The sequence below is a fragment of the Thermobia domestica genome, chromosome 11 (assembly GCF_964235325.1).
Source record: "Thermobia domestica chromosome 11, izTheDome1.hap1.1, whole genome shotgun sequence".
NCBI classification, from domain to species: Eukaryota; Metazoa; Arthropoda; class Insecta; order Zygentoma; family Lepismatidae; genus Thermobia; species Thermobia domestica.
In genome coordinates this window covers 178,247,280-178,316,048 of record NC_137464.1, presented here as the reverse complement: position 1 = coordinate 178,316,048, position 68,769 = coordinate 178,247,280, and the positions used below count along the sequence as shown (strand labels likewise).

At 36.7% G+C, this 68,769-nt stretch overlaps 1 protein-coding gene across 3 annotated transcripts; it reads right to left on the bottom strand.

Annotated features, from left to right (window-relative positions):
- Nucleotides 1-37,590: 37,590 nt before the first annotated feature.
- Nucleotides 37,591-68,341, bottom strand: LOC145664582 (glucose-induced degradation protein 4 homolog). Of its 3 annotated transcripts, none has more exons than XR_014127469.1 (5): nt 68,088-68,340; nt 60,228-60,395; nt 56,843-57,075; nt 45,927-45,979; nt 37,591-41,732 (listed from the first exon to the last, which is right to left on the bottom strand). XR_014127469.1 is itself a non-coding variant. In XM_081731368.1 (5 exons), the coding sequence occupies exons 1-5, from the start codon at nt 68,232-68,234 to the stop codon at nt 41,669-41,671; spliced, it is 669 nt and encodes a 222-aa protein (XP_081587494.1). In that variant the 5' UTR covers nt 68,235-68,341; the 3' UTR covers nt 37,591-41,668. The 3 variants fall into 3 exon arrangements, 2 of the variants coding, with proteins under 2 accessions (XP_081587494.1, XP_081587495.1); XM_081731368.1 differs by lacking the exon at nt 45,927-45,979 and adding an exon at nt 45,538-45,594 and having other exon boundaries at nt 68,088-68,341; XM_081731369.1 differs by lacking the exon at nt 45,927-45,979 and having other exon boundaries at nt 68,088-68,338.
- Nucleotides 68,342-68,769: the final 428 nt, after the last annotated feature.

The following is a 68,769-nucleotide window of genomic DNA, read 5'->3' as shown; positions in this document are numbered from 1 at the left end:
TCGAACAATTGTTCATGAAATTGAAGACCATCTGCATTATTCAAAAATCTGTGCAAGGGGGTCCCTCGCATGCTCACAGATGAGCACAAAACCAAGCGTATAGCTGCAGCACTGACGTTTCTGGGACATTATTCCGATGAAGGAGAATCTTTCCTGAATCGCATCATTACAGGGGACGAAACATGGGTTTGTTATGCATCACCTGAGAGTAAACAACAGTCCATGGAGTGGCATCACGCTCATTCACCAACCAAACCAAAAAAAAAAAAATCAAGACAGTTCCATCCACCAGGAAACTCATGGCAACCATATTCTGGATCGACGAGGTGTACTGCTCATTGATTTTATGGCCCGTGGAGACACAATTAATGCTAATGCGTATTGTGAAACATTAAAGAAATTACGGCGGACGATACAAAATGGAATGCGAGGTATGGTCTACAGGCGTCATTCTCCTTCATGACAATGCCAGAACCCATGCAGCTGCGAAAACACAACTTCTGCAGCAATTCCAGTGGGAAACCTTCGACCATCCACCGTATAGCCCGGACTTGGCCCCTTCGGATTTTCATCTCTTTACGAAGCTTAAAGAATGGCGGGAAAAAGATTTGACAGCGATGAAGAACTTAAACGAGGCGTCACTACGTATCTCAATACGCTGGCGGCGGACGCTGGAATACAAAAACTCGACACACGGTATGACAAATGCCTCAATTTGCTTGGTAATTATGTGGACAAATAGTGTAAAGTATGCTCTTTCCAATAAAAATGTGTATATTTGTTAATATGTACTACTGTGTCTTTATTGCACAAACGGATACCACTTTCCGGATGGCCCTCGTATCTCTCTCTCTCTCTCTCTCTCTCTATATATATATATATATATATATATATATATATATATATATATATATATATATATATATATATATATATATAAGCGTGTTAATTATAATTTTAGTGTATATCTCACAAGGGCGCCCATCAGGCGGGCAAGGTGGGGCGCTCGCCCACTTTAGAAAATAATTGTGTTTCGGAAGATCGAAAACCCAATAGATATTTTATAGTAGTTACCGCAAAATTTGAGACAACATTTGAAATGTCGCTTATACTTGTCCCCCCCCCTTGGAAACCACAATATGGGCGCCCTTGATATCTCATTAGCCACCCCGTTTTGGAATATTTTGCAAGGATCAATTTTATCTTAATAAATGGTATGGATATCATTATGAGTGTCCCAAACTTCACGTAGGGAATCATTTTTATAGAAAACACAGGTCTATAATAGAAAATCGTATTTAAAAAAAGATGATTCATAAGTAGACAGTAACGGTATAGGGTTATGTATAGAGTGGCATATTGGGTAAATTGCTTCCACGGTGTTGCGAGCACATACATATTCTTTTGTTGAATATTTTCATGGTCATTTGGCATAAATGTGGCTGAATTTTGTTGATACAGCACTCAATTTCCTTCTTCAAGGCGGGATTGGTCGTAGGTTTATTGGCATAAACCTTAGACTTCAAAGAAAAAAATAACGTCATTATATCGCATGATCTCATTTAGCACGGTAATGCTCTCCCTCACACTAGTACAATGGCAACTGAGAAAATTCAACGTTCTGGTTTCACTGTCATATCTTATCCTACATACAATTCAGAGCTAGTTCCATCAGATTTCTATTATTTTCGGAAGTTTAGAAACATCTGAAAGGACTTCATTTTGATTCTAATGATGAAGTGAAGCATGAAGTCGGGGTGTAGTTTTGTTATTAAGATGAATATTTTTACAACGACACGATTATGAAACTGATCACACGTTTGCAAAAAGGTGTTGATTGCCATAGCAATTATGTCGAAAAATAACTATTGTGCTCTGCATATTAAACTTCTACTAGTGTACATGCGTTTGTTTTACATCTAAATTTCAGTCGTTTTACATGAAAGAAAAACAATAGGACTCATCGCTTTCCAGCATTGCCTGGAATTGATACAAATTTATAAAACAAAATCACACCCGATCCTAAGTAGCCAACTTAAAGCTCCCATGACACATGACAATTAAAGGTGATTTAGAGTATGATATACCCCTGTTTGTTAATTTCAGTTAGAGAAGGAGGATAATGGCTATAGATATGCATAAGTTATGTAAGAGCGAGACTGAGATATTCAACCTCCCGTAGACATTTGGAATTACCAATGTATTCGTCACCTTTACCATAGAGGCGTCCACTGTCATGGATCATTTACATCAGAGTAGCGCACGCGCTGTAGGGATTGCATTGACCAACATAAATATGCGCACTTGATTCTAATCGCTGCAGAAGCAAAGTATCATGGCGAAAGAACAAAATTGCATCTACAATGCACGTACCAGATACTGCGCGAGAATCTAACAGTCCGGACCTACAAAACCCGCAAATTGGTCTGAATCCTAATTCCAACCCCACCATGGCCGGTTTCAAATCCGTGCTGAGAAAGGGGGAGGGGTTGTTTCTGGGGATATGCATTAGTGTCTGTAGTGTTGATGGGGGTATAAGACTCAAGAAGTGCATGGAAACAATTTACTCTCGTATGTCCAGGTGTAATGCTTCCCATCTATGGACTGATCGTTAAGACTGGAGAACGATCTGTTGGGGAACAAAGGTTTCGACCACATATACGTATAAATAGTGACTAGTCAGTGGATTGGATCTGAGAGGACATGAGTGGCAAAGACCTCGTCACAGTCTCATCGAAATAGATAATGTCAACTTCCATCCATACTGGCGGAGGTGGAGGCTTACAACTAGGTTATGCCGAATTGGGCAACTAGGCTATGCCCTTGGGTTCGAAGATGAAACTACGTAGTACTCCAACACGTATGAAAGAGGGATTGTTGGCGTGTCTAGGTGGAGAATCCAACGCACTACAGAGAGGATGATGTGATAAGTCCTCAATTAGCGATTTGCGCGTGTTCTTGGGTTCGGAATGGAATACCAGTATCCTAACGTATTCTCTTACTTCAATAGTACTACGAGGGAGGATCAAATGAAAACACTAAAAATGCAATCAAATGCCGTAAAGTTGGACGATTGCTTCGATACGTGGCAGTAATACGCCTTAAGTTGCACGTAATGACTGACAGTTGGGAAAGTGTTGATGGAAGAACGACGAAAGCGGCAATGTCCGTATCAAGATGGCCGCCCCACTGTCCACATGTACCGCGGTAGAACAGCATTCGGTAATCTTGTTTTTGAGTAATGATGGTGTGAAACCAATTGAAATTGATCGCAAGATGGCAACAAAGTATTGCGATTTGTGTTTGTCTGCAGCAAGTATACGAGTAGTGTAGGAAGTTTAAAAGTGGCATAATATCTATGGAGGATTCTACTCGACCGGGACAGGCTCACGGCGTAGTAACCGATGAAAACATTGCTTTAGCGGTACAGCTTTTAAAGGAAAACAAACATTTTTCTGAAAGAAATCGCCACAATCAGCTCAACAAAATGTGCATAATGTTCTGCATTTCAATATGGTGTCTGCAAGATAGGTCCCTCTTCAGTTGACTGCTGAACTGAAAGATCTTCGCGTCGATGCCTGTGAAGAACTTTTGCGTCGTTTCAACGTCAAGGGTGATGCACTTCTCGACAGGATTGTTACAGGTGGTGAAATCTGAGTTCACTATCAACAATCAGAAACCAGAAAAGCGAGCAAAGAGTGGTGGCATAGCTCTTCACCGAAACTAAATAACAATATTTCTGCACTTAACCATCAGCAGGAAAGGTTATGCTCACTCTCTTCTGGGATGCAAAAGGAGTAATTTTGGAAGATACATGGAAAAATGAGTGACGGTAACCCGTGTCTCGTGTTCAAACCTGCTGAAAAATCAACTTTGCCCTGCAACCAGGTGTAAACGAGGCAGACTTCTGTCCTCAGCTTACTACATGACAACATCCGACCACATATTGTCCGTTTTACTGATTAGACTATAGATGAAATTAAATTTGAGTGTTTTATCAACCCTATTCACCAGACCTTGCCCCAAGTGACTTTCATGTGTTCGGGCCACTCAAAGAAGCAATCGGAGCCAAGCATTTCAATAGTGATAAAGAGGAAAAAAAATCATGCGCGAGTGTCTAAAATCTCGACCAAAATAATAATTCCAACGTGATATCCATGCTTCCGAAGCGGTGAAATTCTTGTATTCAGCGTCAAAGGGACTACGTTGAAAAATAAGAGGTAAGCTTGCCTTTTCATTGTTATATTCTAAAATGTATTGCACTTTTAAGGTCTTCATTTGATCCTCCCTCGTAGTAAGAGAGGTAGTGGAATCAATCCTTCGTCCCAGAATTTTAAGTGTTTACTGGGTGCAGTATCCACAACTTCACCAGGGGAGCCGACGTTTCCAAGTGGTCATTGTCTTTAAAGTGAGACGGTCTACATCACCCATTGGATCTAGTAATGTAGGTGTACCTTTACCGTAATTAGAGGAAGTTACGAATATTACTTGAATTGATTTTGGGATTAACGTCCTTTTCAGCAGCGAGGCTATATGAGACGAGACCTACTGATTAACGTAGAATCCGAACCACATGAGCTCCCGCCGGGAATTGAACCCGGGTGCCCACGCAAAATTCGCGTACGCTTACTGCTTAGCCACGAAGAAGCTTACGAATTACTTGAACGGCCCTGGGAAAGTTTGATGGCCATCCCAAATGGTGATCTACACATACCATTGGGTTCGGAAGTACCTTAGTTACAACGCGCTGCCATTGAACGATAGAGGTAGATAGAGCCAGGAATGAACAAAACCCCTTCCCTAGGTATGCCTGAACTCCCGAATTGGATTGGACTCTGCTGGGCTGTGGTCAAATCGTAGGATGCGGTAGCTAGTGCGTTCACCGGCGGAAGGTGAGTTTGCCTTACAATAGGTGTTATGCTTACAGAGCATGGAAGAACTTGACTCGGTAGCACGATTGCCTCGACCAATAGAATAATTGGTAAGCACTCAGGACTTGGGTTTGGCCACACAGTGGGCTATTCCATTGCCTGGGATTTCCGGGTTACACGTTTAAAATGAACCAAGGTCAAGGAACAGACCTTGAAGATGCACATCATGCATGAGGACAATTGAGTCCAAATACAGATAAACTATGGACTGGGTTTTTGAAAAGTGCCAGTCTATAGAATGACCATGACATATTATGCGAAATACATAGTAGTGAAACATTCTTCTCTATCTTCCTGACTCCATAGATACGCTGGAAGAGAGTTATAAGAGCACATCTTGGTTCAGAGATAACCACGGACAAATAGATCTTTACCATTAAGGAGTTCTTGATTACCCAAAATGACTCCGTGTATACCCTACATTGTCCTAGGAAGACACTATGATCATTCTCATAGTGTATCCCGCTACGGAGAGATGTGGTAAGAAGTCTCATTTTATGGAATCAGAATGCTCCACTTCTGCGAAACGAGTGAAAATACGAGTTGTGAGCTACCAGTTTGACCCCTTGTTGAACTTCTCAGTCCTACTCTCGTAGTCAATATCCACTGAGTGAGTCTTCGGCATTAATTACTGGCCTACGAAACTGTGAGACTGCAATCTTCGGATTTTTTAATAATCTGTCGCTTATGCACCTGACAATGTGCAATACATCTCTGTGTAAACACACTCATACTCGTGCATAGCACCTACCGATATGTACAAATAGTCGACAAACATAAATTCTTATTTACGTAAGAAGTTTCTGATATTAATAAAATTTACATCTGCAGTAAATAGTAGTATTAAACTTCTAAATTCTATTTTGAGAGGCATCTAGTGACTGAGGCATGAACTATGTGCTATTTTCGTATTTTCTATTTTCGTATTTTTTTTTTTTTTTTTTTTTTTTCGAAACTACGTATGGTTCCGACTTAAGTAACTTTCTACTTGCGCAAAGTCATGAAGCCTATTGACGGAAGTTCAGAACTATTGGTTTATCAAAACTTTTGTCTGTTATTTCCATTTTAAGCCAATTCTAATGCTTATACATTGTTCATGCTATAAACAAAGGTTGAGAACTGTTGTTCTACTATGACCATGCAAGTTTATATGGCCCTTGTCTATCGTTTCAAAAGCATTATAAATAATAAGTCAATATTAGCAACGGTTTTTTTTAAATATTGTTTCAGACCAAAAATTGTGACAAATTTATCGCAGATGTTTCATTTAAGATGGTATGAGGTCGGCAGTAACGATTGATTTTCTTTCTTCCCTTTTTCCTTTCTTTCTTTTTCTTTCTTTCTTTCTTTCTTCATTCTTCAGGTGAAAAATATTCTAAATATTACTAATAGAATAACTCGCTCCAATACTTCTCCAAATATTCTTCAAAGATACAATGAACGTTCCAGAAAACTTTTATCAAGTTATCAACTCTCCATAACAATATCAGATTCTTCTCGCCTTATTTGTCCTCTGCTGCAAATAAGTATTACTTCGAAATATGAGCATTTTTTTTTTTTTTTCAAACAAAAGCTCCCTTTCTTCACTACTACTCCATATGGGCAGTCACATGCGTACCACAAAATATCCTTCATACATTAAACCATCAATACATTAAATAATCAGAAACAACGTTTCTTCACAAGCAGAGTACTATAAAACAGACTACAACGAAAACATACAATATATATAACATTTACACATGTGGTAGACCATACATATTCATGAAGAAATTTGAACCATTTCATCGTAACTAGATTCAATTGCTTTTTATAATTTCAAACAGAAGAAACTGATGTCCCACTTCTTCGTAGTTAGAAACTTCTCTTGTTCATCATCCTGTATCGTTTTCTTTTCCTTTTATGATTAAATATCTTCAATATAAATCAAAATGTTTTCATTATTTTTCTTTTTTTCTTAAAGAAAATTTGTGCCAAGGCACGGAAGCTACAAGTAAAAATTTTCTTTTGTTTGGTTTTCCAAAAGAGTAAAGTGCGTTTAAGCATCTAGTAACAATCAGGGTTTTTAAAAGGAAATATCAAACAGTGACAGCACAAAGGTGTAAAAAGCTGAAGTTTCAACCCTGTTGCAAGGGCTTCAGTAGTTATTTGAAGAGCCTCTTAATATTCATCGATTTCCTCTGAAGCAACACAGTAGGCGCCGCCACCACGATCTTTTCTTCTTTGGATGTTCTGAAGTTTCAGGAAAGGAATTGCGTATCACTGCATCAATTTCTGATTCTGGGATGTCATCTAACCACTGTTTCTCAGGAGAGGAATTGAATATGATTCCATCGAGCTCTGATTCTGGGATGTCACTTAGCGTATCATTGTCTGAGACATCGCTTTTATCATCATCTGAAGCTATTGTTGTAACTGAATTGCTGCAGTGTATTAGATGCTCAGGCATGTTGTTGACAAAATCGAGTTCTTCACCGCCGCATAGTAACATGGCCCGATCGCTCTCGTTATCTTCAGTTGCATTTGGATCGCAGCAAGCATCTTCTGGAACATACTCAATGGAAGGCTCCTGATGAAGTACAAAGGATCGTAAATCAGTGCGGATACTGACATATGGTAACATGCATATTACACACATATCATTAACACAGAACCATGTAATTGAGTAAGCACGCAAGGTGTATATAAAAACACGAGTAACCACCTCTTCATCACACTTATAAGTATATATTATATTTCCATTCGCATCCTTAGATTGGTACTCAGTGCAGCGCCGGTCACAGCTGATGGTATTCCTAGGGTTATCGATGAACGGAAATCTATTTTGCTTAGAGTAGAGAGCAATAAAGGAAGTCTTAAAGTAGTCGACCATCATAAAATTCAGAGCGTTTCTCTCATACGTATAACTAGATTGCCTATTGTCACCGCACTAAATTTTCCAGCTCTTAGTAACTACAACAGTGGACACAAGAATCGAAAATCTAGTTTTACCAACAATGACTTACGATTAGGTATAATATAAACAAGAACAGAAAAAAAAAATTAAAAAATATATGTTCAATAATTTTTGGATACTGAAAACAATTAAACGTAAAATTGTTGAAATTTACGTATAGAATATACATTTATGTGTTAATATTCTTTCGGAAAGCAAGTTTTATATCTGTGTATTTTCATTCACTTCGGATCACTTCTTCTGGCCTTTCGGGCCTCAACTTTCAAAATTTTGGATGGAGGCTTTTGCCCCCTAAAACGTTTTTCCGCAGAAAATATAAAAGCTGTATTTGTTTATTTTTTGCTTCTTGTCCCTACACAAAGTTTCATTGCAATTCTTCATGTTCTTTACACACATCTGACACAGTTAGCATTTTCGATATTTCATGATCAAAGGTTTGGAGGAGTCTGTGCCCCACCTAACCGTTTTTTCCAGGAAAATACGAAACCCGTATTCCCTCATTTTATGTCTACAATATCTGTACGCAATTTCATTTACTTCGGTTGACTTCTTGCCTTTCGGGCATCAACTTTCAAAACTTTGGGTGGGGTCTTTTGCCGCCTAAAACCGTTTTTCCGCTACAAATAGAAAAACGTTTTCTTTTATTTTTTGTGTATTGTCAATACACAAAGTTTCGTTGCAATTCTTCATGTACTTTACACACATCTGACACTGTTACTAGCACTTTTGATATTTCATGATCAAAGCTTTGGAGGGATCCGTGCCCTACCTAACCGTTTTTTCCAGGAAAATACGAAACACGTATTCCCTCGTTTTACGTCTACAATATCTGTGCACAATTTCTTTCACTTCGGTCCACTTGTATTTGCCTTTCAGGCGTCAACTTTCAAAAATTTGGGTGGGGGCTTTTGCCCCCTGAAATCGTTTTTCCGCATTAAATTAAAAAAAACACGTATTCGTGTATTTTATGTGTAGTATCTACCTGCCAAATTTATTAAAATCGGAGTGTTACACTTCGGAAGTGTTACTTAGCTTTTTAGTGCTGTCGATTTTTTGTGACATTTGCGGTTTTCGTTTTTTTGAGAAAACCGTTGCCGTTTTCAAAACCGAAACCGTAAAAGTGGTTTTCGAAACCGAAACCATAAATGCGGTTTTCAAAACCGAAACCGCAAATGTGGTCTTCAAAACCGAAACAGCAAAAGCGGTTTTCGAAACGGAAACAGCAAAAGCGGTTTTCGAAACCGAAACAGCAAAAGCGGATTTCCAAACGAAAACCGTAAAAGCTCTTTTCGAAAGTGAAAGCCGCCAGAAACCGTGTTTGCGTTTTTATAAGTGAAGCCATGTTTGTCCTTTTCAAAGCAGAAACAATGTTTACTGTTTTTAATTACACCTTTTAAGAATTATGAAAGCATCTATCAATCGAGACAATTGTATTGATTTATATGTGTGTTTTAGCTTTCTTTTTATTTGCTCCAAGACTATTAGTGTAATATCTGCAGCACTGTGCGAAAGGGATAGTTCGATGGTTGTACCAAATTTCACAAAATTAAATCCCCACGTTAAGCGGGTTTGCATATCCAGGCTCCTAACTATGAAAATATTTACGCTCACTCCAACCTCAATCATTTCACGAATTCAACCTGTTTTACGTATGTTATTAGGACATAATATGGATTGTGATTTATTCTAAAAACACCTTTATACATTGCAAGAGCTGTAACGTCCAAATACTTACTGAGAACTCATAGTTGTATCTGAATAAACAAAAGCGAGTATGGAACAGTAAACTGCTTTCACAAAAGGCAAAAGAAGGTGTGCAAAGGCATATAAAACGGTCGACTGGTTTGAGTCGATACACTATTAATCACATGTTTGTGTGTTCAAAACCGGTAGCAAGTTGTTTCTTTTATAAGTGTCTTCCTATTTTCATCCGGAGGCTAAAAATATTTCTTTGAGTAACTCATTGAAAACTTCTTTTGTTTCAAATTCGATTAAAACGGAACATTATGAATTGCGAATCTTAAATCCATAGCTAAAAAAAAAAAAATAAATAAAATAAAATAAAATAAAAAAAAATGAAGTATACTCACTACTCCATTATCCTCTGATTTGTAACGAACAACTATTTATAAACAGTGGTGACTTCAGAAAATTATACTCGGGGGGAATTTCAATATGCGGGTGGAGGGTAAACATTGGTAGTCCACATTGAGCACGATCGTATATATGGTCCTGAAGGCGGAAATTTCTTAGCTCGAGAGGGGTCTCAAATTCTCCCTCAGATCACGTCCTGAAAGCATCATTGCTTAAAAGCTTTTCGTAACAAATATAATATTACACTTGTTTCTCGTTCTACATTTAGAATTGGTGAAATCATAACTTATAGAGGATTATAATAAAAACATAAAAATTACAATACCAATCATGTATAAATTATCCTGTAAGTTACCAACTTTGGGTCAGATTAAAACTCAAATATTTGTTTTCAGATTGCACTTAGAAGTAAGTCCTCTCTATATAATCCTGATTGGTAAGCCATGTATAACTCTAATTAATTAATCAATATTTATACAATTTTTTATTTTACTATTTTTACTATTCAATATTATATACAATTCATTTCCAAAAACAAAATCTCGAAAATGTATATTGTACGAGTGCAGATTCGCAAATAAATGATTATTTATCATATATATTGGTCTCTATTCGAAATTCTATTTAATCGAATCCGACAAGAACACAGACAGAAACATCGAGAACAGGTGAAAAAAAGAGAGAAAATAAATGCTGTATCCGGCGGGGACTCGAACTTGGGTCGATAATGCTTTATAAACCGAACGCCTTAGACCACTCAGCTATGGTAACAACTAGTGATTTTAGCAAAGTCTTCGAGTAGTAGTTCTTATTACAGAATAACATTTTCTATAGCCTAAAATTTAAACTTAATTTACTTTGATATAATATATCTATTAATTAGTTTCATGAACGTTTTCGTTACTTTGATGAATGGTGTATGTTGTTGATATAGATTCGATTGCACGTTCTTTCGTAAATATTATAGAAAGTATCAGGGTTATTTATGATCTTTTATGGAAATTGACTGGCGCATGCGCAGTACACAGACAGTTCAATTGGAAGGCGAGGAAGGAAACGCTAACACACTGTTAGAATGTTTCCCTCGCAAGTAGTAGTTCCCAACCGAGGGACGGCGGGACGCACTTCCTCCTCCTGGGGTGGCGTGAAGAGTTTACGAAGTCCCTTCGTTGTGTTATATTTCTTGAATGATTATGCACAATATCCAGTCACATCTTCTATACATTTGGAAGTGATAAATCGTAGTATAAATAAACCGTCCTCCTCACACAGTGATTGTGGCTTTTCCAAGATTATAAACTGAAACACTTTTTATTTCAATAGAATATAAAAGTTTCAATGGGAGGGATTACATCCTCCTCGACCCCCTGGGTCTTTGATATGTCACTGCCTAAACTGTAACTATCAAGTTAGAATCGAAAAATGGAGACATGTGACCTACTAAATATATTTTTAGTTCATTATACATTTTCATAAATAAAATATCCACAATTACAATGACAGTAAATGCTAAGTAATTATTGTAAATCTTTGTACTTTCATTTTCCCTCTTTCTTCTCAACTGAGCTTGAAAAATGTAAAAATGGGAGGTTAAGAACTTCAAATATTACGTATATTTTAGCGTATTACGAAATTATATGTAATAGAATCCGACAGGATCACAAATAGAAACGTCAAGAAGAAGTAAAACCAAATTGTACTGTGATGGGATTCGAACTACTTTTGAATGGTGCCTCAGATTCTCTAGCCGAATGCCTTAGTCCACTAGCCTAATGTGACAAGTTGAAAATATAGTAAGCGTGTTTCATGTTCAATCTTTTGTTACAGTATGAAATTTATTTTGTATTCTCTGAAGTTTAAGCCTATTTTGGCCTGATTTAGCAGTAGAAACAGAAAGATTCACTTTACCGACATTTGTCTTACACGTCAGAACGCAAATTTCTAACAGGTTCTGAAAATGCCTCGCTCTAAAGGTTGTGGAGAACTGTTTGTTGCTCTGAGAGGAGAAATCATAGGCCGAGCAAAAATGGGACAAACAGTGCCTCAGATTGCTAGAGATCTGGGATGTGACAAGAAAACGGTCAAGAAATGGGTTCAGCGACATGATGAAGGTGGTGAATGGTTCAGGTCTCGGTCAAGAAGTGGAAGACCAAAAGTGACAACTGCAGCTCAAGATCAAGCTTTAGTTACAGAAGTAATCAACAGACCTCTACGCCACACGTCAATCCTCTTGGACAAAGCCAGAGAATATAATTGTTCTCACGAAACAATAAGAAGAAGATTATTGGGGGCTGGTCTACACTGTTCAAGACCCGCTAGGAAGACTCTCCTGACTGAAACTCACAAGGCCAGACGAATGGAATGGGCACAGAATAACATAACCCAACCTCAGTCATATTGGGACTTAGTCATCTGGACCGACGAGAAGGTTTTCAAGTCTAACCAAGAAGGCAGAGTTATATTGTATAGACCGCGCGGAACCAGGTATGCTGAACAAAATATTATCAGAACTTCTTGTTCAGGACGAATATCAGCACACTTTTGGGGATACATGACGGCTGCTGGTCCTGGAGATTTGGTTGCGGTGCCTGAGAGAATGAACAGCAGTATTTACATTAATATCCTCGAAAATACGTTGTTACCGTCCTTAGAAAGAAACTTCCCCGAACAGGAAGAATATATATTTATGCATGATAACAGTGCTGTTCACACTTCTCGGCAAACACAAGAGTGGCTAAGTGAACATCCAGAGTTAATTTGTATTGAGTGGCCCTCTCTATCCCCAGATTTGAACCTAATTGAACATCTGTGGGCCTACATGGTGCAAGAGTGGGAAGAGAAACGTGAAGACAAGAGACCAAACGTTTCTTCAAAATCATGTTATGGAACTGTGGCAACATTTTCGTGACACACCGTCGTATTGCTCGAGACTTGTATCTAGTATCCCCTCCAGACTTCAAGAAGTTATTGACTCTGGAGGTGATTACACGAAGTACTAGTGTGTTATTTTTTGTATAAACATTCATTTAAGTTTCATTTATTTATTATATTTTTCCAAGAGCAATTCAGTTAATTAATAACTTTATTTCACATCTCGGATAAAAGTATTATTGTCTTTTTAACGATGTTTTTCCTTTTGATTGTGTAATTTCTAGTTTCATTAAATTATCTCAATTCGAATGAATCAATCACATTTTGTTTATTGTCCCTTCCTTAGCTAGGTTCGAATTCGAGAAAAATGTGGTGTAATTTACGTTCTTTATTCTTCATATTGTGCAGTAATGACAATATTAATTATTTTTCATGAGTCCAGTTGATCAGTGAGAACTTGGACAAACATTAACCTGGTGATTCTTTACGCAATGACAAGCGTAAAATACATTTTAGCTGTTCTTTATACTTCACAGCGATGAAACATTCTAACAATGTGTTAGCGTTTCTTTCCTCGCCTTCCAATTGAACTGTCTGTGTACTGCGCATGCGCCAGTCAATTTCCATAAAAGATCATAAATAACCCTGATACTTTCTATAATATTTACGAAAGAACGTGCAATCGAATCTATATCAACAACATACACCATTCATCAAAGTAACGAAAACGTTCATGAAACAAATTAATAGATATATTATATCAAAGTAAATTAAGTTTAAATTTTAGGCTATAGAAAATGTTATTCTGTAATAAGAACTACTACTCGAAGACTTTGCTAAAATCACTAGTTGTTACCATAGCCGAGTGGTCTAAGGCGTTCGGCTTATAAAGCATCATCGACCTAAGTTCGAGTCCCCGCCGGGTACAGCACTTATCTTCTCTCTTTTTTTCACCTGTTCTCGATGTTTCTGTCTGTGTTCTTGTCGGATTCGATTAAATAGAATTTCGAATAGAGACCAATATATATGATGAATAATCATTTATTTGCGAATCTGCACTCGTACAATATACATTTTCGAGATTTTGATTTTGGAAATGAATTGTATATAATATTGAATAGTAAAAATAGTAAAATAAAAAATTGTATAAATATTGATTAATTAATTAGAGTTATACATGGCTTACCAATCAAGATTATATAGAGAGGACTTACTTCTAAGTGCAATCTGAAAACAAATATTTGAGTTTTAATCTGACCCAAAGTTGGTAACTTACAGGATAATTTATACATGATTGGTATTGTAATTTTTATGCTTTTATTATAATTCTCTATAAGTTATGATTTCACCAATTCTAAATGTAGAACGAGAAACAAGTGTAATATTATATTTGTTACGAAAAGCTTTTAAGCAATGATGCTTTCAGGACGTGATCTGAGGGAGAATTTGAGACCCCTCTCGAGCTAAGAAATTTCCGCCTTCAGGACCATATATACGATCGTGCTCAATGTGGACTACCAATGTTTACCCTCCACCCGCATATTGAAATTCCCCCCGAGTATAATTTTCTGAAGTCACCACTGTTTATAAATAGTTGTTCGTTACAAATCAGAGGATAATGGAGTAGTGAGTATACTTCATTTTTTTTATTTTATTTTTATTTTATTTTATTTTATTTTTTTTTTTTTTAGCTATGGATTTAAGATTCGCAATTCATAATGTTCCGTTTTAATCGAATTTGAAACAAAAGAAGTTTTCAATGAGTTACTCAAAGAAATATTTTTAGCCTCCGGATGAAAATAGGGAGACACTTATAAAAGAAACAACTTGCTACCGGGTTTGAACACACAAACATGTGATTAATAGTGTATCGACTCAAACCACTCGACCGTTTTATATGCCTTTGCACATCTTTTGCCTTTTGTGAAAGCAGTTTACTGTTCCATACTCGCTTTTGTTTATTCAGATACAACTATGAGTTCTCAGTAAGTATTTGGACGTTACAGCTCTTGCAATGTATAAAGGTGTTTTTAGAATAAATCACAATCCATATTATGTCCTGATAACATACGTAAAACAGGTTGAATTCGTGAAATGATTGAGGTTGGAGTGAGCGTAAATATTTTCATAGTTAGGAGCCTGGATATGCAAACCCGCTTAACGTGGGGATTTAATTTTGTGAAATTTGGTACAGGTTACAAATAAATTAGGGTTGCCTTATTTTAAAATCGGAAAAGTGGGGGTTCTAAATTGTAAGTACTGATGTGAACTTTTGTGTTACAAATACTAACCTGGGATCCTTCGCACTTTTTTTTTTTTTTTTTTTTTTTTTGTAGTTATTTCCTTGATGACACTTCCAATGTACTTTTCTGCTACAGGGAAGCAAACTGGACCAAACATGATTTTTATATACTTTGTAAATTAGACCACGAGGAACACGAATCTGAAGGATTTTTAACATTTCGAATGTAAGAACTCGAGATATTTGAACATAAAATGACCATGGAAGCAAACTGGAACCCACCTGATTTTTATATATTTTGTAAAGTAGACCACGAGGAACACAAATCTAAAGGAATTTTGACATTCCGAATTTCGGAACTCGAGATATTCGAACATAAAGTGACCACGGAAGCAAACTGGACCCGAACTGATTTTTTATATATTTTGTAAACTTGACTACGAGGAACACGAATCTGAAGCAATTTTGACATTCCGAACTTCGGAACTCGAGATATTCGAACATAAAGTCACCACTGAAGCAAAACCGACCCCATTTCATTTTTATATATTCTGTAAAATAGACCAAAATGAGCAATAATCTGAAGGCATTTTGACATTCCGACTTCCCAAACTCGAGATACTAGAACTCAGGGCTGCCCACAGGGGGGATGTATGGCGCAAGCTGCGCCATTGAGAAAAATTTTGGGGGGGATTTTACTGTGCTTTCGAACTAGCAATTTTACTGTCGGAATAGCATTAAAACACGATTTTGACAAGCTAATTTTCAAAAATTTTCCGGGGTGAACCCCCGTACCCCCTGCTTCGATATTCGATGAATAAAGTACCGCGCAAGTAGCCGTATGAAAGGAAAGGTTGGTTCGTTTTAAGAGAGAAGGGCCGCCCACAGAGGGATGAATGGCGCAAGTTGTGCCATCGAGAAAAAAAAAATGGGGGGAATAAAAAAATTGAGGAAGAATTTTACTCTAATGTCGAATAAGTAATTTTGCTGTCGTCAGAATAACATTGGAACACGATGCGATTTTTTTTTTTTTTTTAATCTCGAGAATGAATCCCTCTACCCCCTGCTTAGAAACTCTATGAATGAAGTACCGCGCAAGTTGCTATATGAAAGGATGGCGCCAAGTTCTGGTGAACAACAGTTACAAACACTCAAGGAATCACTTTCAAATTTAGGTTTGAAACTTGCCTATGTTGTCTGTTGAAAATTATGAAGTAGTTTGACATAATTGTGAGCTAGTGGTAACCATACCGACAACAGCCAAGTTTCAAATCTAAATTTGAAGTGAGCCAGTGAGTGTTTGTAACTGTTGTCTACCAGAACTTGGCGTCTATTTTTGTGATTTCAATTCCTTTTAAGGCCACTCGTACTTGGCTCTTTTACAGAAATGTATTTTGTTGGATATCACTTCTTTTTGTAGGCTAATTTCGAGGATAACATTTTCTTTTGGTATCAAACTCAATAACTTGTAACTTGCGTCTTACTTTTCATGTACAAGGGAATTATATCAATATTTTGTAAAGAAAAAAATAATACTACTAATTGTAAAACAAGAATACCTGTGCCATACACAGTGTGTAGAAGTTTTTATACCTTTCAATATCCTTATAGAACATATTTAGTATTGTACACTACCAAGACTACTAATAAAAGTAATGCCATTTTTATAATTACTACTGCCCCTACTACTACTACAAGCATTCTGTAATACTACTACAGGAAATAAAAACAACAAAAATAACAATTACTAGTACCATAAAAACTACTGCTACACTGGGCAATTGTTTTTAGAAGACTTGAGTTTTGAGAAGGGAAGAGATTATTAGTTTTGGGGGGGAGTGCGCCATCAGCTTTGGGGGGGATGGGCAACCTTCTAGAACTTATACATTTTTATATAGTATGTATAAAAGTAACGAAGAAAGTTCTGTCGCTTTTTGACCTATCACCTTAGAGCATCGATATGTTACCTAAGACGTACCTGGAAGATCAAAAATAGTACCCATGAGTATCAACGACCTTCTGCCAACGTTTGGGATGGGCATGGATTCCTTCGCGGTAGAACTTGGTTTGCCGTGTAGCGAAGAAGGTATCAAGTGCATTTTCCAGCTCTACTACGGAGTTGAACTGGAGTCCTCTAAGGTAAGTGTCCAAAGAATGGAACAGATGATAATCGGACGGTGCAATGTCCGGGGAGTATGGCAGATGCAATGGTGTTTCCCATCCAACTCGTAGGATGGTGTCCCGGGTCATTCTAGCCATGTGGGGCTTAGCGTTATCCCGTGACGATTGAACCTCTTAGCGATTGAGAAGTGCTGACTCCAGGGTTTTGAGTTTTTCTTGAATACGGCTCCACTGCTGATAGTATACAGTTGTATTGATGTTCTGCTCTGACCAGCCGGTAGCACTTCCCGATGCACGATGTCGCGAGCAGTTCACCAAACATACAGGAGGACTTTCTGCTGCATTACTGGTTTCAGTTGTTTTGGAACCGGTTCATGGGATTTTAACCAATGATGACGACGCCGTGGAGCTTTGTACAGGACCCACTTCTCATCACATGTCAACATCCTGTCCGGAAATGGCTCTTTCCTCAGACGAAACAGCAAAGAAACACAGGTATCTGCTCGCGTAGCCTTCTGGCCCGGAGTCAAATCATGTGAGACCCATAGACCCAAGTTGATGGAGGGTGTTGCTGAATGGTTTCTCCACTCACATTGGATGTTAACCCCAGTTCCTCACATGTCTGACCACTGTTCGCCTCAATTGCTACCTGAAGATCTTCATTTTGTACATGTGTTGGCAGGGGTGTAGCCACGGGGGGCCCCATCGGAGCCAGGCCCCCCAAATGATCTCCTGCCCCCCCCCAAATGACCAGCTTTTAGAACATCATTGTAAGATCACCTCGCTTCAGTCATTTAAAATAAAGTTTATGTAGCTATATAATTAATAATTCATGGTAAAATAGTGTTAAAAATACTATTTTACCATATCAATCTAATAGTAGTATGGTATCTCTTCCTTATACTGATCGGAAAATATCATGGTATACTTTTTTTGTGACAGCACATTACACAATGTACTGCGATTTATGTATATTTGACAGTTTGAAGACAAAAAAGGATCATAAATACTACCATAAAATAATGCTACTAAATTAATTTGTAAGTACATTATAATTTTTATATGCTGTAACTAGTGTAAAAATGTCTGTTTTTTTCTGGCAATTATTATTTATTGATTTATGTTGCTGATTATTGAAATAATCAACAGAACTTGAGTCGAAGCTCTCGTAACTTACAAATCGTTTGTTTAACTTTGTACCTATACGAGCAAAATTGTGTAATTATTTCTTTCGGACCCAGGTCATTTTTGGCGTTTACCTATATTTTCAGTAAGTGACTTATTGCTCAAAAACCATTCATTCGATTGATATGGTTAAGGCCTTGTTTTTTAGAAAATGGATGTGGCTATTTTTTGGTGTAAGTTGTATTGCAGTGTTGCTAACGGGTGAGAAATTATTTAGGGAAATGTAGGGGTGAAAATTTACAAAAAAATCCCTAACCGAATTTCAATTTTTTTTTTTTGTATCTAGCACCACTGCTGCTATATGGGTTCCAGTCACCTAAAAAAATTCTTTGGTGTGTTGACAAGGTACAATGAAATCCTGAAGTCGCTGGCTTCCATTCAAAGAGGGGGAAAAAATTCTCTGTCATCATACACATGAAATTTTGATACTTTTTACGCCTCAGAAGCAAAAATCAACAGATATGCCGGGGATACAGCTTCTCTAATTATCCTATTGAAACTTTTTACGGTGTGCTGTGTAGGCCAAAGAGGAAGCTTTCAGGTAGCAGTACGTTTGTTTCAAAGTAGCCAGTAAGAGGCTAATTATAGAGGGGGAAGGGAAATTTTCCGAATTTTTCACCTAAAATCGGAAATTAATTGTTTTGGCTGGAAACACTGCCATCAGACAGACAAAAACTGTCCGAAAGTAAACCTTAGTACTCCAAGAATATATCCTACAAGTATCATGGCGATATCTGACAAAGTAAGCATGGTATTAAAAAAATATCTCAATCTACCTCAGAAACTCCCCATTTTCTTACCATTTCCAGAACATGGTGTAATACAGGAGCGTCATTTCAGAGATTCAGACTTCGTTTGAGGGGGGCAAAAGCACGACAGACAAAAGACTTTCCGATTTTGTACTAGTATATTAGTAGACAATTGATTAAAGTATATGTATTCCTCAAACTCTTGGGGGGGCAATTGCCCCCTCCTGCCCTCCCTAAATGACGCCCATGGTTAGGATAGATATAACACAAATTTGTGAGCATATTAACTTCCGTAACTTGGATTGGATTTCAATATCACTTTCCTGATACATTAAGTGCCTTAATCCCGCGGTCTAGTTCAATGATGGGTGTCATGGGTGCAACGGGTGGGGGTAAGGGACTAATCCCCTTACCATATAAACGTGGCATGATTATGGAGCTAGAAAGATGGAACAAACATCACTCGCAAACTTTTGCATATGCTGCATCATGCGGTTTTTGAGATCTAGCATGAAACATATCCAAATATTTAAATTTTTCCGATCTACGACCATCGTCACACAGGTGCTTTCTTCGCGTTTTTACCATGTCCTCACTGTTTTCTCAATGTAATATCAGTCATATATATATATATATATATATATATATATATATATATATATATATATATATATATATATATTTAGGGATGGCCAATTCCGGATTTCGGAAAAATTCCGGATTTCGGAAAAAATCCGGAATTCAGAAAAATTCCGAATTTCGGAAAAAATCCGGAATTCAGAAAAATTCCGGAATTCGGAAAAATTCAGGATTTCGGAAAAATTCCGGATTTCGGAAAAATTCCGGATTTCGGAAAAAATCCGGAATTTAGAAAAATTCCGGAATTCGGAAAAATTCCGGATTTCGGAAAAAATCCGGAATTCAGAAAAATTCCGGAATTCGGAAAAAATCCGGAATTCGGAAAAATTCCGGATTTCGGAAAAAATCCGGAATTCAGAAAAATTCCGGAATTTGGAAAAAATCCGGAATTCGTAAAAATTATTTTTTCTTTTTGTAATCCTAAGAATTTTGTTCAAATGCAAACGAACAAATTTCCTTTTTTTAATCCTAAGAATGTATGATGCAAGTTAAGCTGAAACTTACATCCTGAAGTATACACTACTCAATCTTCCCATGGTTAATGAGATGTAGTCCAAAAGTACGATGTACTCCTAATATTTAATTTTTGTTTTATTGTGATATTGTCCAGAGGTAAGACATTTATATCACACTGACCAGGGATGATATCGAAACTGCACCTTGAATTGGGAGACATTCTATATATTTCCTGATAAGACTTCTCTAGCAAGTTCCAAAACAGGTGTTCGTTTCTTGCCCGGAAGTGACCCCGCCTTTGTAGGGGCTAAAATATATAGAACATTTTGACCTATTTTCTATAGCAGGCGATCATAAAGTACGTTGCTACTCCTAAAAGTTGAAACGTATGCTAAAACGCCAAAAACACCTGTTTCATCATTGGAAAAGCATAAGTTAACGAAGTGAAAATATTTGCCCCAGGGTCTCCGCAGGGTCCCAGGTGGGGTCCAACTCAAAATTTGCAATTGAAAAGAGGGGCAAGTAGCATATCGTTTGAAAGCTAGTGTTGAAAGAAAAACGATAACAGAAGTCTTACAGCTCTAATCAAACTCTGTGCGAAATGGAGGAAGATTCAAAATTTGAAAACAGTCTGCAGCTAACAGTGCATGGCCACCACTAGAATTCCAAAACTGTGATACAGGTGTCAAAATTCTAAAACACGTGTTGCATTATTTGAAAAATTCTACTTATCGAAATGATAATGTTTACCCCAGGGTCCCCGCAGGGTCCCAGGTGGGGTCCAACTCAAGATTGGCAATTGAAAAGAGGGGCATGTAGCATATCGTTTGAAAGCTATCCCGCTACAACTTACCGACAGCCCGTCTGGTAGAAGTGATCTAGAAACCTCTAGACCACGTAGCTGTTTTGCATTTACAAGTGTCGTTTTGATATGAAGAACCACATAGTTCGACATTTGTTTCAAACTTTAGGTGTAAGAGATGGTCATGAACGTTAAGATTCAGCATGTAGACGTAGTGTAAACACCCCACCATTTTGCACAGGATTGGCGTAGAGACGAAAGGTTGGTTCCATACGCTGTCTGTTTTGAGAAACTTTGAAAGAAAATACTACTTAACCCATTTGAAAATGTGTAGTTTGACCGCTGCCCGCATATAAGGACTCCAGGACATACGTTTCCATTTCTTTACATTGAACGTTTGCAATGACGAGTTTAGAAAGCCAGCAACCCTGACTTATAGCCCGTGATTAGCTTGAATGAAAAGTTGTGTTTGTCAATTTGCAATAACGTTGACTTACATCTAGAAAATTGATTCTCTAGATTGCAAAGAAGGTTCACAAGCTCATCAAGTTGATGGTGACAAACTCTGTTCCCCAGGACATTACAATGACCGTAGACGATTATGTTACGTTCGAAGATAATACTCAATTCCAGCCCTTGGACACGACATCAAGTCAACAAGGAACTACTTCGGGTACCGAAGGCGATCCTGATTACGACTACCTGGACGCAAATCCTTCTCAGGAAACCGCATTTTGGAGATCATGGAGTGAAGCGAAATTGAGGGATACTGTAGCAGCTTATAACAACGCGTCCAGTGATCGCAAACTCATGGATGCGAAACGTGTAGCAAGAGTTGACATCTGTACAAGTGACATCATTCGGATGAGACTATTCCTGGACAAGGCATCCAAGCGGAGCAAGCTAGCAGAACTCCGAGAATCTGTCAAAGCATGGTGCAAAAATCAACGCGCTGCTCCGAATTTTTTCAGGATCATTGAAGAAGGCATTGCCGTGGAAGCCTTAGAAAAATCGCGGAAGCTAGGGGTTACTGGTTTCAAGGCATCCCGATTCTGGATCCGCCGACTATTGAAAGAAATGAATTGGGGTTCCAGGAAAATCACAAAGTCATGACAATGGCAGCCAGAACAAAAGCACTGGAACGTTCAAACGAATTCGACAGCTACATTCAACAAATCAGACGAGAGATTGAATATGATAACTACAACCTTGATCAAATTGTGAATCTTGATCAAAGTGGATTCAATTATGAATTACCAAACCACGAACTCTAACTCAACGTGGAGTAAAAAATGTCGAAACTGAAGTAAGATGCGAATCAAAAGTGACACATTCTTACACACTCCAGGAAGCGATTTCGGCATCAGGAAAGCTCGTGGGCTTGACTGTCATTCCGCGCTGCGAACCATCCGGGAAATTTTGATCAAGGGTCCAATGTAAAATCCCTCAGATCCCTGGAGTCATGATCAGAGCAAAAAAGTCAGGAATGATGACAAAGGCAATATTCAAGGAATACCTGCCACATCATGTTCGAGACGTTGGAACTCCTTGTCTTTTGTTGAAGGACGGCGCAGCTATCATGAGAGATCCGGACTTGTATCAAGAGTGTCCTGACTTACATCCAGAGCAATCATTCCAGGCTGTACTTCCTATGGACAACCATTCGATATGGGATATATTCTTTACAGAAAAATGATGGTGAAGCGTGCCCACAAGCATGTTCGGAATGAAGGACTTGGAGACAAGCTAGACATGACAAATCGATATTCCAGTGTTCACTTGATTGGGGTAACACGAAATCAGTTGAAATCACCCAGATTCCAAGATATGATCAAGTACGCCTTCGGCAAATGTGGATACATCGACCTTCCTGATGATTTTAGTTACCAGTCAATGAGAGATTTGTCTTTCAGTTTCCACACAAAGAATTCAGGTTTCTTGACATGTTCGATTCCGGACGACGAACACTGCATGGAGAAGAGTTTTATTCAGTGCACTTGGTGTCTCCAACCACTTTGCTTTTATCACTTCTTCATGAACAATAACACGGCTGCACCACTCCACGAGACGCTCAAGCCTCACTATCACGCCGTAGAGTGATCGTCATGCATATGGCCCTCATACCTGCATAACAAAAGATACAGTCCTGGCAGCTACCACGTTGCTACGACCGTGCCGTGTGACTTACGTGGCTCTCACACATAGACCAGAACAAAAGCCAAGCTTCAGCAAACAACAGTCGACGGAGCAGTGTCTTCTAGATTGCTTCTACCAGACGGGTCGTCGGAAAGTTGAAAAACGATAGCTTATAAACGATATACTTTTTGAAGCCTTTCCAAATGAAAACTTCGAGGTAGACTCCTTGTGGGACCCTACGAGGTCCCTGGGGCAAACATTTTCATTTAGATAAATTGCACGTTTTAAATACTGTAACACATGTTTTAGAATTTTGACACCTGTATCACAGTTTGGGAATACTAGTGGTGGCCATGCACTGTTAGCTGCAGACTGTTTTCAAATTTTGAATCTTCCTCCATTTCACACAGAGTTTGATTAGAGCTGTGAAACTTCTGTTATCGTTTTTCTTTCAACACTAGCTTTCAAACGATATGCAACTTGCCCTTCTTTTCAATTGCCAATTTTGTGTTGGACCCCACCTGGGACCCTGCGGGGACCCTGGGGTAAACATTATCATTTCGATAAGTAGAATTTTTCAAATAATGCAACACGTGTTTTAGAATTTTGACACCTGTATCACAGTTTTGGAATTCTAGTGGTGGCCATGCACTGTTAGCTGCAGACTGTTTTCAAATTTTGAATCTTCCTCCATTTCGCACAGAGTTTGATTAGAGCTGTAAGACTTCTGTTATCGTTTTTCTTTCAACACTAGCTTTCAAACGATATGCTACTTGCCCCTCTTTTCAATTGCAAATTTTGAGTTGGACCCCACCTGGGACCCTGCGGAGACCCTGGGGCAAATATTTTCACTTCGTTAACTTATGCTTTTCCAATGATGAAACAGGTGTTTTTGGCGTTTTAGCATACGTTTCAACTTTTAGGAGTAGCAACGTACTTTATGATCGCCTGCTATAGAAAATAGGTCAAAATGTTCTATATATTTTAGCCCCTACAAAGGCGGGGTCACTTCCGGGCAAGAAACGAACACCTGTTTTGGAACTTGCTAGAGAAGTCTTATCAGGAAATAAATAGAATGTCTCCCAATTCAAGGTGCAGTTTCGATATCATCCCTGGTGAGATAAACAACTTGACATAATGAAGATGTTATCACACGTAGTTTTCTAGAAAATCGTGAGAAACGATTTTTTATGAAGTTAAAATATGCGTCGCTTGTTGCCAGTGTGATGCAATTGATAACTTTTATGCTGGAATAGTCATTATTATTATTATTATTATTATTATTATTATTATTATTATTATTATTATTATTATTATTATTATTATTATTAATCGTTTATGTACTGTAAAAGAAAAATATGAACCGTTAAGTAGTAGATTTTATCTGTTGTTTTTTGATATCTTCTAACAGTAATAACAAATTGCTTGTAAATACGCAATGATTATCAAGAACAATGGCATATTAATGTAAGGACTACTCTGCAGGCTAGCAATAAACAATAAACAATAACAGATAAACAATAGTCCCCCCCCAAAAAAAAAGTAACTAACTTGGGCACGTCAGAATGTTCGCGAGAATATAGGGACGCATTGAGACTAGCAAAAAACGTGGTGTTATTATTACTCAAAGGGCCGTACGATGGAGGCATTAACGTTAATGTTAATGGCACCAATGAGCACTTACTTGCTCTAACGGTTAACCTCATTTTTGAGATGATTCTTAGAAGTGAGCGTGTTGGCATGCAGTTGGAGTAAAATCGGACTCCAACTCACTATCGAACACTAACGTAGCACTAGCGACGTTTAAAGTCGAAATTGGAGTCTGACATAAGTGGCTTGTCAACTTCACGGACATTATATTTTCCTTGAATGCGAGAATTTTGCGCCCGGGAAATTTGCGCCCTACCACAAAAATAGGAAAAAATGCGCTCGCAATATATTTGCACTGGGATGTTTGCGCCCTACCCCAAAAAGAGGGGAAAATGCGCCGGCTATATATTTGCACTGGGATGTTAGCGCCCTACAATTCAACTTATTATTGTATTGTGTAAAGTAACTTCCACTCGCACTTAAACTAGGCTTGCCTCTCATCGTCTCAGTGAGTTACTCCATCCGTTATAATATTCCGAACAAATGAAAAAAATACAATTTTAGTTCACTAAAGGGCAATCCATACAAATACAATTTTTCATTATACTACAAAATTTACAATAAACGTATAAATGACTGATATATAATTATTTATTAATATAATCAAAGAGTATAATTTAATCTACAAAAGGCTGTTTGGCTCTACCCAGATATCTCTGTTCACAATCCTTGCGAGTTGTTTGGCTTTTCAGGACACAAAATATAGAAAAGAAAATGTAAAGTGAATGTAAAATCAGTTCAGTAATATTATCAAGAAAACTATGTACAGTGTGTTTACTTGCTGGAATTACACTTCAAACACACAATTGCGTTCAGTCGTTCTTTCAGGAAAAATGTTCCGGGGGGCATATTTAGTATTCCGGAGGGGGGTCACTGCTGGTACTATTCTATTTATTATTATATTATAGACGTATTATTTTGGTCTCCTCCGAGGGGACACTCTGAGAGCTCTGGGGAGGCCAGTGTTCCCCCAAAATCATCTCTGGAAGAAGCAGTGGTTGCGTTGATCCGTTGTGTTCTTTTGGCTTATATTGAAGTTTATTCTCCCCTTATATAGCCACAATGAAAATAAATCACAAATGGCATGGTTGTGGGGGGAGGATTGTTTATGCTGTAATGTCAGCCCCTCCGAGGATATGCGTAAGCTCCAATAGGATCTTTTATTTCGCAGGGCTCAAACTTCCCGGTGGAGGTACATCGCAGGCGCAATTTTCCCTGTTCTTGAGGTAGGGCGCAAATTTCCCAGACGCAAAATTCTCGACACCATTTGAATGACCTCGGAAGACTATATCTTTTTCAATACTTTTTTGTATTATTTTACTCGAGATTTCTTCATAGCTTCTTATTAAAATACTTACTAATATATCCTCATTTTATTGTCCTAACCAATCAATATGGGTATGTTGTCAGTAAAATATTTAGGATGATCGAGCCTCTGGTGTGTAACCACAGTATTTCATATCATCCCTCCATTAGAAATCTTGGCTAAACGAACCAATATATGTTGCCAATAAAATAGTTTAGAATGATTGAGCCCCTGGTAAATAACCACAGTATTTCGTGACAGACCCCCCCCCTTTCCTATTACCATATTCTAGCTACGTGCCTGACTCAGCTAATTCTCTACATTCTTTACCAAGCACACATTTTCTAAAGCAGAAAATGCTCTCTAAATACCTAAGCTCATTATTTTCAGCAGATGCACAAACTGGGTAACATTCTATCTACATGAATGTTATATATGTCGATTACTGGAAACCGCTTCTCGCTATCTATTACCATATTTACTATATAATGATTAACGTTAAAACCGGAAATGGTTGATTTGTACCGCTTCCGGTTTGAATATTACATTCATCAGGGAACTCGATTCTTAACTATTGACTCTGTACATCATGGCCAAAATTGATTGGTAATCCATCAGATAGTTCTTGAGACTGTTTGTTTCACTGACGGACAGAATGAATATATGGCTATAGAGTTTTGATAAACTAAATTCGTTAATGAGTGATGATGGAACAAATATAAGAAAGGGAACCAAGAGTACCACCGGGAAAATTTTCGAACACAAAATTGGCCATCGAAAACCCACATGTCCTGGGTTAGAATACCATAGATGAAAACTCTACCACTGAGTCATCAATCACCCGCTTATTAGTTTTGTTAATTATTATATTAATATAAATTAATGAAAGCCTGCTTATGTTAATTATTGAACAATTACATTGTATACTTCGTAAAGTCAAAAATTATAAATTTGTATTTACTGTACATACAGTGAGTGCAGAAAGTGTTCGTGCACCTATGCTATTGAAACGAGAATGCCTGCGAAAAAGAAACAGAAAATTTAAGAAGTGTAATAACACACACAATATGAATAATGAAAACTAAGCTTTATGAATATATCAATAAAGAACCACAAAGACAAGTTTAATGGTCAGAAAGTAAATAAATTCCGTAGAAAATGTATAGAGTAGACGCAAAAAGTGATCGTACACCTGACGTACGAATACGAAACAAAGATACCACAACTGGGGTTCACTAGTATTCACCTGAGTATACACCTCTGTATAGCATGACGAGTAACAGAATGAGTTTAATTGTGAATAGGAGTGAAAAAACTGCACGGTGGGCTGTCGAAATGGGAAGCAACCGAATAGAAACAAATCAGGAGACAAGAAAAGTAATTATTAAAGTGCATAAGAAGGATAAGTCTTTGAGAAAGATAGCCATCGTCCCCCCCCCCCCCACAAGTGGAAACTTTCTTATTTTATATATAAATAAACCCATCCATAAAAGTTTGGAGCTCTTAAAAGTAGCAGTATTACTGCCGACCGCCCCTTCCCCAGAAGTCCGTCCTGGATCCGCCCCTGTATAGAGTAGCTACAATGAGTATTTTCCGCTGTATGTTTGGAGTCGTTGTCTTGCTGAAAAATAAATTGTTTTCAAGAACCATCTTCTGCGCACTAGTATGGAGATATTCCTTTAATATGTTAATATACACTTTGTGGATCATCACTCCATCGATAAGGTGGAGACGACCCACTCCTGAGGCACTCATACAACCCCAGACGAGCACGGACCCTCCTCCGTGTCTTACTTTAGGGACGAGATTTTGAGGATTCACCTTGCGCCATACCATACGCCTCCCATTGGACTCGATAAAATTAAATTTACTTTCGTCCGAAAGTATGACCCTATTCCAGAAAGAAGCCTGATCCCTTATCTTTATACTCTTTTTCAAACTTTAGTCTCTTTATACGATTTGTCTTGTTCACCCAGAACATTTTCCTGGCTATCCGACCATGATACCCTGCAAATATTCCGCCACCGCGTGTTTCCAGATCCGTTGCCAATTGCACAGCACTACTTTTTGGAACCTTTTTTCTTTCCCTAATAATGTAACGTTTAACTTGTTCACTCAACACTCTTGGTCTTCCAGTTCTTTTTTATTATTATTATTTTTTTATTGTTTTTTTTTTTTTTTTATGGTTTCGCACAGTGATAGAAACATTATACATCGCAATTATTGTGTGTACTGTTGAACGAGGCCTGTCTGCAAGGTTTGCCAGGGGCGGATCCAGGACGGACTTCTGGGGGGGGCGGTCGGCGGTAATACTGCTACGCTCCAAACTTGTTATGGATGGGTTTATTTATATATAAAATAAGAGTTTCCTCTTGTGGGGGGGGACGATCGCCCCCCTCTGGATCCGCCCCTGACTCTATAATACCTTGAAACAGCTTCGCACACCTCCCCAATCCCCAGACATGAACCCCATAGAACATCTATGATCTGTTCTGGAGACAAGAATCAGAAGGCACAGCTTGTCTACTAAAGAAGGCCTAAGAAAAGCTATTCAAGAAGAATGGGACATAATCAGTCCCGAAGCTACAGAACTACGAACTACTACAGGTGAAATCAATGCCACGAAGACTACAGACAATCATTAACGCACAGGGTAATCCCACAAAATATTAAATAACGTAATATACTTTATAAGCATTAATTCAAGCATAAGTGTACGGTGACTTTTTGCGTTTACAAAAAAGGAATTCTCTCTTTTCTTCTGAACAAAACAGTGATTGTGTTTGTTTGGCCTTTCTCTTGTATATAGAAATAAAATGTATGAATGTGTAGTCTTAATTCTGGTTATATATATATTTTCCACCTCCCGTTCTCATGCTAGCTGTTTTCAATATAAAGTATGCACGGTGTACGAACACTTTCTGCGCTCACTGTAGGTATGTTGACAATAAGCGAATGTTATTAGAATATTTGTTGAGATTTATTTTCCTTCACTGCCTTTCGCCTCGTTAAAAAGTAGTTTGCAGTGCTTTGGAGCAGCTGCAGGTGGGAACGCGATAATGTTTGAGACATACCGGCGACTTTTTTGTGTGTGAAAATAAGACCTTTCTCATAAAGTAGTAAATAACTGCAGTAGCAATTGTCTACGTAAATGATAAAGACATATCCAACTACAAGAAATTAATACAGTATATATAGCCTATTCATTATTGTGTTTCTCTTTTAACAGCTACTAGCTAAGGATGGCCAATTCCAGAATTTTTACTTTCCGGAATCCGGAAAGTAAAATCGGAAAAATTCCGATTTTTCCTAAATTCCGGATTTTTTTCTGAATTCCGGAATTTTTCCGAAATCCGGAATTTTTCTGAACTCCGGAATTTTTCCGAAATCCGGAATATTTTCGAATTCCGGAATTTTTCCGAAATTTTTCTGAATTCCGGAATTTTCCGAAATTTTTCTGAATTCCGGAATTTTTCCGAATTCCGGAATTTTTCCGAAATCCGGAATTTTTCCGAATTCCGGAAAGTAAATTTTCCGATTCCGGAAAACAAAATTTCCGGAATCCGGAAAATTTTGGCCATCCCTAATATATATATATATATATATATATATATATATATATATATATATATTTTTTTTTTTTTTTTTTGCAATAGTTTATTCACATACAGAATTACTTTGTGGCATAAGCAGCAATTTTTTTTTAGCACTTTGGCCTCCTGAGATATTACGCCCCAAAAATGGCATCAAAATCACAAACTTCAATTTTCGGACCCCCATAAATCTACGGTGTCAGTAGTATCATAGCTGTGGATATTTCTACAGAACCTTTACATGCAATAGTATTCAGCACAAAACTTATGAACCCCTCACTTTATGCCATTCCAAATTACAGTCTATTTAAAAGGGTAATTTTCTCGTTTTACTGGTGATTTCATGTATTGGTTTGCAACCCTGCATATTTATTTAGACGCAAAAGTTTATATTTACCGTGTACCTTAGTCTCTCCTCTAAACATTCATTTTTGTTTGGTGTTCATCTGATTCGTACATCTTGAACTGTAGTTTTCGTAAACGTTTGCAAATGCAAAAATTGACACTCCACCGACAACAAAGATAGCCACCATTCAGGAACACTTGTACATACGACAACGTGAATTATGTTATTGATCTCATGCACATGGTGCGTCACACTCAAATTTGTATAATTTTCGGAGGTGGTCGAGCAACCATTTTCACAATTTTTTGGACCACTTCAGATGGACTGACCCATTTTTGGTGCCACATCCTAAATCCAACTGCTTCTTATTCTTGTGTAAAAGAAATCCTCAAATATGTTAGTAACATTTTTATTGCGTAGTTCGTTTCCTTGTTCTAATAAAACGAACTCAGAACTATAAATACTGCCCAGGAAATAAATAAAAAAAAAAAAAAAAAAAAAAATGTTACTCATTTATATATTAGAGGTTCTTTAAATCATGGATAGGAAATAGACTTAGGATGTGACAGCAATGTAACAAATGGTTGCTAAAAGGACTAAGTGTTTTATGCTCAAGATTTTTATTCTTTTGTTTTTTTATTATTTATGCTAAATATTACATGAAACATATAAAACTGAAGTGCGGACCCCACTAAAGAATTGTCTAAACAATAGGATAGTGAAGTAGAAGTGTTGAGAAACAACAGGAACATAACAGATGAAATGTTCGTCCCTCATCAAGTCACCGAAATATTGGGAAAAAAATGTGCGGGTAAATACTGTATATTTTATTTACTTTTTATTAGTATACATTAATATAAAAGCACGTAAATAATGAATATGTCATGTGTCAAGCACACTTAAATTTTCAGAGCGACAGTTGCAAGTATAGTTACCGTATTCCATCTTTCAACGATTCCTATATTATTTTAAAATTATCAAAAAGATAATGATACGTGTACAGGTATTTAATCAACTGTGTATGCCATTTTGTTCAACTTGGTGCCATCAGTGGGTCAGCAGCATCTCCCTTTTGCGTTCTCCGTTTTGAACATTTGTATTATCTTAAAACTCTCAAATACCGAATTTCATTTCTTTATCACGTTCAAACTTCATAATGAAATTTCTTCCCTTCCCTTTTCAGATGGGCTTTCCAGACTTAAAGACAATCTGAAAACACGCCCAGGAATTATATCATTCTACTTATAGATGTTCTGTAATTCCATTCCACTTCTATGCTAGTTTTGGAAGATACATGATTTTAACAGAATGGAGGAGAACGCACGATTTACGAGTGCGATTTAACAGTGAAAATCATTCTACTTACAGATTTCTGTAATTCATGAATATTACTTGCACTTCCGAGCTTTCGACTCTCCCCTGGAGTCTTTGATCATGGAGGACAAAAACACGTTTTCTAGCATAGCCCTTCCCTTGGTAAGTCCGTTTCATATTATTCTTTGATGTTTTTATTTTCCTTTGTTTCCATCCTCCGTGACCAACACTCCAGTGGAGAATCGAAAGCTCGAAAGTGCAAGTAATATTCATGAATTACAGAAATCTGTAAGTAGAGTGATTTTCACTGTTAAATCGCACTCGTAAATCGTGCGTTCTCCTCCATTCTGTTAAAATCATATATCTTCCAAAACTACCATAGATAGCTGTATCACAGATGTAGCCAACAAAAACTGTTGTTAAGGGCAATTAAACCAATGCATAAGAAAGAAAGAAGAAACAAAAGCTAGGAGAAATTATTTTCCATACTCCTTGCTTCACATTTCACACTTTCCTCCATTTCCTGGGCTTGAAAATTAAACATAGGAAACTTATATAACAGCGCGAATCCGTTTCAATGCTGTCAGTTGGACTTCTGAGTGTAGTAAAACGTCGTGGTACTGTGGTGATGGCAACCCGACAAGAATTATCGACGTTTAAACGCGGGATAATACTTGGTCCGATTTCGTAAGTCGTCCGGAAACTGAATTCTCGCTTCACAGTGGAGGCTTTACGACTCAAGGCACTCTCCAAACTGATTGTAGCTCCATAATGGTTTGGGACGCATTTACATGGCATGATGTGGATGTGGGTCTGTTCCGCGAGAATCGAACTTTAACCGGTATCATTATGCTCAGTTGCTTGGTGACCGGCTCCAGCCTTTTATGGATTTCGTGTACTCTGCCAACAATGAGGGTGATAATACGTCATGTCACCGGGTCGCAATGATACGTGACTGAAAATGAAATGAAATTTTTGTTTTACGTCCCACGGTTATGCCGGCAAGGCTAAAGGAGACGGTGATGATGAGAAATGTATGAAATGATGAAAGTGGAAGGAAACGGGAGAACCCCGAGGAAACCCACCTCGGGGTTTGTCCACCACCAAGTTCTCTTAGCGGGGTGATGCGTGACTGGTTTGATGAACATTCTGGCCACTTCCAACGCATGCTTTGGCCCCTAGATCTACGGACATGAACCCTATCGAGCACACACAATATCAAACCGGTCATTCATGCCCAGAATCCTCCACTTACACCAACCGCCGAATAGTGACAGCAGTTCATCCTGCACATCCTTTCAGCGGACTACCAGCAACTCAGAAACTACTCAAGTCTCAGTGATGCAATTTTACTCACTTGTTACTGCACAACTATCGTCTATTTTGTGCAAATTTCAGATTTTTTACTTCTGTCCTTCCTTGATATTTGATGGTGAAAATACACGATTTTAGAAAATTCGCAAAGTTTAAAAATTTCCAAAAAATCAAGTATATGGTTCTAAGATCTAAACTTGTTTGGGACGTTGTTTACTATCTAGTGTCTATGTAGACAAAGAATTGAAGATGAGTTATTTATTTCGTTTCAAAATGGCCATTTCTAGGTTTCCAACCTCAATGTTCTGAGCTTTTTTTTCGACATTCTACAGTACGTCTCAATGTGCACAGAACGCAGAATGTTGTCCATTCCATTATCTTTCATGTGGTTTTGTTTGAACTCATCTTTAAAACCTAAAAAATTACAGTGTATAACGGAATCCTCTGAAAAGTTCAAATACGCTCAGGCGCCTATACAAAATGGCCGCTATGACAAAAGCTGCGCGGCTAAAAAATAAATGAATGCAACTCCCTGAATGTAGTACAATCTTAGGTTAAAAAAAAAAAAAAAAAAAAAAAAAAAATTGCCACCAACTTTTGACCTGGAAATTGGTCGATTTTATTTGGATTGCCCCACGAACGAATTTTTCTTCCTAAAATTTCAGTGACAAACTCGTGCGCGAAGATAATCCTCCCCTTCTGGACACCTCTGCGTATTTTACAATGGTGAAAGAAATATCCAAGAAGTAGGTTGAATAGTTTTGGAGATTGCCTGAAAACAAACTAACTCTGAAGCTTTCTTACTTTATAAAATTCCATATTTTAAATTTATTTACAAGGGTAATTACCAAAAAAAAAAAAAAAAAAGTTTGGTTGTCATGGATTCAAAAACCTGCTGAACTTACGTTTGCACGTACACATTTGAAAACTACATTACACTACTTTCAAACATAACCACTATTCAAATAGAGGTACTTGTAATAGGGCCTTATAAGTTTTGGAATTCCACAAAAAATCGTGTCTGGAGAATGAAGCCACCCCTTTAAGTTGAAGACCTTATCATTGTCCAACCGAGGCAGTGCAAGGCACTATTTCATATGCCCGTGCTATTGAAAAACTTAAATGGAATTGCTTCATTTTTTATTTTTTTGGTGCTTCAAGTGGCGTGCATTATCATAAACCAATATCACACCAAGAGTCAGCCGAACCATCCAGAATAAGCGATAGGACATGCTAAGTTTTCTTAATATCACAAAATAAGCTTTAAGTAATGGTCGAACCACGCTCCATGAACACCTTTGGCATCTCAAAATACTGATAACAATCTTTCTGGCAGATGTTATGCTGAGTTCTAGGATTTCTTTGGTGAGTGGATGTGAACCCATTTCATTGATTGATTGCCTTCGGTAGTCACGAAATAAATAAGTCAGAAGTTACAGTAGAGAGGGAAAAAAATTCCCAACTTGTTCACGTCATTTAACTTCTACAAGAGACCTGCTGCTTTCGCGTGAGGTCTGTAAGCAGACGACTCTCCCAAACAAATCCGGTGACTCGTGAAAATCAGTCTTCTTTTCGATACTAAGCTTCCAATAGAGATATAGAAACAATACCTGAATTTAGTTTTGGAGGAAAACAAGAAAAATAATTAATGCATAGTAACTTACAAGTGCCAGATTACTTTTTATAATTAATTTAGAATCAAAATATTCATGATCTATTCACAAGTAAATTCAGGTACGAACAATGAAAAATATTTTTTGGAAATACAAGATTGCATTGTTGGTCTAATAATACTATGAAATGAAATGGGATTTTTAACATCGCGCGATTATGTTCTGAAGGTTAAAGGAAACGGATGAGTGAAGAAAGTGAATAGTGAAAGGAACTGAGGAATGAAGTGAATGGAAATAAGAAATCAGAAACCAATGGACACGATGCTAGCGAACACAAACTTACATAGCATAGTCTGGAATCGAACCTATGGTCTTGCAACCAGAGGTGAGCGCTCTATCATTGACCACCATACCCCAATTATGACAGGTAAAAGCACTCCTGATCCGACGTCAGTTGGTTGGTTGATTTGGAGTTTGGTGTCCTGTTTAGCGCTGAGGCTTTTTAAGACATGGACCAACATCACGTGGGATCCGAATCACAAGTTTCCACCAAGAATCGAACCCGGGTCTCCTGCGCCGATGTGTGTATGCTAAGTGTTGCTCACGAAATGAGATCTGGCTTTTCGTCTCGTAAAGTATAGTGAAAATTCAATATCGTTTACAAACAGATTTACCTATTTCTATTGGACGAGTTCACTTGTCTCGTTTCATCGGCAACACTAATTTTTGCACACAGTAACACACACAAGGGTAAATAGCATTTTTTTTTTTTTTTTTTTTTTTTTTTTTATCAATATTATGGAATTTTGAATACTCGTCATTATTTCAACTAAAATATCATAACTTGCAGCATCCACTATCGAAATTGTGTAGAGGTTAAATATTGTAGTCAGCCTAATAGCTGCTCGTGAAATTTTCACCAATACTGTTTCAAGCGTTTTAGTCAACATGTGTCATTATAATTTATGTTTGTTAAGGGGGAAGCTTGGACCAGAAATTCTTTGTGAGTGACATTAGGAGGTTACGGAAGCATCACGCTTCGGTGGTAGTAGAAACAAAGAAACAAAAAAGAAGAAAAAAACCTTAGGTAACAGTACTAAGAAAGATTTCGTAGTTGAATATTACGCTGCCCACACTCTACACGAAACATTTCATTTTGCAACATTTCAGTGGAAAATATCTCAGACATGTTTATATTTCATTTAATAATCAAAAATCAAATCTCATATAAAACTTACAAAACTGTTAGTTTCGACTGTAAATGTTGCAGAACAAAATGTTTCATCCACTGTGTTCGGTTGGGCACTTGTTCGAAAAGGTGAAACAGCTTTTCCAGGCCAGCCATCCTGAGTGGGATTTTTCCTGCGTTTTCTTTATTCCCACCAGTCTAACGCCTAACATACAGGTCCTAGGCCACTTCATTCCTTCCCCAAATTGTATGCTCGTTGAAGGACATCATCTCTCATTACGTGACAAGCTTGGCCATAGATGCCGGTAGTGTCCAGAAATATGAATCAATAATCATCCACTGGTGAACTTCAAATCAACCAATTGAGCACATAAAATAGAACCTACAGGTTAATGAGCAATGCACACTTCGATTTCTCATTACAGCAGTCGTTATCGAAGCAAGAATCTAGAATAATCAAATAGGACCAGTATGGCATACGAGTACTGAACTAAACTAAGATACCAAAAGTACGCCAGCTGTAATTATTATTATTATTATTATTAATAATAATAATAAATTACAAATATGCTCTACTATGTTGAAGTATACCTAAGATAAGTTTATACATACAAATACAACAGGAATAATTTATTCCCAATTTTTTCGACTACTGGAGATCGATTATTGACTTGTTCGAAAGAGGTTTCACTACGCCACCAAATACATCCTATAACTCTTGCCAAATTCACTAAGAAAAGGTAGTCTACTGTCACGTCGCATGGATTGCTTAAATGTGTTGGTATTATCGTCAAGGGTGCTGTTAGTCTGTGCACTAAACTTATTGTATGTCATATAGTGAAGTTGAGCCGTTTGAACAAGATCTGCATTTGCCTGTGACAGCAGTTACAGTAAGGAAATGAATACATGAAGCGGGAATCCGTCACAGAACTCCTGCCGTGAAAGAAGAATTGACTGTGGAACACCATGCTTCAAAAATGTCGTTTTCGTTGCAGAAAATATCTCAGACATGTTTATATTTCATCTAATAATCAAAAATCAAATCTCATATAAAACTTACAACAAAACTGTTAGTTTCGACTGTAAATGTTGCAGAACAAAATGTTTCAAATGAACAAGATCTGCATTTGCCTGTGACAGTAGTTACAGTAAGGAAATGAATACATGAAGCGGGAATCCGTCACAGAACTCCTGCCGTGAAAGAAGAATTGACTGTAGAACACCATGCTTCAAAAAAGTCGTTTTCGTTGTAGAAAATATCTCAGACATGTTTATATTTCATTTAATAATCAAAAATCAAATCTCATATAAAACTTACAACAAAACTGTTAGTTTCGACTGTAAATGTTGCAGAACAAAATGTTTCAAATGAACAAGATCTGCATTTGCCTGTGACAGTAGTTACAGTAAGGAAATGAATACATGAAGCGGGAATCCGTCACATAACTCCTGCCGTGAAAGAAGAATTGACTGTAGAACACTATGCTTCAAAAATGTCGTTTTCGTTGCAGCTACGAAATATTTCTGGGAATCTTGATTTGAACAGACGAGAGAGTGTTCTCATCCACCCAAGATGGAAGACTGTGTCGCCCCAATTGCACTCATTATTCGCCAGACTATATTCTGAAGAGGGCAAAAAGTGGAACAATATGTGTTGCGAACACATGGACATTAAAAAATAGGATGTGAAACCACAAATAAGTACAAAGCAAGCAACCGTAAATAGGGTGCCTGTAGAGAGAAAACATTAGTGTGATCGTAACAGAGAAAGGAGAATTTAATATCCGGTTTCTACAAAACCATTTAGTTTACCTTCAATATAATTAATCTCACATACAGAAAATGAAAAACGGCATAACTAAACCGAGAATCGAACCCGGCCCAGATAAACCTTGTATAACATTGAATTAACACCTATGGAGGAATTGCTGTGATATAAAATCGGTTATTTCCTCCATTTATAACATATAATTAACCTCGATTTTTCTTAACTCGTATATTACACTTAGATAATATGTTATAGATGGAGAAAGACTGACAGTATATTCCATACGATTAAGAGCAGGAACTAAAAATGAAATCCTACAGTAGGTACATTTATTTGTTCATTTATGGTAAAATATAACAATCATTATATTCAATGGTCCAAAGTAATTATCTTAATCCTCTTTAAACTGGCTCTTCAATTATGCCTTATACAACTTGGAATTTTTTTTTCTTTCTTTCTTTCTTAATTTCAGTATTTATACTTCTTCCATTATTTTCTAGCACCCAATTATAGACCACAGAAACTTTTCCATTAAATAGTTAAACTGCGTTTTCACTTCCAATTAATAATGTTTTTACAATTTTTTCATACCCTATGTATGTAACAAAATTATATTATGCAACAAGATATTAACTGTCGCAAAACATAGAAATGAAAAAGTATTCTAAGAATAAGAATAATGTAAACTCCTTTTTCACGTCTACTTTTTCCTTAATTGAATTGTATTCATCACAGGACCCTGTCACTTTCCACATGTGTTCCTTTGTAAACAGTGAAACCGACTGCAAAAATACCAATTTTCGTTCTTTATCTACATATCAGATAATGTTATATCTAATTCGAAATATGGCAATTTTTTTACTATAATTTATATACTGCCTAAAATATACTGACATTTTCCTCCTGTTACTTTTTAAAAGAGCGTTTACATTTACCGCTCATTCATGTCCTGCGACAGATAAATATAGAAAAAAATATTTGCTAAAAATGATGACTCAAAAATATGACACAGAACCATAATATAACTTTTAAACAGGTGAAAAGACAAGATTGTTGTATTATGTTAATACAAAACTTCTTATGTACTTATGACGAAACTTACGTTTCTCACCATTTAGCCATTTTACAATTTATGTACTGTACAATTTATGACCAGTATCAATATTCCAGAAACAAACTGACAAGTCAGGCAAGTATGATTCATTATCAAGATCCCTCATTATTTACACACACTATAAACGACTAGATAAAAATTCCAAGTTGTGTATATACATACAATAAACAAAGGGTACTATAGAAATGTTTTCAATCAATGGCAAGACGCTTTTTACGATCATTTATGTGAGTACTCATCTCTGTATTCACGTACAGATCCTACTTACATAAAATTATTAGACACTGTCTATCGATAAACTATATATAAACTAATATCTATACAGAAATCACTAACAGTGTATTACTGCTATCGCATTCTATAAGAATTTATAGCATTAATAAAAACAAGCAACACTTAAACATTACACAATTTTACCTTACATGACTATTGCTGCCATTATGTATGGGTTATATTTCGAATTTATTCTTCCCATTCGTCCTCAAATTAAATAAATCCAATATTCCCAGCTAATTCATCATACAACACTCTGGATATACACACAATTCACACGTACACATAAACTATGAACAAAAGAGTTCATTTCACAATACACTATCGTGTAGAAATTAGTAACTACATTTTAAAGTATGTGCATAAAATTAGTTGCATAGGCGGTGAAAACTCGCGACAAATTAAGATCATTTTATACTTCTTAAAGGTAGAACAAAAGATCATCCCTCTTCAATCTTTTCATCTACATACCTTAACGAACAGTCAAAACTTAGAGCTGAATTTTATTAAATCTGTTAAGGACTTTTCCAGAATAATAAAAAAAGATATTTACAAATCCGAACAATTTTATGTTCTGCATAGTATATTCTATCATACTACGATTCTTCTAATCTTAGGTGTATATCCAATCTTTGGAAGGAACTAGTGATTATGATTTGAAAATGGAATCTCACGATTATTCCCTTCAGGCTACACGAGGCAAATAATTAATGGAATTGATCAATTTTGACACAAATAGTAGAATGAAACGAGAAAACTCACGGACACACTGTTCACCACAAACTTATTTGTAGTGAGATTGAACAACTATCCTCTCGCACTAGAGATGATCCCTCTATCACTGAGCCACCGTATCCTCCCCTTATTATTTTGCAGGTACAGAAATATTCCGAATGACTGAGATCATGTAAATTTGTGCCTGAAAGAATAAAGTTAGCTGAAGGCAGTATATAAAGACAGTGTACATTTTGACTTTTTTTTAAGTAGACGTTGTATTAAAGAGGGAATCAACTTGCTAATCTAACTTACAATCAGAACGACTAGAAACTATTTAAAATATGTTTGTGAGGGTATATATTTAAACAACTGAAGTGAACCCTCCCAGATTTTAATCAATTTTCTTTATTTTATACAACAATATAACAATGAAAGGAATGAATAGGTAGAAAATATGTTTAAAAAAAAAAAAAAACTTTTAGCTAACTACTCGTTGTCTGAAACATAATGCAATTCATCGGGAAGAGAAAAGGAACCTAATACGGGATACATACACACACATAAAGACTCTAACCAACCAATCCATCATTTATCTAGTTAGATACATGATCCTTAAAATCTGAAACTGTATCCTAGTTTCTGAACGGGATTGTACAATCTTTCTACAAAACATCCACTTAAGTCACACATTAATCAAACGTACTTAAATCAATTTTAACAGTTTCTTTCTAAGTATTTTTCACAGCTGGGATTATTATTAACACGCACTTGTGAGAGAATTTTCGCTCATATAGTAACTGTAGTGAGATATTACTCTATTTACTTCATTAATATATACAAAAATACGATGGCAGCAATGTAGTAAAAAAAAAAAAATCTGTAATATCAACATAAAAAAACAAACAAAAAAAACTTACAATAATTATGCTTTTCGCCAAGTGGAAAGACAGGTGACTTACAGTATAAACTACTTCGTACACTTTTTATATATGCTGTGATGAAACCAAATTTTGTAGTAAAAGTATACATGTTGATCTGATTATTTCACAAAGGTCATCATCCTCTTTCCTATTTGGCGATGAGTACTATTATGCGAAATAGTTCCAACTTTATAGTTTAACATCTACAAATAAAATCAGGACACTTTTACTGTACAAAACTCTAAAGAAGATATCTTAAAAATAATAATAAAAAAGCCTCTCCAACAAAATTCACAAAATAGCGCACAATAAACTATTTTCCATTTGTACATAACAGTCTATTCGTTACCTTTTTTGTTACATATTCATTCATATGTTTACATGATTGACAACCACAGCTGTTCTTTATCACATGACGTATCTTCAAAATATTACGCATTTATAACGAATTTATTCCCATAACCATGTGTCAAATATACACCAAAGCCCCCATTAGTTTTATCGCTTAACTTTCGTAACCCCTTACTATTGCTTTAATGAAAATCAGGATACCTGCAACTTTTGGATCTTTCTCAAACTGCCTACGTTCGCTTGAACACGTTTCTATGTATTTAATAATACTACTACCATTAACCTAAAGCTCTACCCGCGTTCATTCTGACTAAATAATTGTACTTCTTAAATAAGAAGTTGCCACTTAAATCAGAAGGAAGTTGGATGACGAACTGACTGAGTACATTTTAAAATTCCTTATCCTCACAAAATCACGAGTGAGTGTCTTACTGGTATGAGTCACCCTTTGGTTTAATGTCCTAATTCCAAAGAACATTTTAACGTGTACGAACTAGGCATTTTTCGCTATTCGGTATTCGCAGAGACTGCAGAAAGAGTAGACATGCAGGTATCCTGGTAATATCTCGCCAACACACGCACGCACGCACACAAACGCTTGCGCACCTACATACATAAGCAGATATTCCCATGTTCGACTACAAGAATACTGTAAGTGCACCAACCGTACGTATCCTGTGCCTCGACATTTTATAGGTAAATATACAAAGAAACTGTGAAGAAACAGCATATGTGTGTGGGTACAAGAGGACCACAACATAGTTTCTACGAAGGGGAGAGAGAAGAGTGCCAATCAACAGTACATAAAAGATTCATCTCTCACGCATCTAATAGTGTATACAGACAAAGTTTCTCCAATATTACTAATCTCTCATCAAGAGCACCTAAATACACTATATCGGTTTGTTTGTTTTTCATTTTATCACACACCAGAATCACAATAACATGGCAACTTTTAACGCACTATGCTGCACTTTCGTTCACGCACACTTGCTGAATGACATGCAGAGTATTCTTTTCATCTAAATTCATAGATCTGGATACTGTGCTCTGGAACATGCGTCAATGTTAATGACTGGTACCTACAACGACAGAAAATATATTAGTTATTTTTTATTTTTTACAATATTATACCCATCACAACATAAAATAAGGAAATAACATGGGATACTTTTTCCTGCTTCACTCAGCACAAAATTCACTGAAAATTAATGCATGTAGGTATCCGATTACGAATGGTTGGTAGGTAACTCATCATGGAATCATTGACGAACGTTTTTAATATGGAACAAAGTACAAGCACGGTGATGTAAATGATACCGTAGTCGCCTTGCAATTAAAAAGATCTTGGATTCGAGAATAATAGCAATGTCCGTGTCATCCTTCAGCAATAACTGAGCATTTACCAAGAAATTATTTCACATTTGAGCTATTGGTGGCTTTAGGAACAGAAATTTCTATAGACTAACATAGCACTGTAGAATACAGAGCGGGCGATACGTCGGGAAAAAAAAAAAAAAGTTTAAAACTTTATTCGTGAAAGAACGAACACAACTGTTACTTTGAAAGTCATAATAGACATTTAATCAGCACGTTTTCACTTTGATATGAAAATGAACACTTACTCTTTCGTTCAAACTCAGAAACAGGTGCGAGAGAAATCCAAGTGGTACATGCGCTTCGGATCCCACTTGAACTTGTACATCTACATCTCATTGGGTGCTCAAAGCGACAACTCCAAGCATTCCAAATTAACCACTTCAGTTGAACAAAACAAATCCAAAAATCAACTTTACGTCATAAAAGAATTCATTTCAACATTGCATATTAAATATTCTTTTGAGCGCTAGATTAAAGTTAATATTTAGGATATTTCCAAACAACAAAATTATCCAGAACACTACTTGTGCATCCCTGCGATTCTCTACCGTTCTCTCAAGTACTCTTATTTTTCGCGTATGTAATCCTATTTATAACCACTACAGCACATTAAAAAAAAAAGGCCTTAAACATAGTGAAAGCCAATACAAATATGAAAAGGAACCCAGTGAAATCCTGATGAGGTTATAATATTACAAAGTCCTTCTTATTCTCTTGTTTATTTTTCTTATCATTTACCACTAAAAAAACAATAAATGAAGAATCAAGGCCAGATATTTCATATTTCTTTCTTTTTAATGAGTGTAACTAACTATATTGTACCAAAGAATGGTTCGAGTACAAAACCTCAGGCCAAATTCTCACACACCTACATCTCGCTTTTCTTCACGAGAATGTTTAATAAATTGCTGTATGTATATATCCAGGGTGTCTCAAAAGACCCCTAACATAGGATAACTCTGTTATTATCAGAGTTACAACAAAATGTAAGAGGGAAAACCATCTCCAAATATGATGTTTTCAATCTAAAGTGAAGAATTTTTTTTTTTTTTTTTTTTTTTTTTTTTTTTTTTTTTAAATCGGACAAGCCGTTTGGTCTGTACACTCTTTATGTGGCCAATGTTAAATGAAAATGCGACGTTGCCACTTACCTGGACCCACAACATAAGTGAATGAAGTTACTGTCTTTTATTACGCTAACGAAAGAATGGTGGCATGTTTGAAATGGGAGCTGGCCATCGATACTTTAGCGTATAAGATAGTAACTTCATTCACTTACGTTATGGGTCCAGGTAAAGGGCAACGTTGCATTTTCATTTAACACTGGGCGCAAAAAAAGAGTGTACAGCCCAAACAGCTCATCCGATTTAAAAAAAAAAATCCTTCATTTTGGATTGAAAACATCATATTTGGAGACTGTTTCCCCTCTTACATTTTGTTGTAACTGATAGCAACAGAGATACCCTATCAGGGGACTTTTGAGACACTGTATTCAAAACAGCATATAATTACATTTAAAATATGGCGAGAGCTACTTCCTAACGTACGTTTGAAAATAATTTTTATTAACAATAACAGTACCACTGAAGGAACATAAGCAATTTTATTGAACCTTTCTGTACTCAGATCAGTAAAGTCTGTTTTTTTGTTTTATTTATTTATTTATTTATTTATTTTATTTTTTATTTATTTATTTTATTTATTTATATATTTATTTTTTTTTTTTTTTTGACTCAACAAACAGATCTCTAAATTTCTGATTTTACTAACAAGGTGACAGATTAATTATGATAAACATTTCGGGTGAGAGATGCTGCCGTAAATGGAAGAATATAGATGAAGTCGAGGCGGATGTAAATTTCCTCACGATAGTCAAGCAAAAACTAATTTACTTTTCCAACGGAATCATCATGGTACAGTAAACATATCTCAGACCACTACCTTGTTTCATGTAACCTCACAAATTCTTAACAACTCAGTGCGTATATTTTTTTCTGGGGTCAAATATACTTGTTCGAATTCATTACCCAATATTATAAACCATCTTCCTTGTTCACTTACATATTTTTCATCCTCAACCATATACAGAAAAAATCACGAGTTCGAATCAATCTCCCAAATATAGTGTGAGGTGAGAGAAAGTGAAGTGAGATCATGACATTGGTGTGGAAAGAAATTTTTGAATATATACATATTGTGAAATACTGAGCATTCTGCACTGAATAAATATGGTTATGGCGACGTATGGTCATGTGCAATTTTGACCAGTTGAAATTTTTGCCCGCGAGGTTTCTGCCGCAATGCTTTGTCCGTGTTCCCTAATGATGTCTAACTTCTTACCAATGAATTCACCTTCAACCCTAATTATATCTACGCGGTTAGGAACTTCTTGGATACAATCGTACAATCTTGGATACACAATAAATAACCTATGGTTCAGAAACAACCCTTTAAGATTACGTGCGATTTTTCTTTTTCAGCAGCAAGGCTATATGAAACGCGGACTCACAGCTTAACTGGAATCGGAATATGAGCTCCTGCCGGGAATCGAGCCCAGGTCTCCCACGCCAAAGGTGCGTACACTAACCACTTTACCACGAATGAGCTCTATGCGCAGTCATAAATAAATTGTGAAATCGAAAAATGAGAATAAACTATTTTTATGTTTCCTTTAAACCACCTCTCCTCACCAGTGACAGGAATTTTAGGTTCTTTGAATAGAAATAACGCGCTGTTCTGGTATCAAGTCCTTTAAGTACGTAGTATCAAATCGCGTGAGTGCATAGTTTATACGAGTAAAGTTCATCTTGACACTTTCCAAGGAGCCAAAGATAGTGTTAAATCGTATCAACCTCTGTTCTCCCGAGTATATGAAAATGTATTTCTACCAAAATGTTATATTCTTTATTTTTAAAAAGTGCTTTATCTCTTTTATCAACAATCTTTATTATTATTACCCTATACTTAATCTTGCTTGTCTTTTTCTTCTGTACATCATGTCCGTGGGCTTTCTGCGGTTCTTCCGTTTCCTTCCACTTCCTTCATTCTAACATTTCATTCATTCTCTTCACCACCGTTTCCTTTAGCCTAACCAGCATAACCATAGGACGTAAAACTGAAAGATGTCATTTTTTTTATTCTGTAGCATGTTTATTTATAATTGAAACAACAAACAAACAAACAGAAAAAAAAAAAAAAATAGGTCAACCATGATTCCAACCTATTCTAAGATTACAGGAGGGAAAAAGTTTAGCCTGACCATTTTTAATGTGTCAGAGTGCTGTAACTGATAGTTAAAAATATAAAATAAAAAACAAAGTGCCACGTAAGAGTCGTCAACACACACGATAGAGAACCCGAGATCTCACATTTGCTAAGCGAGCACGTTAATGGCTACTTCACCGTGCTCAGTAAAATCTTGAATATATTTTCGCTCTCAACGCGTATTTATTTAATTCGTAAGTTACACTACACGAAAAAAAATGACCAAGGAAAGAAGTATGTTACCTGCAATCATCACGTGTCCGCGTGACAGCATCTGACGAATCCTGGTTGATTTCCATCCTGATAATAAATACATAAATATGTAGCAAAAGAGCTGACAACATAAAAACACTTATTGAAGACATACGTAAAACTTCCGACGAAACTCAAATTTATAAATATATACAAAAAGACTCCGTATGGATAGGATGGAAGCAGGAAAGGCATAAGGAAGAGAAGTTGAAATATTACAAAAACAGGCTTTAACTCAATTTTCAATTCTAACAAATATTCGTATTTACAAGTTTCACTCATGTCACCAAACCATGTGTATAAACGATTTAACTGGATTTTGACGAAATGAAATAAACTGTTAATATTGTATGGAAATACTGAATCAAAATGAAATTTACCTTATTAATATAGCGTGGGACCACCGTTAGATTGCAGAACAGATTTGATTCGTCTGGAATAAAGGCATATAAGTCATGAATAATTTTATCATAGGAATATTATACCATTTCTCATATGGTATAGCACTTAGTTCCATCAACAAGGATGAATGGGTATCTGCTTTAGAGTTTGAGCTGCTCCAGAACTGACCCTGGTATTTATTCACTCTGTTTAGGTCTGGGGATTGGGCAGGCAAGGGGAAGGTTCAGTCCGATTTTTATGAAGTCACACCTCAAAGCTCCAACAGTGTGAATAACGCACTGTCATTTTGGGAAATTGTGTCACTGGCCAGAAACATCTGGGCTATAGAATGCACATGCATACGCTCGCCTATATTATATCATCACTCGCAATAATGCATTCTGCACGCGTAATTACAGGATTTAGTACGGAATACCAGGCATCACATCTCCCGTCATGCTTCACCGTAGATGCAAGACAGGTCGAAACATGAACTTCTTAGAGCCTTCACCATACACATATAACACAGTTGCATGACCTGTTGTTAGAAATACGGTGAAAGAAAACATATTACGTGCTTCGAATCATACGCAGTCCACTCTGCATGATTCCGGTACTATTTTCTTCGCACTAAAGCGTTGCTGGCAGTGATCAGAGGTTTAGAAATTACAACCTGGCCGCAAATGTTCAGGTCATGCAACTCATTTACTTGATTTTGCGTTTAACGCCCCTTTCAGCAGCGAGGTTATATGAGACGGGTCTACTGGTTAACGTGAAATCCGAACCACATGAGCTCCCGCCGGGAATCGAACCCGGGTCTCCTATGCCAAAGGCACGTACGCGACTCGTACGTATTATGCAACTCGTGTGCGATGCAAAAAACAATACCGTGAGGGAAATCCATCAAGAGCAAAATTACGCTGCATGTTTTTCTCAATGTTAGAAGAATTGTACAGAGAACTAATTCCCGATGGAGCGACACGTCATGCAGAAAATTAGGGTCATCTGCATGAATCCATCCTTCGGAGGAACATTTGGTCTGTGGAGTATTTGGCTTCTCCATATTAATGCTCTTAAACATTGCTATCCTCTTTTGCAATACAAGCTTGCGAAATCTGGAATGACGTTCCTGCTGTACTTTGCTTACTCCTTGATCTCGCCCCCGCATGATTTTTGTGTATAGAATGTTGGGTCGACCCGGAAAAAATCAAAAGGAAATAAGAATAATGAGTAGGCCAATCTGATACACACATGTGTGAGGTAAACTTACGTTTATCGGAGAAGTTAATCGTCGCAGCGATGAAGATCGTATAGTCGATTTGAGCTCATCAAGTAGTCCTGGAAGTGTACCATAGCTGGTAGTACTCCACTGTGACCCAAAAACATTACCTCGAAAACGGATGACAATTACAGAAACGTAGCAGTAAACATGAGCTGGCGATATACTCTTAAAACTTATTAAATAATAATATTCCAAAGTATTGGTTTCACTAAAAATTCAATAAGTAAAAAATGAGGAACTGAACCAGAGAAAGAACTGGGCCTCGGAATTACAGTGTCGGTGAGCTAACCACTACGCTACCCAGTCCGTTTCCTTAACAACCACACACCATTTACTCTTGAGTTTGGTGTTCATACTTCCAGACTACATGGACTATTTAATTTCGCAGGTTCCTAGATTATTAACTTTATTGTTCCTTAGTCAAGCAATACAAGCTTTGAATACAAGTAATTGCGAAACTACGAGAAACAGAATTATATACATCTGTAACTTCTTTCGAAGCCATTTTTAATATGTTGGTGTTGACAGAATACATACTGTTTGAACTGTGAAACTATTTTTGCGTATCTTTTATTGAAGTATTTAGTCAACTATTTTACCAATAAATTATTTTTTTTTTCCTGGATAGATCTAACACGCGCTATTCCCACCTTGCAAAGCAGCAGCAAGGTCGTTCCTAGAGCACTTCCGGGGTATAGTATCGATTAACAGCAAGCAAAAGATTATTTTTCAGATATCGTAACTGTCACTATTGTTGCAGTTTCGTATTTTATTTTAACAACGTGAGCTGAAAAAGGTTAACAACATTAAATTAGTTTAAAATACTCTTCATTTAAAAGTTTCCTATTATCAGGTGTACTTATTAACACGTTGACTGCTGAGCTTGGTCGCATAGGTCGTCGGATATGCTAAACAAAAGTAATTGTTGGATATTGATGCTTTTGCTTTGTTTTACAAGAATATAACAGTTTTACATCAAATATATGTTTATTGCGCAATTCTTGTAAGGACGCCGAAGGGCGTCCGCAGCATATGCCATCAACTTTTCATCTCATGTGCTATGGACGCCAATAGGCGTCCTTCATTATTTTCAATTTTATAACCTGAAAAGAAATATAAGAATTTTCACATATATAGTTCAGAACAACTTGTACATGTTTTATTTTGTTACGGTAATCATTAAAGCACGGCTGCAAACCCAATGCAGGCTATCCAAGACACTTCGCGCAATGGTAGGTGCTATCATTTCCAATGTTCTTCTGTTTTCATTTCCTGCACTTCTTTATCAATATTCATGTTTTGGTCCAACAGAACATTTCGTTGGCAGGTGATTTTCTTCCGCTTGTCTTTTCTTTGGTACATCCAATGGCGGAGTTACTTGGGCCTATTGTTTCACTTCCAAAAGGTGGCATATAATTTGTAGACGAAAATCATACAGCGATATATTGTTCATCGAATTGTATTGTTGTAAAGGAACCAAGAATTCAATAACGGTAACTGTAAAAAGTGGAAACATAATTTCTTGTTGCATCTGATGGTTTTCTGTTCGTATGGATAATAGACTACCACATGTTTTTGTCGACCAACACCCTTCATATAATTGACAGAGGTGGTTTTTTTTTTTTTTTTTTTTTTTTTTTTTTTTTTTTTTTTTTTTTTTTTAAGATTTGTTCCTTTTTGTCGCTTGGAAATTCAAATATATCAACATTAATATACTGTGGATTTGGCTTTCTCTTGGAAGGCCCGCTCATGGCGTAGGCACAAAGAAAAAATTACTGAATAAAAAGTCAGTATAATATGCATTTCACTGGCATAAAAACATAAATCATTCAAAAGTTCAAGAATAGATATTATTTTGTTCAACAATGCCTATATAAACACAAAGCGTTGTAGATCGAAACGAAGTACACTGCAAGGTACCTTCGCTCTGTACTAATTACTGTACAAAGTGTGACTGCACTAGTGTGCACATGCAGGTATTGGCGGGAAAGTGAATCTGCTGCAGTAACAAGCGCCGATCGGCGTCCTGCGCATATGCCAAATTCAGTACTGGACGGCGATGGGCGTCCTCAGCAATGAACGTGTTAATAATGTGGATTTTGTAAGCAACGGAAACACAGTAATTGCAAGAGACACATCACAAGTGCTTCATTTGAAGTAATGGCCACGCTAGCTACATATTTCGCCCGTTTTTCAGGTAACTTGTGCATATCGTCCTAATAAAACTTGGCTTGTCTGGAGACAAATCATTCAGAGACCCGCTTTTCCACTTCTTCGTACGTTCCGAGGTGTCGCTTAGAGAATACATGGGTCATTGATCGTAATAAGTGATAACTTGAAGCCACCAGGTGGGTTAATCCTTAGCGAAATCCTTTAATGTGCTTTTAACTAGCTTTGAAGTGTGTGATGAGGCGTTATCATGAAGCAAAATTACTTTGTGTTTTTTGACTCATTTTACGATCAGAGTGCAGTTCATATTATTTGTTCTCGATAGAGACCATTAACGGTTTCACTTGGCTTTAGAAGCTCATAATACTGAGGCTGATTCATTTATATTGACCTGAATTTGAATGTGCCACTTATCTATCAAATGCTGTGTTTCCACCACCGGTTATGTTTCATCTGAAGATCACCTCTACTCACTATTGCCTGGCATCGGAGTTTCCATTGCAGAAGACTGTGTTGCAGCTTGATCATGGATATTGCATCCCACTCCTCTTTCAGACTTTACACAGACAAAAGACGATGGGACAGACGCCGCCTGAGGAGCCAGAAAGCACAGTAAAAATAGTCCATTGGGCCGGCACCTGGATTCTTAAAAGGGATGTCAGAGAAAAGAACTGCCGCAATTCCAGTTTTCTGTTCTATACGGCGATAGAATTCCAGCGAAGTTTTCGCCGAGTGGCTAGATGCCTTGTAGTTGAACCTGGTTCACGTCTTGTCCGCATAATGCTGGGATTTCATTCAGGACATAAAACTGGTAGTACGCAGAATTTGACGTTTTGCTCCACTTTTTGGAAACGCAGTTTGCCCATTATGAGAAACCAGCCACAATCATGAACCCTTTTGGAAACTCTCTGTGCTTTGACCCTTGGCGTCAAAACGTCCGTATAGAATGGTACGAACTTTACCACAATCTGTGAAGTAAATCCACACCTCATCAAGAGTAACAAATTTCTTCCACCGATCACCCGCTTGATGACATTCATATAGCCTCTTGCAGTTCCTTTTTCGCCAGGCCACACGACAGGGTTCCAGGCCATGGACACCACTCTTGCGAACGACTGAAGCGTAAATCTTCGTAAATAACGCGGATGATTGCCGTCTGCGAGGTGCAGCATTTGCTTGCTATCGCACACTGTGTGGGGGCATTTTTAGAGGTCATCATACGCTCAAACACACGCTATAGTGGTGGTGGGCCCAGGACTCTGCTGCATATTTCTGTGCAATACGATTCACAATGGCACGACCCACATGAAAACTACGCCGTTTATATATTTCTACGATGCGTGACGCCGTTAACTTAGAGTTGGAAAGAGTCACAATGAACCCCTTCCAGAATCTGTTCAGCTTCGGCGGCATCAGACTACACTCGACCACACTGTTCTACTGCGTGATCAACACTGACACTGTTTGTTGTTTACTTGTGCCAATCTCACGGCGATGGCTTGCACATGTGCGGTACAATTGGGCACCAACTTTGGCTCAATATAAATGAATCAACCTCTGTACAACACATCTTCCTGGTCCCACATAAACAGAGCGTTATCTTCTTTCCGAAGTAATCTTGCTTTGCAGTCAAGAATGACGGTTTATCTGGATCTCAACACATGATTTTGTGCGTTTGAGGTTCTCCACTTTTTATCGCCAGTCCCAACTTCGGGTTTGAAACGCATCTTCATCCAGTAATGCTTGTAAGTGTTGGTCTTCAAACTATTTCAGTTGATATGGTCGTTCTTTGTCTCTAACATCAAAATCGCCACTTTTAAAATGTTTAAATCAGCGTATACACATATCTTGAGATGAAGCATGTTCACCATAAGTTTCCCCAAGCAGACGGTAACTTTGAGATGCACTTTTCTCCAAAATGATGTAATGAATTAGCACTTCCCGTAAACGCTCTTTTTGGCACGAAGGTTTACATGTTCTAGTGTACAAATACCTATGATGTTCACACCTTCAGACCATTTAACTTATAAATAAGGTTTTGAAGCTGCTTGTTACTATATCGTAGCAGCTTATATATCACATCGCGTCTGAAGCACTACTCCAACTATTGACAAAAATCCGCACTATTAACCGGTACAACTAGTATAATTAAGCTCGCCCCTTTATATATGTAGATATTGACGCGAGTCGCTGAAGGCCGTGGTAATTTCGGGCTCGGGCACCCTGTTGTTCCTAGTTCGGTAACAAACAATAAATTTACTAATCTAAAGATTCGAAAAATTACAAGTCCTAGAAGTTTGTTTACAAATTAGTTATTCTAAACTTGAAAATATATAAACAGCAGAAGAGTTTGGTATTTGGTAGCCCACTGGGCCCCTGTTAGCAAGTATTGTTATGAACCACTTTGAATCAATAATGCTACACACATGATTCAGATTTATCAAGTATTATTGCTACTTTGACGACGTAATAGAGCTTAAGATTCATTTGGAAATAGAACTCGAGTTCAATAAATACTGTATTCTCAAATTTCCTTGATCTTGATAAGAGCTGTCTTACTTTGTATCCCGAATTTTTGTGATTCACTTACATGGTTTCAGTTTTCTGACACTTTCTTCGGTGACATCTAAAAATTGGTGAACTTAAATTGTTGCTACGGTTTCCTCCCTCCCTCAGAAAAAAGTAGATAACTCAACTTTTGCGAAATGAGGTTATCTACTTTTTTCTCAGAGGAGTTTCACTGGGAGGAAGGGACCCTAGCAACGCGTCCAGTTTAGCAATTTTTACATGTTACAGAAGAGTGTTAAGAACAATGAAACCATATGGGTGAATCAAAAAAATTCGAGATACAAGAAAAGGCTGTTCTTATTGTATTATGTATCCTACAGTCTATCAGCAAACATTTTCTTTTTTTATAGAAAAAATAATAAGTTTGGTTGTATAATTTACACAAAACCTACAGCTAGCAATAACTATGTCTATAAAAAAATTAAAAAAAGAAAAACTCCACATTCAATTTGTAAGATTAATATCTACGGCTGACGATTTAATAAATTGAATTTTGTTAATATGTCAGGCTTATCGAAGTACCTACATGCCATTAAGCATATCAAAGAGTTTCAAATATTATATACAACGTTGTCACCTATAGCAAAACAAATGGAAGAAACTTTTTCATTAAAACAGAAATGCTGGCTAACGAACAGATTTCGTATGCTTGAGCACGACAGCACTTTGTTTATCTAACCAAAAATTCAGTGAATTTATTCATGTGCTTGTACACCATTACTACAGGTTCATTACACTTGGAACAAATTAGAAACTTGGTTAATTTTACAAGATGTAAAATCCAACCAAATACCTGATTCTATGTGGTGTCTCAAATGGCATATTCATTACCTACCTTAACCTTAACCTTGTGGAACCTTAAGAAAGTAGTAATTTTAAATTTACCAGAATTCGATTTTTAAGTGGTTCAAAGGAAGGACTCCCCTCTTCCATTCTCAACCGTACTATACACTGGATACTTCGCTCCTGCAACTCTTTAGGTTAAATTGACAAAACTCGAACAAATGAAAATAAATTTAATTCGTATTCAGTGAATAAATATACTATATGTTCAATTTCAATATGTTCAACAGTCTAAAATATATATACTTCATAACCTGTATACTATAACCTTCCACATACTAACCAACTTTCTGTAGAATGATTCCGAGTAACCGTGAATTAAATGCTTAACGTACCCCACTGAATGTTGAATTTTCTACATTAATGGAAATGAATACGATATTCTGTGTATCGAAAACACTAATATACAGAATTTTGTGCCTTCATGGTCAACAGTTATTAAAAAACACTGCTACTAGTTTATTAAAAACACTATCCGCCACATTCAATATCCGTCCCATCTCTTCGGTGTTCTGCGCAAATGAGGAAGAATGAATCATATTAGTCTTCTGTGATTCAGTGCTCTCCATATGCCAGATTTCGTGTTTTTATCTCGAATATTCAGAAAAATTTTCTCTCTTCCCTACATCTACCCCATTAACTTCTCCCTTTCCTCGCCAACGCAGATAGAATTTCTAAATTCATAGAAAAGAATTCATGTTTATGTACTGTATACCCAAAATACTCAAGTTTCGTACTGATTTATAAAGCGATTAAAAAAAAAAAAAAAAAAAGAAAAGAAAAGAAAGAAAGAAAAAGAAATCTTCCTCCGATTCTGTCACATTGAATTAGTGCAAGCAGAATATACACTGGCACTCCACATTTAAAGATGCTTTTATGTACCAAATTTCGTGACTATTCCCAACGAATGCGTAGTAATAATCTGCCACTTATTATTCAGTTTTTTGCACACTTCTCACTTTACATTTTTTTTCACACTTTTCACGCTATAGGTTAGTTACTCCCTTGAAATTCTGTGAATGCAGCAAGAGTTTTATATTGTAAGATACGTGTAAATATTTAATATCCCCATCCCTACTAAATACCTATCCTTAGATTAGCGTTGATAATGCTGACGGAAGTCAGCGAAAATTTTATATTTCATGTAATTTTCAATGCAATTTCTAAGAATTCACAGGTGAAAGTAAGTACATTTTGAGTTTATTGATAAGACTGCTTTTCAAGTGATATACATTATAATGTACTAGTAAGTGATCTATAACCACCCGGAAGATATGCAGCTTCCAATAATGAAAGAATTATTCAAATTCGCTGAAGTTTCAGGATAGTCTCAAGCAATACCTTGAATGAACACGCAAACTCACTACCTTCATTATATCATGCATGTGCAAGTGGGAACAGTGAGTGGGCCAATCACAGAGGACTTACTAGCATCGAGCGCCGTACCTATTCAATGTTCATCGTACACTAAACATCATAGAGGCACAAAAACTGTTATAATAGTAGCCAATCTATTTATTTACTAAAGAAAAAAATCTATTTACCACTTTAATGGGAAAATTTGTCCCTTTATGTTCTGTACTAGTACCTGAATGTTCGGTTGTACACTGGATGTTTCAATGCGGAGAATATTTTCAAAGTGTGCATCAGTTATTTACGAAAAACAAAAAATCAGTTCAAACGAGATTACGTAAGAAATACACTTTCAATAACGGGTCAGGTGGTCCGGATGAAAGGGTTCAATGGGCCGCAACTGGCCCGGGGGCCGGCTGTTGCACATAGCAGATTTATATGTATTGAAAAAAAAAACATTTTTTTATTTAACGTTCCATGATTATGTATCGGCGTTAAGAAAGAGAATGGTAATAACGAACAAAATGAAGAATGAAGAAAGTGGGAGGAAACGGGAAAACCCCGAGAAAAACAAACCTACTATCTTCCTTCATATGTACTTAAAAAACTAACAATTTCTTTTTTAATGTCCCATGATGATGCAGCATCAAAGTTAAGGGGATGGTGGTGATGATAATGAGCAAAACGAGAACACTGAGAAAACACACGCACATGATGTTTGTCTACTCAAAGTCCCTTGGTGCGAGCTGAATCGAACCAGGTACTCGACGCACCGGAAGTGAGCGCTCTACTACTAAGTTACCGTTACTAGTGGTTCTTTTCTTTCTCTCTCATCAGAATAAATATTTCTAAGGATTGCCTACTATTTATCTTAATAAGAAAATCATCGTTTCTGGAATTTAAAATTATTTTCTCTCTCACGAAGATCTCCAACTTTTATTCAGGGCTTCTTCTAACAAAGAAACATTGAACTCAAAAAAATAAAAAAAAATCTCTGCTGATTTTCAATCTACTAAAGACAACAAGTTGGTTTGTGCCAAATACTTAAATGCATTTCTCATGACCTAACAACAAGACCGTTGCCAACTACAAAAGAGAGATAGCTGCCAATTCTAAATGTGTATACAAAGACTTTGGCACCGAGTTGAATTCTAAAAATAGATGGAACGATGCATCCAGTTGAACACTACCCCAACAGAAAGAAGTGTATCTACGCATGGCTCTCATAATCATTCGCATACATATAAGAGAGAGAAATAAACAAGAGAAAAACGAGAAAACAGAAAAAGCCTTTACTTAGAAACGTAAAAAACACGTATATGAACGCTACAATATCTTGAGTTTGAATTCCATATTTCCCTACTTCAAGTTCTTTAAACAATTGAAGAACCAGATTACAATCACGCAAACTCTTTGCTGACACTCTCGTTAATTTTACTGCATTGCAAATTGGAAAAGAAAAAGCACGACTATCTCTCAGCGTAGGTGTATCAAATACAGGCCATTCTACATATTTCTCTTAGTATTACGGAATTACTCACGGTAGAAAGTTTAGGGTTGAGTTTGCTTCTTACCATGGAGTCTTACGGTTAGCTATGAAATTTAGAATTTTAAAGCTAATGATACATTAAAATCATACTTTTGTTTCACGTAAACTAAGCAGCTAATGTTCTTGCTTCATAATTGGGAGATCTCAGGTTCAAGTTCATGGCATGCCATTTTTATATTATTTTTCAATATTCTTCAAGTATGTATAATACGATCGAGCTCGATCTTCGTTGAATTAATTCCCTCCTTTTATTGTTAATGTACTAGCACCTCAATTTGCAACTTTATTAGTAATTTGGTAAAATAAACTATGCTATGGACAACTCCCCTCTACAATGAATTACCTCTTCTGACTTATTCTAAACTAATACAATCAGAACAATTTCCCAATCGCATTCTACTTTTTATTATTTCTTCAGCTCGAAGTGAACACAGAAAGACAGCAAATAATAAAACAAAAGAAATTATATATATATACTAAAAGAAATTATATATATATATATATATATATAAAGAGGCTATCTTCCTCCAAAATGGGGCAACTACTGAAATTGAAAAAGGGAGAGAAAAAGAGAACTGAGCAAAATTTAAGTGTGAGAGATGATGAGAAATCTATCTTCCCTAAAGTTTTACAGCTTCTACATTAAGTTCTGCATCTCAAATGAAGGTGCAAGGAATTATTTTCTCTTAACACTTGATTATGCACTCTTGGCCTCCAATCTTTAGCGGTATGTCACACTAACTTCGAATATGCGATAAATTACAAAGGAAGGAACGGAAACACACTTCAATCGATAAATTTTTGCGATTCTTTTCATAGATTGTACGATGAATCCTACAAGTTCATCTACGAAATATTACTAAAAGATTAGATTATTAATACTGTATTCATTTAGCATCAAAATAAACGCAAACTGATTAATTAATGCGCTGATAATAGCATTATAAAGTAGACATAGCTTGGTACAAGTTTATCTATAAAAAGTTCATACCAGTTGAAGCTAGTAAATTTCCGCTAATTTCTCGAAGATATTAATGGCCTTTAAAGCTCGAAAACCTTAACCGTCAGCAAGGAACAGATATTTCGCTTGAGTAAGAACTATCAGCGTGTAATACTTTTTTTTTAAAAAAATCTGACAACTGAAATCTTACCATTCTGAACTTCTGTGATAATAGTATCCTTCGATCGTTGCAGTTGATTTCTGAAAGCAAATGTAATAGAAACCAGCGAATGAGGCTCCGTTGATATCCTTAATTGTATGGTCAGGGACTAAGAAATGTTCTTTCCATCTCATAAATACGAAGTCTGTACTCTTCAATGCTTCATAATCAAAACTATCCGAATTAAACGTTTTTGCATATTGGTAAAAAGACAGAAACTTGCTCTGTAAGTAAATAAAAATATAAACAAATAAATAAAATATCAATTAGTAGCATCATGATTTGCAAATTGTTTTACGAAAGAGGAAAAGCTTCTACCAAAATTTCAGAACACAAGCATGCATGAATGAGTCAAGTAATTTCGTCCCTCCCGGTAACAACGAAAATGAAGGTCTGAACAGTTGCACTTTCCGTTTCAAACAATATGGCTACTAAGTACGGACCGGCTTACAACTCTCATTTATTTTCATACAATGTGTTCCCATAAATTCCTTACCTTCGATCTATTTATTCTTTAGATATTTTTTGCTTCGAAAAATGTGCATCTTAAGAAGATTCGCTGCTACCTGAAATGCAAGGTGTTTGGATTTCCCACTATGCCCTATAAATTAAATATATGTGCAATAATTCTTATTATTACTACATACTTCGTAAAAGCAAAGTGCTTCTAGTATGTACTATTAAAAGTTAAAAAACCGTTTCTAAACATTTTTTTCCTACGTGAAGTGTAGCCAATTATGTATTTATGCAGCGAAAAATTTGAATTTTAGTGTGTATTGGTTTTTCGAGCTAATGTCCCACACGTTTTTTTATAGGTATGCCCACGATTACGTTCTGAGGCTAAGAGAGACAGTGATGACAGTGAATGAAATGGTGGAATGAAGAAAGTGCGAGAAAACCGACATCACGGTGTTTGTCCATCACGAAGGCCACTTGGAGGTAGCTAGGATCGAACCACGGATCCCAGAGAGCTATAGCACTCTGCTACCGTGGCGCCAGTAATACTTTGTATTTACAAGAGATGCAATAACAAGAATTATTTTATATTCAGTTTTAATAGGATACAATTTTAAACATTGCATTTAAGTTTTACATGTAAACCATTTCTTTGGAATTTACCGGAAACAAATGATGCGAAAATACGTCATCTTGACTCATTCATATTTTCAGAAGTACCTTCCTCATATCATCCTTTTCTGAAAAACTAGCAATGGGCTTTCCTTAATATACAATTTGATTTGAAGATCCTTTCATACTTCTTTTCTTTTACCACTGCTCGACTACTTGTCTCCTTGATTGGAGGATTCATGAGACCGTCAACAGTAACAGAGGGCTATACCCTGAATTTCTTGGCGTGTACACATGGATTGTAAAGTAAAACTATCACCAAATGGTAAACACATAAGAGACCACGAAAAACAAAACAAAATTAGATTAAGTACTAATAAAACATCGACTGCTAGAAGTGTCAACAACTACAAAATACAACACAAGCAACAAAGGGTTTGGAGAACTAAGGTCTGAGTGTCTCCGCACATTCTATATGAATATGCTCAATGCCTAGCAGAATAGCAAACGCCCTGCATTAAATAAAAATGAATCAGACGGGAAACACGTTAGAAACATCTTATGTGACAATAACGCGATGATGTCTGCCAATTCTCCAAAAGAGACTTCCTAGAGTGTAGTTTATTTTAGTTTCCTGGTTCCAAGTTGATTACCAGAGTGCACACAATGGAGAAAACAAAGATGGAAGCAAGGAATAGAATACTCCCATGCTCATGTGCAAATGTTCCATGTACACGTGTTTATCTGTTTTCCCTTCTTGGGATATTTCCTATTAAGTCGTCTACATTTCTTTCACTACTCTTGTTTCTTTACATTGTCTCAGTAGAAGAAACAAATTAACTAGCGATAAACATTAACAAAGATTAACATTAGCGAGGGATCAAGAAACAAAAAGGTGCAACGAATTTGAAATGTAAAAAAAAAAAAAAAAAAAAAGTATTTGCAAATACATACGCATAGAAGCACACGTAGACGAGCACACACGTTCCCACAACAGAAGACAGATCAAAGAAAAAGTAGAAGCGTCTCTAAAAATTAAATGGGAGGATGATGATCTTTAGGTTTTCAGATGTGAGGATAGTCTGAGAAAGGCACTGTTACAATGTCGAAACATACCAATAAATAAATAATAAATAATAAATTTATATTTATGTCTCTCCAGCAACGAAGAACAGGACCTACAATTTGAAGTGGGATCTGAATTACTGTAGTGTGTTCAATGTTCTCTCACCAGAAATCAAATCCACGACTTTGTGACTTGTTAAATATATGGCAAGATGGAATAATCTAACTCATTATGACCTTTTTATATGCGATAAATAGAGGAAATAAGCTATTTTATATCATACTAAGTCCTCTGTACACGCAAATTTAATGATCATTAAAACAACTTATTACTTCAATCCATATGAAAACTTAAATGTACGACTGCCACTGAAGAGAAGAGGAAATGTATCAATATTTTCAAGAAAATGATTCTTGCTAAAATGCATCATTATTATGTACGTATATGAAGGAATTGTTTATCACATTTCTAAGAAACTATACATAACTTACACTAAAAGATTTTATTGTGAATAGGACTGCTTACTTATTCGCTACGTAAGAACTACTTGATACAATCCTCAAAAGATTAAAATCGTTAGGTAATTTGTACGCCAACAAATTACTCTCACTGCTGCTGTTTCTAGCTTTGTAGAATAAAATTTACTATCCTTAACTTGAGTCACTATCTATCCCTTTGCTTCACAATCCTGAGTAAGCATCGAAAATTCCGTGCTTTCATAGGAAATTGAACCCGGGCCAACGTGTACGAATAATTATGCCAACCATTCACCCACATGGAAGACATACTCACGGAAAAATAGTGTATAAAACAGATCTTGTTTTAAAATATAAAAGTTTTACTTTTAAAAGCACTATACTCACACCCAAAAGCAAGAACTGAAGTATTTAAGTTCTCCATCTATTACAACTGAAGTATTTAAGAAAACTAAAAGCTTTATTTTCTCTGCTAAAACTGATTAACTTGGCATGTAATTTATCACGTAAAATACTGGTCCATATTTAGCTACAAGCTGACATGAAAGAGAGTACTTCGAGGCGACATCTTCCCCATTTGAGTCCTCTGATTTTAGATACACTACGGAAAAATCTAATGATTTTAGATACACTACAGAAAAATCTAAGTACCCCACTTTTATAAAGTTTCGATTACATAATTGAACACAGTCATTTAATTTCTATTGAGAAAAATAAAAATCAGTCAGAGCATACAATAAGTAACTATTAATATTTTCGTACTTACCCAATGCTTTTTGTCAACGTCTTCGTCAGCATCCCACTTTCTGGTGAGAAATGGATATTTTTTGCTTATGATTTCTCCATCGAAGAAAGTCGTGAGAGTTGGGAATTCTTCCGTCAAACCCTTGATTTTTAAGTAACCACAAAGATAAGAGTTTTCTTCATCCACGTGCTGAAACAATACAAACGAACAAATAAATACTAATAAGTAACGTATTCTTGCGCTTTGTTACAATTCTCAGAAATACAAGAAACGTCGAAAAGAGGGGAGAGGTAAGTTTGTATTAAAATATCAATACCAAATCATAAGAGGATGATCACAAGATAATATTAATGAGTTAAGTCATGAACTATGGTTCATATCCGGCCAGTAGTTACCGAGAAATAAAGTACCACATACAAGTCGAGTCGAGCCTGTCCCTGGAGCTTGAGCTCGACCACCAAATGTAGCGATCTTTATTCTTTAGATGATGGGCTATTTATCCACCAAATTTGATGCCGGGGAGTTAACAACAAACATTAGCAATAAAAGAAGGACGATTTAAGTATATATATATATATATATATATATATATAAATGGATTTCGTTCCCACTATATTGAGAAGTCATTAGCAGGATTAATTTGCTGATATGGAATAAGGGTAAAAACAGATTCACCATTTTTGAATTGGCGAAATACAATCTGGGAAAATTAGGAGTTGCTCAGCTGTTTATGATTTGTGACACATCAATTAATTTGTCAAAATAGCCAACAACTATAGGTTACATTGTTTAGCATTTCGCAAGCGATGGTAACAGTTACTTACAAGCCATTCAGGAATAAGTAGTGTGTATTGATTTGGTAAGCAAGGAACAATACATACCACGAACCAAGTTGTAGTCAGGAAATCTGGGAAAAGAGCATCTTTAAGCAGATCAAGAAATTATGATAATACTAGCTGAACCTGCGCTCTCTACACAGCGCATCATTCATGTATGGGCATAAATCTCCTTGTCATTCCTCACATCTGTACATGTTCCTTTACAAACACAAGTGAAAGATGTCTCGATAAAAATCGGTAAGGTGTACCATAAAGGGGAGACTGTTTTGGATTATTTTTTCAATATCTCATCACGCCGTTTGCAAGATTTGAGCCTACTTCCGGTTGGAGTTTCTATTTCATGTATGATCAATTTTCTTTCTTCCCGCATACAGTATGTAATAAGCAAATACATTATATACACAATTAATTATGTCAGTGATATATGATGTTCATTGGGGAAAACACTTCAAACAATAAAGATTCATCTTAGACTGGAGAAATGGTTATCCTTTGTTTTCATTATCGTTTGGCCATGAAACAAATGCTTGAGAGATATGCAACCCCTATACACAACTATGTAGTGTGGGAATGTGTAACTCGTTGGGTATGATGCTTTACTTTTTTAAAATTTCAACACTTCCAGCGTACCGTACCCCTAAAAAAATGTAATAAAGAAACAGCCATTTTTAATTTTTTTTTAAATATTCAATTAGAACTGGACAATCTACACAAAATTTGGAATCGAACAGTGAAAAGGGCACGTTTCTAGCATTTCTGGTTTTCGAGATCTCATTGTCGAAAAGACTGGAGGCAACATATAAACTTCTCTTTGGAGACGAACATATAAACCTAGCATTTTAATATAACAACTTCTATACATTAAATCGGTTTTGTTTGACAGAGGATAGCATCTAATTGAAGGGACTTCCGTCTCTGTTGTGATTAACATTTGAAGTTCCTTAAGCTACAAAGTAAGTTCGTTAGGTTGAAAAGAAATCGAACATTACAATACTTGTGTAGAAGTATTACAAATTATGCGCATTACACTAATAATACATTAACCTTATCTAGTATACAGTATACATTATCTAGGACGCATATAGTACATAAGAGATGTAGAAAATACAGTTATCGTTATATTATTGAGAATATAATGGCGATTTATTTTCTTACAAAATAATTTCCATTATACGAAATACTGGAGTGCGCCCGTTTACATTGCTTTCTGTTCAAGAGTACATATTACAGACAAAACAAAACGTAATTTTGTTTAGGTAATATATACAAGAATACCCTGCACAAAAAGGATAGGTTGGAGTCATCATTTCTTACACCTCCAACCTATACTTATCATTGTTTCTGACTGTACAACCCAGTTTTGAACACGAAGGTTTCGCTCAAATGTTGGTATTAATTACATATACAGTGAAACCTGTCTTTAGCGGAATCGAGCGGGACTTGCAAAAATTTCCGTTAAAGTCAGGTTTCCGCTTAGTAGAGGTAGACCTTTCCTCTTTTTTTTTTTAATACATGCTTATAAAGGGGCATACTGAGAAAATATGTTGCTGTACGTACATTGTTCGATTACAGTGCTTCTTTCTTCTACGAATAAATACACAAAAAATTAAAATGAATACAAAATATACTATGCACACGTTTGCTTTATTTTTCTAATAGCTAAGCAGAGTTTTCTGTATACATTGCTGCTTGGCTGCTTGACTTTCCGCATACACTTTAGCCTGAGAAATTATACTAAGTAAATCAATCATTTTTCAGTAAGGCAAATTTTTGCAGTTCCTTTAAACTTCTGAGAGCATCTTGATATGCATTTAGTCTACACTCTTCTTCGAACTCAATATTGTATTCCTCTTCTTCCTCTATCTCGTTTTCTTTTTTCCGACATTCCGTATGATTCTTGATTAAGTTGCGGGGATTAAGGACAATTTGTGGGGGTGAATATGAGCAGTGGTTGGGGAAGGTCTACACTGTCCAGAAATATTTAACAAAAGAACGAACATTTTATCGCAGACAGTATAATGTATATGTCTCACAAAATGTCTAGACATCTTCTAAACGCTGTAGTCCGGAACTCAGAATTTTCCGTTAAATGTTTATTTTTCTTTCCGTTGTCCGCGTAACACAGTTTCCGCTTAATGAAGGGACTTTATACACGTTTTGTTCTCCAAAATTCATGGGACCGTGAAATATTTCCGTTTAAGACAGTTTTCCGTTTAATAAAGGGTCCGTTGAAGACAGGTTTTACTGTATTTACAAACTGGAAATAGGTTAAAAATACCTAACTTGTATTATTGTTTATTATCCTAATTTTTTTGATGAGGAAATTCAACTTAAGCCCATTGCACACATGTAGACCTCGAACAATGCGATTTTGGATAGCGCGGAACCAATTAAGCAACATTATGAAGGTATTTATGTATTCTCTAATGTACTACATTATATAGCTGCGGCGTACTTCATAAATTTCATACACGCATGTTTCTTTGTAAATAAAATGCAGATGTTTTACAAACAACTTTTCACGGACACGTTCGAAGCTTGCTAAAATGAACATATGCGTATAGATACATGACCTTACAACGACGAAACCAACACGTCTTTTCATCTATGTCTTCCTGCTTTTCCGTCCTCTACTGGTATCGATTATTTCTTTTATTTCTTTGCAATTTCTTATTTCTTCTCTACATAATAATTATATATTTGGTGGCAACATCCAAACATTCTCTCATACATTGTACATGTTACTCAGGCCTGTATTTACGTATTTTACGTTCCTGGGTCCACGAAAATATTGTGCCCCTTCCTCCTTAGGCAATACGCTGACAGCCAATAAGCAATTGTCTCCGCACCTTTCAGCTCCAGTAGTGTTCCAACTTTGAGAAAACTCCGCCGCACTGTGGTGCCAACATTATTTTCAGATCTCCCTTACCTTCTTCCTCGTAGACCCCTATTTTTCGTATACCATACATAGCTTTTAAACGTGCTCCCTGTGGACCAGCTTGTAGGAATAGAGTCAGATCTAACAAATCTGAAAGGTCGCCTAGAATTTTGTGAACAACACTTTATCACTGACAAGTGCGTTAACATGTCGCCAAGAAAATCCTTAGGCAGCATGTAGCTACAGCAGGACAGACTAAAATTGCACAAATCAACAAAAACGGAAATATTGTTTTTCAGTTTTACGCTAGGTTAGAATGAAAATGAATTACTATCAAAATGAATTATCACTGGCGGAATAAGAATAACAGACACAACGGGAGAATCCCAAGAAAAAACATATGGCCTAGGATCGAACCAGACACCCCTCGCACTAGATATACACTCTCAGCCACCGTGCCTCACAGAAATCAACAAATTTAACTTTGGAAAGTTATCACAGTCTCTTTACTTTTTAGACTTGTAAATTATGCTATGCGTAAGTATCGGAAGTCTATAGAACGGCTTTGTTCGTCCGTCCGTCTGTCAACAGGCGGTTGAAATTTACTGCTTCCGGTTTCAATACTGATTTTCATAAATCAAAAACGGTAACAGATATCGAGATATCGTCTTTTGCTATTGATTCACTATCTCAGGAATAGGTTTTCTCTCTTCCATTGACCCTCTATTCAAATCGTAAGTGGTTAAAAGAAAGTGGGTCTAAACAACATACCACCACAAACTTCTGCAAAATCGGAAGTGGCAGAAACTTACTACTGCTTCCTTTTCAATACTGATTTCTACAAAACAAAAACTATAAGAAAAAAAAAATGAAATCTTTAAGTTTTACGTCCCACGTTTATGCCGGTTAGGCTAAAGGAAACCGTGATGATGAGAGATGAGTGAAATGGTGGAATGAAGAAAGTGGGAAGAAACGGGAGAACCCCGAGAAAACCCAAGAGCACGGTATTTGCCCACCACAAAGTCCACACGGCGCGAGCTGGAAACTGTTAAGAGATATCAAGATGCTGTTTTTTGCAATTGATTCAGCTTCCAAGAACATGTTCCGCTTCCTCCATTAACCCTCTAGTTAAACTGGGAGTTTTAGAATTAACCATTTCCGGCTTCACCAGTTCTTATCATAAAAACAATAGTAATACATAGCGACAAGCGGTTTCCTACAGTCGAATCAAGGTATCGAAAAAACACAACATCACACCCGCAACACTTTATCAAAATCGGAAGTAGTTGTAAGTCCGTACATGAAAATTTTACAAGACATCGAGATGCAGATTTTTTGTACACGATTCAGCTTCCCAAGAGTAGATTCTATCTCCTTCTTTAACTATATATTCAAACGGGAAGTGATTCAAATTAACGATTTCAAGTTTCAACCTTCATCGTCATAGAAGAAAACAGTAAGGCATAGTGAGTAATGGCTTTTTGACATGGATTCAGCTTCCGACGAACAGGTTCTATCTTTGATATTATTAATGTATTGCAACCAGTAGTTATAGATGTATTCCTTCAAGTTTGCCTATTGAATTCCTATAGTTTGGAAGTCTACAGCAGTTTCAAACTGTGAAATGAAACTCAGTTGTTCCTTACTTCTCTGCTAGCCATAGTTTACTATCTGTATCTGATTTAACTATAAAGTATTAACTTATACCTTTGTTTGGAGTTTTACCACCCTTTCAAGTATCTACAATATCAAAAGGTCACATGAACTCCATCGACAATTGAACCTGGGCTGCAAATTTACAATACACCATCTTAAAAACTCAATTTTACGGTTAAAACAAATGAGGGAATATGAAAGAAGGCTGTCGAAGATATTAATTTCCACTGGCAAAGCATTTATGTACAGCATAGTAAACCAGGATTTTATGTTCACAAGCGTCAAACCACTACAATTGCTATACTAGAGTTAACTGAGTATATGCATTCGACAGACAACTGCAGAATATACTAAGTTCCACTACTGGAATGCGTCTGCACAATGTAGGGAACGTGTATTTACGTTTACAAGTACAGAATTACTAACGTGAAACCATAACAAACGTTCTTTCCACTATCCTCGTCTGTGCGCACACCTTCCGTTTGCGATGCGCCTGGTCACTACTGACGTACTGTCGGACGGGGCACCTGCTGCACTCCTACCCTCATTCATGCATTTCGTGGTCACATAGCAAGGATTGTTTAGTGTCATCTGGTCTCGTTAGTGTCATTATACGATAGCTTTCATGGCATTCGTACGGGAGCGTAATTATACCACAAGGGGTCACATCAATTTGCAAGCACATTAACAATTATCTGGGCCAGCGCGGGAAGGTTCTGTACCAAAATTTAAGTTACATAGTATTGCCGAGCGAGTCTTGGTGAGTGAAGGCGGGCTAGAGTCCCGCAGGGCACGTAGCTCTCTGTCTTTATTACAGCTAAATGAGAAGAGGACCTGTATTCTAGAACACTGCCGCAAGCGCCAAGGAAATAAGGGTGCAGAATGTCTTAGGGAATCATATACAATACAAAAAGTTAAGTATTATTTTTTAAAATTTGACGGTGTACTGTAAATCTGGAGGGACTCGGGAGGTCATATCAGTGTTTTTTACAGGACACTTCGCGGGGAATCTCTCCCGGCTTTGGCGTTGTTCTTTTACATTTCATTGGGGACAGTACCGTTAACACAGGGATGCAAATAACCACTCGCCCGGGGCGAATGGTTCATTGGTGCGAGCGAGCATTTAATGCAATACCGAATATAACTAAATGATTTCTATTGTAGGATGTGGGTTAGTAGTTTTTTTTCTTGGGCCACAAAAGACAAACTGAGATTGCATGACTCGCAAGTATGGCAAGTATATTTGCCACCATGTACTCGGCGACAGTACGCTTCGGAGTCACGGTAAAATAAATTGCAAAGCATGCCACTCTCGTACATAACCAATCATTTTGCTAATACTCTCCCAGTGCAACCCCTCACAGATAGTTTTTTTTAAAGCTGTGTCCGATTTATATAAAGCGTGAAAGTAAGTTAACATTCTAATTAAATCTAACCTAACCCAACAACCTAAAATTAGCTTAAGCTGTAACATTTTTTTTTTCTCAAAAAAGGCTATCCCCCAAAATTAGACACATGTCGTGAGTGTGTATCAAATACATCTATGTAACATACTATTTTCCACCGGAGTAATATTTCTGCACGATGTAGGAAGACTATACTTTCTGTTTACAAGTATATAGTTACTATTTTGAAACCGTTACAAGTGCTCTAACATAGCCTACGTGATTTTACATTGTAAGTACTTTTTGCACCATCCTCGGTTATGTACAACCTCCAACACTAAGGCGCCTGTTTACTATGGACGCGCCCTTGCCTCTCCCTCCCCTGCTAAACTTCTACTCTGACGCGCTTAGATAACATTCATGCTTCTAGTGACCATCTAACACAAGTTGGTTGTGTTTCTGGCAGTCATTTCTATTACGCACGTGAGGACCTGTATTGCATGCATATTAACAATCTGTACGCATTATTTAGGTACGCGATAGCGTAATAACAATCCAGGACATCTTAGAGAATTATTTGACGCAAAGAATAGTTTCTTTCTTTTTAATATGATGGACTCTTCTGCACCTGCATCTGAATGATTTCATCCATCAAATTTTAATTAGAATCAGGAACGACTACAGAGTTGAAAAGTTGTTCTCGTATGTAGTTACTCCAATTAATATAAAATTTATTAATTTCAAATTATTTCTCACAGGTTGTATTAACCTAGGTCAACAATTCCCAATAAGACCCTTCGATTGAATAATGCAAGCGCAACAGCTGACATGTTTATACACAGTCAATACACACAAGCTCTGACAAATAAACGATAATTTCATGTCAATACCATGGTCACGTAACATACGAACTCGTCCAGTTCAATATGCATACTTTCTCTTTAGTTTCACTTTCCAATGGAATACAATACGCAGTCACAACGCTATTTTCAAGTTTCTATCAAACCACCCAGTTAGTGAACTCTTCTCTGCATTCATCCGTACAAGTCACTAATACTGGATTTACATAGTATAACAATGTCATTTAAACGTAAAACTATCCTACTTCTAGTTTCAAGCTTACCTGCAATACGACTTCTACTTCGTAACTATTGCCTTTTGATTTCTGGTGTCCCTGGAATTTTGATCCGTTGTACAGAAGGGATCTTGCTACTCCAGGCTGACGAGAATTCGCTGGTGGAGGTGGAACAATGTCTATTTTCACAGGCATTGTTATTGAACTGAATATTGCGATCTACGCAATTCCTATCCTCTCACTTCAATGGTCTGTTGATAACTGCCTGAACTAATTTATCAAGATGGCGACACCGCACTGTTGTAGCCAACTGCTAATGTAAAAAAATAAGAAAATGAAGAGTTTTTTTTTTTTTTTCAATGTCACATATTACCATAAAATCCATAGTGACATCGTATTGTTCTCTCTTACTCTTTCCTTCTTTCTTTCTTTTTCAAGCTTACATTTTGTCAGTTTAACGTAAAAGTGATTGTAGGACCGGGAGAGTAGCGGCAATTGCCCCCCTAAGTTAGAGAAACATTTTATAAAATAAATTGTATAATACCAATAAACCAGTGAGTTTCGTTTCACGGTGTGAAACTATGGAGCATTTCCAAACTATGGGAATTCAATACTCAAACCTGAAGTAATATATCTGTAACTATAGGCAAAAATAGATTAATAAGATCAAAGATAGAATCTGCTCCTCAGACGCTGAATTCACGTAAGAAAGCCTTTACTCGCTTCCTTA

Coding starts and splice junctions, on each gene's coding strand:
- LOC145664582 (XM_081731368.1), bottom strand. CDS start 68,234: ATGCCTGTGAAAATAGACATTGTTCCACCTCCACCAGCGAATTCTCGT. Junction 60,396..68,087: donor AAGTAGAAGTCGTATTGCAG/GTAAGCTTGAAA, acceptor GTATTGTTTCAG/CACGTGGATGAAGAAAACTC. Junction 41,733..45,537: donor CGGACACGTGATGATTGCAG/GTAACATACTTC, acceptor CTGTCGTTGTAG/GTACCAGTCATTAACATTGA.